Genomic DNA, 72,089 nt, shown 5'->3' with positions numbered 1-72,089 from the left:
GTAAAGCTAGCAACTAATTTTTTTGTGTTTTGATATAATGCAGCAAACAAGTAAGTAAATAAAATAAAGCAAGACAAAAAAAAGTAAAGAGATTGGATTGTGGAGACTCCCCTTGCAGCGTGTCTTGATCTCCTCGGCAACAGCGCCAGAAAACAGTCTTGATACGCGTACAGCACGCGTCCGTTGGAAACCCCAAGAGGAAGGTGTGATGCGTACAACGGCAAGTTTTCCCTCAGAAAGAAACCAAGGTTTATCGAACCAGGAGGAGCCAAGAAGCACGTTGAAGGTTGATGGCGGCGAGATGTAGTGCGGCGCAACACCAGGGATTCCGGCGCCAACGTGGAACCTGCACAACACAACCAAAGTACTTTGCCCCAACGAAACGAGTGAGGTTGTCAATCTCACCGGCTTGCTCGTAACAAAGGATTAGATGTATAGTGTAGATGATGATTGTTTGCAGAGAACAAGTAAAACAAGTATTGCGATAGATTGTATTCGATGTAAAAGAATGGACCGGGGTCCACAGCTCACTAGAGGTGTCTCTCCCATAAGATAAATAGCATGTTGGGTGAACAAATTACGGTCGGGCAATTGACAAATAAAGAGAGCATGACAATGCACATACACGATATGATGAATATTGTGAGATTTAATTGGGCATTACGACAAAGTACATAGACCGCTATCCAGCATGCATCTATGGCTAAAAAGTCCACCTTCAGGTTATCATCCGAACCCCTTCCAAGTATTAAGTTGCAAAACAACAGTACAATTGCATTAAGTATGGTGCGTAATGTAATTAATAACTACATCCTCGGACATAGCATCAATGTTTTATCCCTAGTGGCAACAAGACATCCACAACCTTAGAACTTTCTCGTCATCGTCCCAGCATTTAATGGAGGCATGAACCCACTATCGAGCATAAATACTCCCTCTTGGAGTTAAGAGCAAAAACTTGGCCAGAGCCTCTACTAATAACGGAGAGCATGCAAGATCATAAACAACACATAGGTAATAGATTGATAATCAACATAACATAATATTCTCTATCCATCGGATCCCGACAAACACAACATATAGAATTACAGTATAGATGATCTTGATCATGTTAGGCAGCTCACAAGATCCGACAATGAAGCACATGAGGAGAAGATAACCATCTAGCTACTGCTATGGACCCATAGTCCAGGGGTGAACTACTCACTCATCACTCCGGAGGCGACCATGGCGGTGAAGAGTCCTCCGGGAGATGATTCCCCTCTCCGGTAGGGTGCCGAAGGTGATCTCCAGAATCCCCCGAGATGGGACTGGCGGCGGCGGCGTCTCAGTAAGGTTTTCCGTATCGTGGCTCTCGGTACTGAGGGTTTCGCGACGAAGGCTTTAAGTAGACGGAAGGGCAACACGGGGCCACACGAGGGCCCCACACGCCAGGGCCGCGCGGCCAGGGGCTGGGCCACGCCGCCCTGTTGTGGCGGCGCCTCGTGGCCCCACTTCCTTTCCCCCTCGGTCTTCTGGAAGCTTCATGCAAAAATAGGACCCTGGGCGTTGATTTCGTCCAATTCCGAGAATATTTCCTTTGTAGGATTTCTGAAACCAAACACAGCAGAAAACAGCAACTGGCTCTTCGGCATATCGTTAATAGGTTAGTGCCGGAAAATGCATAAATACGACATATAAAGTGTATAAAACATGTAGATATCATCAATAATGTGGCATGGAACATAAGAAATTATCGATACGTCGGAGACGTATCAGCCATCACACCAAAATCACACTTCTTTGGATTCATTCTTAGCCCGAATTTCTAGTTCGGTCCAGGATGCGTCGCAAATCCTCCAAGTGTCCTTCTACTGAGACAGACTTGACTACCACGTCATCAATGTAAATCTCCACCAACTTGCCGATCAGATCATGAAAGATGTAATTCATGGCTCTTTGGTACGTTGCGCCGAGCATTTTTTAGTCCAAATGTCATGACTACATATTCAAACAAGCCCACCGAACCTCGGTACTCGAATGCAAGTCTTGTGTATATCTTCCGGAGCCATAAAAATTTGGTTGTAACCGGCATTGCCATCCATGAAACTTAAAACCTTATGACCAGCAGCTCGCATTGATCAATGTCTCCGCTACCGGCACTGGATACTCATCCTTTGGAGTGGCTCTATTGAGATCCCGAAAATCTATGGCGACGCTCCATCGGCCGTCCTTTTTCTCTACAGTACGATACTAGAAATCCACTCAGCATACCCGCATGGCCTCGATGAACCCGGCGCTCAACATTTTCTCGATCTCTTTCTTGACTTCTTCCAAAATTTCGGCCTTCATTTGTCGTGCTTTCGCTCGTTGGAACGGCCGAAATCCTTTCTTAAGAGGGAGCCGATGCTCAATGATGCTCCTGTCTAACCCGGGCATCTCTCGTGTAATCCCGTGCAAAACAATCGGGGTATTCTTTCAACAAAGCTATCATCAGGCTCCTCAGATGCGGATCTAACTTCTTGCTGATAAATGTTGGTCGTGGCTTATCCCCAGGACCAATGTCAACCTCTTCTAGCTCATCAGCCGATGTAAACCCATACCCTAGCTTTCCGTCACCTGCTAGATCAATGCTGAACACAAGCAAAACGTATGGCGAGGATAATTTGGGCCGATTGCTGGAATCGGCCCCCATTTCGATTGCATTGCTCAATGAAGGTTTACAATTTATTGGTGCTCCACTACGGGAGGGAGTCTCCCTACTACGACTACGTGACATGCTTGAAGTGAGATCATTGCTTTTTATTTTTTGGGGCCGATCGCAGGGATCGGCCTTGCCACGTACGTCCAGTGAGTTTGCTGTTGCTACTCTGTCAGGCCGGTGGATAAGACCAGCCTCACCCCGTTTTTTGTAGCTTCGATACGCTCACAGCCGTCCAAACTGATTCCCGAGAGCGGCCCTTGGTCTTCCGCGTCCCAGATGTTCATGCCAGCTATTGAGATCTCGATCGAGTCATCGGCATGGACAACCTCCACTTCATCTCCATCCCATTGTATCAGGCATTGGTGCATTGTAGATGGAATGCAGCAGTTGGCGTGAATCCAATCCCTCCCTAGCAGGACAGCGTACGTGCTTTTGCTGTCCACGATGAAGAATGATGTAGGGATGGTTTTTCGGCCCACGGTTAGATCCACGTTCAGAACGCCTTGCGCCTCTGATGCTTGGCCGTTGAAGTCGCTTAGTGTGATGTTGGTTTTGATCAGATCTGAATTAGAGCGTCCAAAACGCCGTAGCATGGAGTATGGCATTATATTGACTGCCGCTCCCGTGTCAACCAGCATCTTGCCGACAGGCTGCCCATTGATATAACCTTTCAGGTACAGGGCCTTCAAATGTTTGTAGCTCTTCTCTCGTGGCTTTTCAAAGATAACTGGCCGTGGGCCGCAGTCAAACTGCGCTATCGGCACTTCTTCGGTTCTTGGAGCACAAAACTCCGAGGGGAGTATGAACACCATCTTTGTGCCAGCCGATGCCTCTGCATCGGCTTTTACTTGTTTGGGACGCCATTCTTTCTTCTGTGGACGACTCTCCGCGTCCAAAGTTTGCTGAATTTTTAAGGCCAGATCGGGCCGCGCTTTCCTCAATGTGTGCAGGTATTGCGCCTCGGCTTGCTCCAAGCTACGTAGCCGCTGAACCCTACGCTTTTGGGAGTGACTGAGTCCATCGTGTCACCACCTTGGCCGGTGGTATCTATCCTCTTCTTCATCTTCTGACTCCTCAAAATCTTCCTCTTGAGATGACTCAGCTCGTCTGTTCTGAGGTGGGAGAGGCCCTAGACGCTTGAAAACTGAAACCTCACCTGCGTCCTTCTTCTGCTGTCTACACTCCGGGCAGTTGTCGATCGTAGGCAATCGGCTCATTCCTGAATCCCAGCAATGCTTAAAGAAAGGACAGTTCCAGTGTCTATCCATGTCTTCCTGCTCCCTTGACTTCCCCTTAGCGCGGTGCTCACATCCTTCGTCGTCTCTATCGTACCGATGATATCTTCCATTATCTACGTCAGACCGATGATATCTTTTGTCATCTCTGTCGTACCGCCGACGTCGGTCGTACTGATGCTCATATTTGTTAAGGAGATGCGCGGAGAGCGGACGTTGCACTAGTAGGAAAACCCTTATAGGCAAAGCTTAGTTCTGTGGCGCACCAAAATAAATGTGCCACAGAAAGATTTTTTGTGGCGCACGAGGAAGAATGCGCCACAAAAATAAGCTATTTTTGTGGCGCACTACCGTGCCGTGCGCCACAGAAATTATGTGGGGCCCACATCCTGCCACCACCAATAATTAGGTTTAGGTATTTCGTGGCGCACATGGCTTGCCGCGCCACGTAAATAAGTGTTTCGTGGCGCAGCTGCTCGGTGCGCCACAGAAGTAGTTGATTCTGTGGCGCACTTGTGCTTGTGCGCCACGTAAGTAGTTGATTCCGTGGCGCACTTGTGCTGGTGCGCCACGTAAATAGCGCCTTCTATAACCACCCGTACCCCCTCCCCCCGCCCGTACTTCTTCCTCCTCCACCCCTCTTCTTCTCCCTCGCGGGGCCCCGCCCCGTACTTCCTCGTCCACCCCTCTTCCTCTCCCTCGCGCGCCGCTGCCTTCCATGGTGAGCGTGGCCGTCGTCGCCGCCGCCGCCGCCTCCTTCCTCCGCGAGGGCCGCATGCCGCCACGCTCCACCCATCCCCGCCACCGGCAGCACAAGCCGCTGCGGCGTGGAGGAGGAGGGCGGCCGCCGCATGGAGGAGGAGGGGCCGGCTCCGCGTCAAGGAGGAGGAGCCGCCGCCCCGCCATCATCGTCGACCTCCTCGTCCACCCCTACCCGGCCCCTCCCTCTTCCTCTACCCGGCCGCTCCTCCAACAAAGATCGCTCGGTGAGCTCCACCTCTCCCCTCCCCTCCCTCTTCCTCTCCCGTGCGGGCACAAAGTGCTCGACGAAATTACTTTGTCGGATTGAGTGATATGGCTACTGCTTGTTTGCTCTCCAAATTACCAAGTGATATGGCTATCTGCTTGTTTGCTCTCCAAATTACTTTGTCGGATTTAAATGTCCTCTCGGATCATTTGCAATAGTCCGGTGCACTCGTTAATTATGCATTTCATTTATCTCGGTTAGTTTAACTTGATTGATTAGATAAATGAGATGAACTGTCGAGCAGATAATGATCTCATGGATGGACTGGATGTAGCTAGAGGGTTGCCAATCATTGATTGGGTACCCTAGCTCATGTTGAGCCCTATTGGGTTATGATGCGGTGGCTTAGTGAATGTTCCTATGGGTTTGAGGTAGCCCCGACATGCCTTTATGTTGTCCAAGGGTGGCTCCCCTTTCTGTGGTCTGTTGTTGTGACTCTCTCATGCTATCCGGTTGATCCATGACTAGATTACCAGTAGCTTTTGCTCGTTGAAAACAAAATAGACATTTAAATGTCTATATTCTGATGGTATAACTAGCTGTGTGGTGCTAGGTGAGTTTGGATGGCTAGTTAGGGATTAATCCATGTTGGATTTCTCTCGGTAGTGTCACCATACTCGACATACCAATGTTCCCTTGGTGATTTCCTTACGGCTGATCTTCGGTTTGCTTCCACCAAATGGCTTAGTAGCCGGATGATGATACAAACTCGGGTATTCTACCCATTTTGGCCTGGCAAGCATGTGGTGACTCACCGGCCTCGTGTGTGCTGTTGGGCATGCACACTGCCTGGTGAGCTGTTTGGCTGTGTGTGTGTGTGTAGCCTGGCTTGGGACTTGGGTTGACTCCAATATTAAAAATGTCTCCCAAATATGGAGACAAACATTTTAACATTACCCCAATGATCTTCAAATGTTTTGCATGCTCGTTAGGCCTTAATTGATGCCTTATGATCCAAATTACTATATTATTGGATTGAGTGATATGGCTACTCGCTTGTTTGCTCTCCAAATTACCAAGTGATGAATATATAATCCCTTTGGAGCATCTCGCCCCATGCTATATATGTGTATTTGACCATGCTTATGATGGATTTCTTTTAAGGACTCTAGCTAGATTAGAGGGGAAAAAGTTGCTCGCTTTGTTGCCTATGATAATGGATCATAAAATGTTTCCCTTTGTCCCCTGGTTGCCTCCTTAATTGATGCTTTATGATTCAAATTACTATATTATTGGATTGAGTGATATGGCTACTCGCTTGTTTGCTCTCCAAATTACCAAGTGATGAATATATAATCCCTTTGGAGCATCCGCCCCATGCTATATATGTGTATTTGACCATGCTTATGATGGATTTCTTTTAAGGACTCTAGCTAGATTAGAGGGGAAAAAGTTGCTGCTTTGTTGCCTATGATAATGGATCATAAAATGTTTCCCTTTGTCCCCCGGTTGCCTCCTTAATTGATGCCTTATGATCCAAATTACTATATTATTGGATTGAGTGATATGGCTACTGCTTGTTTGCTCTCCAAATTACCAAGTGATGAATATATAATCCCTTTGGAGCATCTGCCCCATGCTATATATATGTGTATTTGACCATGCTTATTTTTTTTTTTGAAACGGTATTTGACCATGCTTATGATGGATTTCTTTTAAGGACTCTAGCTAGATTAGAGGGGAAAAAGTTGCTGCTTTGTTGCCTATGATAATGGATCATCAAATGTTTCCCTTTGTCCCTGGTTGCCTCCTTAATTGATGCCTTATGATCCAAATGACCCAAGTCCCTTGCATGATCCCATTTGTCCCTAATGTTGCTTAAGATGAATAAATTCCTCTAATCACCATTTGGAGATCAAGACTAGTTCTTGATTTCCATTAGCTAGACTCCAATATTAAAAATGTCTCCCAAATATGGAGACAAACATTTTAACATTACCCCAAGTGATTTACTTGTCGATGATTAGATGGTTGGTCGATCACTCGTACACTCGGGGGTGGAGCAAGTGAGGCTTGGTGTGATGGCACAAATATGAATATCTTGTGCATCCTACCTGGCCTCACTTACTCCATCCCTGGATGTTAATATTTGTTTCGACCAACAAAGTACGAGGCATTCCATTTAGTTGATACCACTTGGCTCTTTCTTCCATTTTAGTGCCGATGATTAGAATGTTCGGTCAATCTGTACACTCCGGGTGTCGCTAGTGAGCCTGGTGTGATGGCACAAATATCAATCTCTTGTGCATCCTACCTGGCCTCACTAACGCCATCCCGGGATGTTCATATTTGTTTCGACCAACAAAGTATGAGGCATTCCATTTAGTTCATACTAGCTACTTCTTAATTGCATTGGCCTTTCTTCCATTTTAGTGCCGATGATTAGAATGTTTGGTCACCTATACGCCGCAATATACTTTGTAGACGAGCCCCCTTTCCCTGGCCGCCGTTCCGTGAACGAGTCCTTGATGAGACAACAACGCCGACATGCCTCTCCGGCACAGCACCACTTTTCTTCTCTCGCCGTCCAGTACGTGAACGAGTCCTTAATGCCAAGACGGTGCCAGCCTCCCTAGCATCATGCCGACCCTTGTTGTCGCGCTTCGAGCCGTGTCGATCATGCGCCCTGCACTCTTCGCCTTCTTGCCCGGTGAACGAATAGACTAATCGTTGGAATAAGGAAGCCGATGACGGCCGATCGCAATTTAATCTTGCGACCGGCTGTCATCGGTTTCCTTATTCCAACGATCAGCCTATTGGTTCACCGGCAAGAAGGCGAACGACAGTGCGAGCGCGGGACACACGGCTTGAAGCGCGGCAACACGGCCCGGCATAATGCTGGGCAGGCCGGCACGGTCTTTGCATCAAGGACTCGTTCACTGGACAGCGAGGGACCGGCGTGGTTCTCGCGCCGGAGATGCAGATCGGCGTTGTTGTGTCGTCAAGCACCCGTTGACTGAACGCCGACCGGGGAAAGGGGGCCCTTCGCAAAGTATTTGTGTTGACCAACAATGTATGAGGCACATATTCTATTTTGTCATTCCATTTGCTTTGAGATTTTCAAAATGCCGATGATTAAAATGTTTGGTCACCGTACACTCGGGGGTGGCGTAAGTGAGCTCGGTAAGATAGCACAAATATCAATCTCTTGTGCATCCTACCTGGCCTCGCTTACACCATCCCTAAATGTTAATATTTGTGTTGACCAACAATGTATGAGGCACTTATTCCATTTTGTCATTCCATTTGCTTTGAGATTTTCAAAATGCCGATGATTAAAATGCTTGGTCACCGTACACTCGGGGCGGTGTTAGTGAGCCTCGTGTGATTGCACAAATATCAATCTCTTGTGCATCCTACCTGGCTCGCTAACTCCGTCCCGGAATGTTAATATTTGTTTCGACCAACAAAGTATGAGGCCCTTGTCATTCCATTTGCTTTGGTATTTTCAAAATGCCGATGATTAAAATGTTGGTCACCGTACACTTGGGGGTGGCGTAAGTGAGCTCTGGTAAGATAGCACAAATATCAATCTCTTGTGCATCGGACTTGGTCTCACTTACGCCATCCCTAAATGTTAATATTTGTGTTGACCAACAATGTATGAGGCACTTATTCCATTTTGTCATTCCATTTGCTTTGACATTTTCAAAATGCCGATGATTAAAATGTTTGGTCACCGTACACTCGGGGCGGCGTAAGTGAGCCTGGTAAGATAGCACAAATATCAATCTCTTGTGCATCAGACTTGGTCTCACTTACACCGTCCCTGAATGTTAATATTTGTGTTGACCAACAATGTATGAGGCATTTATTCCATTTCTCTTGTGCATCGGACTTGTTGGTCTCACTTTCTTCCATTTTCATCATAGTAGGAACTGGATGAAGGACCCCGATGCAAGCGAGCCTGGTGGGTAGAGATGACGGAGCAAAGGAGGAACCGGATGAAGACTACTTTGTATCTCGAAATTGTGAATTTTGTATGAATTAAGAGTTGTATGCAAAACATTTGACACTTGCCACTATATATGTATCTCGATCGGGCTCTAAGTAATGTGATGATGATGTCTATGTTATATCTGTGCAATGTACATGATGTCTATGTTATATCTGTTGCTGTATATAACCTGTGTGTATCTGTATTGTGTATCTGTATTGCTGTGTATAAACTGCATATGTATAGCAGGCAGCACAAAATCGTGTATAATACAAGCAAATTCTGTGGCGCACTAAGAAGCAATTCTGTGGCGCACGCTTTTCGTGGCGCACCTAAGAACATGTGCGCCACGAAACCTTAATTCTGCGGCGCATGGCCAGGTGCGCCACAGAAACCTTATTTTTGTGGCGACGTTTCTGTGGCGCACCTCCCATGCGCCACAGAATCCATTTTTGGTGCGCCACTGATGAGGCTTTTCCTACTAGTGTTGGTACCGCACGTTTCTCACCTGTTCCTCGGTGAGGTATCGTCTATCATCATATCGGGGCCGGTCGCGTGGGCCGGCCTCCTCCTTTTCCTTGCTACGGGAGTGACCGCTTTCTTCTTTATCCTTGCCATGGTGGTATACAGGCCCTGCCATGTTAACGTCAAATGAGAAATCTAGCCGACGCCTCGTGGAGTGATTGAGTTCCACCATGTTGACACCAGGGAACGGGTGTGTGTCCACTTTCATGGCAAACTGCCCAAAGATCAAACGGCCTTGTTCTATCGCCGTTTGGATCTGCCGACACAACTCTTTGCAGTCATTGGTGATATGGGTGAACGAGTGATGCCACTTGCAGTACGGTCTCCCGTTCATTTCTTGCGCCGTAGGGATCTTATGGCCTTCGGGTAACTTCAGCTGTTTTTCCTTGAGCAATAAATTGAATATCTGCTCAGCTTTGCTCACATCGAAGGCAAACCCTTTTGCAGGCCCTTGTTGTTTCACCCATTTGCAGGACACGGGAGCTGCCCCCCGAGCCCATTCAGCCACGGCTACTTCTAGGTCTTCTGCAGAATCCTCAGCTTCTTCTGTCTCGACCAGGCCTACCGGACGCTTAAACTTGTCTTGGTACAATTCTGGGTGGCGCTGCTCATACAATGTTAATTTCTGGACCATGTGCGCCAGTGAACTGTACTCTACTTGGAAAGCCAGATCCTTGATCGGCGTTGCGAGGCCCAATGCTGCCAGATCGACTGCTTCTTTCTCAGTTAAACGAGCCGAATAACATCGGTTCCTAATAGTCCTGAAACGTTGAATGTATTCTGACACCGTTTCTCCCCGCTTCTGCCGCACCTGCGCTAGATCGGCAATGCCAGCCTCGGTAGCTTCTGAGTGATATTGAACATGAAACTGCTCTTCCAGTTGCTTCCACGTCCGGACTGAGTTTGGTGGCAACGAGGTGTACCACCCAAAAGCTGATCCCGTGAGAGATTGCGCAAAAAACCTCACACGTAACGGGTCTGATGCCGAAATCATGCCCAACTGTGCCAAATATCGGCTCACGTGCTCAACTGAGCTGGACCCTTCTGCTCCATTGAATTTTGAGAATTCAGGTAGCCGATACTTGGGTGGCAGCGGGATCAAATCATACTCGTCGGGGTACGGCTTGGAATAGCCGATTGTTTTCCTCTTTGGCAGGATGCCGAACTGGTCTCTCAAGATTGTACTGATTTGTTCCATGGTATGAGCTGCAGGGACCGAGCTTTGATGACTCGTTCCGGTGGCATATTTAGCTAGCCATGCATGTTTATCGGCGTGCGCTCCGAAATCCCTCCTGCTGCAATCTGGTTCGTGCGCGCCAAGTTATTGCGGTCCGGCACGTATGTGCACACGTATCCATGTGGGATTTCTTTAGGCGGCTCATACAGGAATTGGCGGTCGCCGGGATCGCCTCCAACCTTGTAGACGACGTACGCCGGTGAACCACGTGGCTGCGGAGCTGTAGCGCGAATGGCAGCGGCGGTCCGGTGCAGGAACGGTATTTCTCCCTGGTGAGTCCCTAGGGCAGGCCCCGACGGAAGTACTGATGCTTCATGATTTCTCGAACCACGCGAACCGCAATGCGCTCGAAAGCGTTCACCAGGCTCTCAGAATGACGGTGTAGAGAATGAGCCACCATGTAATTAACTTCCTGGCGCAGAGCTCTGGTGCATTCCTCTGAAGGGGTAGACAGATCTACTTCATCGAGAGCACCTTCAGGTGAGAACCCTTTCCACCTAATGCCATGGGAACGGGTCTTCGTGAAAGAGCCGATGAGATCGGATTCGAAGACGGCTTTAATCTCATCATATTTCTTCTTGTGCTCCTCAGGCAGCTCTTCGTACTTGACTGGTTCGTCTGCCATCTCAGCTGCAGATGTTGACGTAGTTGCTGTAGAATGTCCCACCGGGCGTGCCAGAATGTGTTGCCTGCCAAAACCCACCGGCGAGCACTGACGAGCAACACGGAGAGCCGGGAGGCTCCCAGGACTGCTGGTGGGCCCTGGTCCCTCGGGCGACGGCCCGCAAAGCTCTGGCACACGTCCTGGCTAATGCGATGGTGTGCCACCTGACCTATACCTGGTCAGGAAGGTGATGGATTGCTTCGATTAGTTTCCTGCATGGCAAACACGTAAACATTAAATACGAGCCCCGATCGGCTCTTAGGTTACCCTGTGAATCGGCTCAAAGAGCCGATTGACCCATGGTTCACGTTGGATTTACGATAACATGGGGATCCTGCTTAATCAAAACCAAGATAAATCAATCTATGACAGTCTAGGGTTTTCATCGCATAACCGGAACATCCTACACGTAGTTGAGCCTAGCAGATACGTAAGATAATAGAAAACTAGTCCTAAAGAGGCCTAAAAACCAACATAAAGTCGATTCCCGGAACAATCCCTCTAGGATCAGCAAACTATACCTTACGCACTACTGGATCATTCAACCCGTTTGCAAGGCCTAATCATGTGGATATAAAACTAATCCTTGGAGAACAAGGAACAACTATAACAGATCAGATCTACTAAATAAAGATTAAGCAAGATGCTGCCCTTACACCCAAGGTAGGTGCAAAGGCAGCTAGATATTGAGGGGCAGCATAGCTAGGCAAGTATATCAGAAAAGTATCGACGTCAGCCCCAAAACATCTATGATAACGGTATTGCTCGCCATCAACAAGGCTTCAGCACGAGCAACACCAACAACGAATAAACAGATACTGCCTAGATCGCAAGATGCGATCTAGGCAGCATGTCGCTTACCCGGAAGAAACCCTCGAAACAAGGGGTGGCGATGCGCCTAGATTGGTTTGTTGTGAACGTGATCGTCCTCCCTTCTCAATAACCCTAGGTACATATTTATAGTCCGTGGACTTTCTAATTTGGAAATAAACCTAACCGTGTACGAGCTAAACTCTATCTCTTAATTCTAAACATAAAACGTAATCTACCATAATATACAGATACACGGGCAATCTAGCCCAAACTCTCGTACGAGGCCGATTCAGAAATATTTTACGTGCATATCCTCTAAGCTCATCTCAATCACGGCCCATCTCCTGCTCTGACTAAATTCTGGTGATACCAATCGATATAAACAGTAGCTATGAGAATATAAATCAAGCTAGCATGAGCCATACATGCTTGCTGGCTAGGTCTAGCATCAGAGTAATGCATGTGCAGTTCATCATCCGCCAGTACAGGTTGACCAAGCAAACAAAAAAATTAGCATCGGCCTAAAGAGTCCACAAGCCAGACATGCATGCTCGGTGTCCTCATATGTGATCATCGGTCGTGGATTGACCAATATCATATTTGAACGATTATTACTGCACACATTAGATCCAGTCCCAACCTAGCTAGCATGCATGCATGTGTAACCCGAGTCTTTACCAGATGATTAATATATACACTAGATGAGAGAAATACTCTATATCAAATAATGCTAAGCAACCGGCAATACCGCTTAGATATAATAAAGATGTGACCGGCAACGCTAGTAATTCGGGGGAAACATACTGCCATTGCAGCCATGGACCGAGAGAATCAGGGATGTCACGCCGCCTTGGTGGAGTTTTTAGATGCGACGTCGCCGCATCCGTAGAGGACGGAGTCCAAGCCGCGTAGTTCGAGCGGTGGTGGACGCCGGTGGTGTAGGAAGAGGACTCAGGGGAGATGGACGGCGAGGGATCAGGAAAGATCTGAATATGAGGGGGCTGTGAGAAACTGAGAATGATACATCAGCAAGGGAATAAATGCGCATGTCTTGGAGGAACGAAGCCACGTACGCAGGAATCCACACAGAAAACTTCACCCGGCGGGTCACTGGCTTTATTAGTATCTGGTGGAGTCCGGACCTACATACCAGTGAGACAAGTCGTGTGGGTTATGATCCATTTAGTGTGCACACAGAAATCGCATCCAGAGCTCAGGGCCTCAGGCTACGTTGTACTATACGGTATATCCATTTCTTTTGGTAAAATAAAAACGATACTCCATCTGCTCATTACGTGATGCTAAAATGGATGTCTCTACAACTAAAATGTGTCTAGATACATCTATATGAGAGGTCTACGTTTGTACTGTATATCTAAAAAAAAGTAATATGGATTGGAGGGAGCATTAAGAGGTATCAAAAAATCTGCAAACAAACATGGATGTAAGCAATTGTGTATTAAACCAATGCGTAAAATACGTTTATATCTCGACCATGTATCAATTTATATGAGAAGTTTTTGGGGTTTGACCATCTGCACCTGTGTTCACTACAATCAGATCAAAAAATTGGTTAGTTTTACACTTTTTAAAATACAATGTATTTTTTCCTGAGATTTTACAAGCTCGTACAAGATAGCATTGACTACATCTGGGATATATCACATTTACACTTACAAATCTATGAATATTTCAAAATGTTGAGCTCCATGTAGCTAGGTATAATACAAATCATCAGACCGTACATTGAAACTACCGCGGCATATCACAGTCAATTAAAGTAAAATAAATCAGGTATAACATATACTATATTAGCTAATTAATAAAATCTCATCACAGTGTATCTGATCCCTAGTTCAGCTTAATACAAAAACTAAGTTCAGCTTGAACATCAGCAGGGCACTACCCCTGGTCCAAAAGCAGCATATAGTTAATTCAATAAAAATATTGAGGTGTTTCTGATCCCCTCTTCCTAAAAACACTACAGATCATGCATGCAACTAAGGGTGATCAGCATAAAATATTATCCTCTGGGTGGAGATATTACAGTCGTAGATCAACACATTCATCAAGGAAGTGTCTTTCACCTCAAAGACAAGAAGGTCATCGAGCTGCAGTTCATGCGCCTCTGCAAACCCGAACCAACCATCATTCAAGACCAGTTCACCCTGGTACTCATCGATGTGCACATACCATGCGCAGCCTACACTGGTCTTGAGCTTGATAGACCTGGGAAAAATCCCTTTCAGACATTTGTTGAATTGTATGGGGATGACCAACATATACATGTCATCGTTGCCATCCAGTTGCACATACAAGCGCAAGGGCTGAGGAGGGTCCGCCGAGTGACCAACCCGTTTAGGGCGGCCTTTCCCTCGCCCTTTTAAAATACAACGTTGAATTTCTGCATCACGCCTACCCGTCATATTTGGCTTTTTGGCTAGTGAATTTCTTTGAATTCTGAACTCAGATGTAGTTGCTCATTAACGTTGGAGCGAGTTTTCTTCTGCATCTAGTTAAGCACGATATATATCAATCAACAACATATAAATCAGAATGTAGCATACATTGAGAAAATGCATCTAGCTATCTCTTTAATTAGTTTGCACAAAATCTAGCAGCAGCAAGATAATTTGATTTTACAGGTACTGAGCAAGCATTCAGATTTTCGGAAACAGGTAACATGGAGCATATATTTGTATGTTCAGACTGCGAAACCCTGCTCTGTGATGGATACTATTACTTAACATCTTTTTTTGCCTGAACTACTACTTAACATCTACTGTTTTTTGTCATTAAAAAAACATTTACAGAAGAATACTACGGTTTCCCGTCGTTAAAGATAAAAGAACTTGTTTAAGACCCCAACTATCATTGACTACTTACACCTGCATCCTAGTGAGTTCAGGACAACTTACAACCACTTTTGGTGGTGCCGCCACCGGAGAAGACCGTGCCGCGGGAGTTGGGGTCAGCGCAGCCGGAGAAGCTGGTGCCGCCACCAGGGAAATCAGTGCCGAGCTAGATGGTGCTTCCAGCGGAGAAGAAAGTACCGCGAGAGATGAAACTGACACTGCCAAAGGGTAAGAAACAGATGTACTCGTAGATCCTTCTCTAGTCACGATCTGGATAGAAGAAACTGGACGTCCATCAAGCTGCTGCAGGATACGGTGGATCAAATCGGCTGAGTTCGGGAAATATCGGTGATGTTCATCTGCGTTGACTGCCGTTACCGCTAGGCGGATGCCGGTGGAAGGAGGAGGCGAGCCGTTCATGGCAGTCATTGGTATAAAATAGGTGAAGTATGTGGGAGAGATAGAGGGATCGGGACTGAAGTAGTTGTAGTCTGCTCTCTCTTTTGTACTAGCATGCGTCCTAAGGCTGATTTTTTTTGAGATGCGTACTCAGGCTGCTTTGTCAAACCAGGGCCTAAATGAAGCCCAATTAAGCAAGGTTTAAAATAACAAGCTATTTCTCCGCTAATAGCGCGCTATAGAATATCTAGAGGGTCCACGCTTAGTAATTTTGCTCGTTGTGGCGCTATTTGTGAAACAACATGCTATATCGCCCTAAAACTTCATAGCGTCAGCGCGCTATTTTTTCAGGCAAGTTGCTTTCACTTTTTCGTGGTGATGAACTACAATCTGTTGGTTCCACTTCTAAATCAGAAGATAATATCGCTAATGCTAATATTTTTAATAAATAATTTATACTATGTTATTGCCTTGTGAAATGTTGATGTTAGCCTTCTAAAATACTTGAGATCTATTTTTTATATGTGGTTATGTATGTATGATTCAGGCACTTTTGGACTATATATATCTATTCGTTCTAGTAAAATTATTTAATTTAGGCTATATTTAGTATTGTTTTAAAAATGCTATTTAAAATATACCACGCTATTACCACGACATAGCGTCCATATCATTTGAAGGAGGCTGTCGCTAATTCATTTAGCACGCTATTTTAAACCTTGGTTAAGACGCGTTTGGCGGTCTGCATCCAGGCTGGTGGGGAAATACCGTACCCAAGTGCTTAAAAGATTGCACCTTTTAGCAGGAAAATATTAGGGCGTGTCCAACACAGGCGCTAGTGCAAGGGCGCTAGGAATTATTTCCTCGTCGTTTGACGGTTGGAGAGGTGAATCCCAGCGGTAGGCCTAGCGTCGACGCAAAACAAAGCAGGGGCGTGAAACTCCTTTTTCCTGTCCTAGCTAAAGCACCGGAACCAACAGGAAGCCAGTTTGCCATCAGCAATTAGCGCTGCAAGGAGAGCACTTGGAGGATTTTACAATCTTTTGGCATTGATTTGTTATTTATTAGCGCCATATAGTATATAGCATTGTAATTCCCTTATACTCCTCTCAACATTAAAAAAGGTGTGCATATACAACATGTACTAATAACAGTTGCTGAAATGAAACTAAAAATAAATAGACATGCACAGTTTACGAAGGATGGAAATAAGAGTTCATCACCGTCCGTTTTAAATTATATGATTAGATTACTTCAATGTGGGCTACATACGCACTAAAATGAGAAAAGAGACACACTGAAATGGGTCCAGATATATAAGATTCAGAAAAAAGGAAGAGCATCTTAAGATACGAAACAGGTTACGGAATTGTTCAAACATATCGTACAAAAAAGATTATGTGCTCCATAAAGATTCATGGCTCAGTTTAGGGTTGCATCAACATGCGGATATTTTTCAAACTAGGCTTAAGCCACAATGCCGCCTGTCGGGGACTTCCCCAACCATCTTTTGGAAGGGTGATCACTCCCATGAGCTCATTTTCCACTTGTTGCAGGTTACAACGATAAATATAATTAAATGATGGTTCCCGAAATGCATAGTACGCGATGTACACACAATTTGACCTCATGAATGGAGTCAATGTTCCATCAGGAGCAATGCCAGCATTTATCTTCATGTTCATTGGATAATTCAGTCCAATGAATAGAGAGTGTGTGCCAAGGCTGTCAACTCGACTCCAATTGAGTCCAATCAGGGATAGATCTTCCTCAAAAATATGTATGACAAGGGCAGGACAATCGCGCAGGATAATTAGGCCATTACCATCATGCAGAACTTCTGCAGGATCAAGGTGATCATTGTTACGTATATACTGATCTTCATGGATGATCATCAAGGGCTTGGCATCTGCTGATCAAGCAAAAAAACCATCTGCCAAATGGTTCCTCTATCGGTGATGGGATCACGAATAGTAGGGTAAGGTGTGCATCTGCATTGTAAATGGAGACAAAAAATAGTGTTTGAATGGCTCAAGAAGACAATAATACCAGTAGCTGCAACTTCACATTTGTAGGATCAAATGGAGGATGTAGTCATTATACTTGTATAAAAACTCGAAGAAAGAAAATTGTTCCCATTTGAGATGTATGTTAATTACACTCATATTCATCGATGGTAGATACATGTCTCAACCTTCTCTGATCCATGATTGTAATACTTTGAGTACATCAATATTCAAATAAATTAAAAGTTTGCATGCATCAATTGATGAAGAGGATAGGGATAAGCTCCTTATTCATATTCTGACAAGAGCATGTAGTAACTAATTCAGGAATGCATTCATATACTGCAATAATCTGGTTTGGATTGACATATTAATGCACTGCATATACCACCGTAATTCGTTTGTAGCAATGGTTCAGTCAGATTAGGATAATTAAATGGTGCACAGTCATTTGAAAGGTGAAAAAAATCTTAATGAGCAATTAGTTAATTCAGTTTCAATATATCATGAATGGGCTTCACTGGTAGAAAACGGCCTTTGGTCGCGGTTCGCAACTGCCATTAGTCGCGGTTGCGCAACGCGACCAATTAAGCGCGACTAAAGCCCCCCCCCTTTAGTCGCGGTTGCGCAACCGCGACCAATTAAGCTTGATATTAAAATGTATTGCGAAGTATATCATATGGATTGAAAAATTACCGGCCTGTGATTGATCCCAGCAATATGTGGTGTCGGTCCACCCATTTACCGCAACAATGAAGCCGTTGTGCTTGATGGCGTCACTGTAATCTACACACCCACTAACAATGTCGACAAATCTCCACTCCTGGCTACCATTAGCCAGGTAAGCGAGTCCACAATTGAATAGAGTGATGAGCTTGTAATCTGAGTAATGTCCAGCTTTTGTGGGAACTTCGCAAATTACAATCTTCAACAAAAACATGGCACGCCCATACACCGTGTACCTTTCAGAAGGCAGGTCGGTGAAGCCAAACCATTCATCCCGCCAAAATGTTGCAAGTAGCCGCTGATGGTAGGGAAATTTGTTGGTGCGTGTAGATATTCGCGAGGAACCAGTTCTCACCCATGTCCACGCCGGCGATCCAGTCGCCGTTCATGCCAACCAAGAATCTATTGTCCATGAACGGCAGGATGGCTGTACGCCGGGGATGGTCGAGGGGAACAACGTGGTACACCGTGTGGTGCGCACTACTATCATCATAGTGCCAATGGGCAGAATTGGGCATCAGCGGGCAGGGTCAATCCCAATGGTATAGATTCATGTTATCGGCGACATGGTGGCATGGCGTTTTGGAGCATGCAGCCAGCCGAACATCGACTGTAACGTCCAGACTCTGGGCAATGAGATTGAACAGCTTGGCGGGGAGCTTCTCCCAGTCTCCATATAGCTGGTCGTCGTTCGATGCCGCCATGGAGACAAGATGGATTTAAGAGGGCGGATGCAAGTGTGTGTGATTGGAGTTTTGTAGGAGAGGTCTAGCGATGGGGAAGTGAAAGGATCGTATGCCGCACCTAGAGGGGGGTGAATAGGTGCTAACCAATTTTTAGTTCTTTTTCAATTTAGGCTTGACACAAAGGTAAATTCTCTAGATATGCAACTAAGTGAATTTACCTATATGACAAGGTAAACAACTAAGCAAGATATAGCTACACAACATAAGAGATAGAATAGGATAGAGGTAACCGAGAGTGGAGCACACGGTGACACGGAGATGATTCCCGTAGTTCCCTTCCTTTGCAAGAAGGTACGTCTACGTTTGGAGGAGTGTGGTTGCTACGAAAGCCAAACCAACAGCCACGAAGGCTTCACTCAGATCTCCTATGGGCAACGCCACGAAGGCCTAGCCCACTTCCACTAAGGGATTTCATCGAGGCGGAAACCGAGCCTTTACAAGGTTCTTGGGGCACACATCCACAACCGAATTGGAGGCTCCCAAATCTGTTACAACACAACAATCAACAACAATACATCAACACAAATCAACTAGGGATCCAAAGAGGAACACTAGCAAGGGGGCCCTCAAGCATATGAGGGGGAAATGAAAAACGCTTCGGTGAGGATGTAGATCGGGGTCTTCTGCTTCGATTCTCCAAAGCACAAGTGATTTGGGTGGTTGAGGGAGGAGATCTGGCTATTTTGGTGTTCTTGGTGGCTCAGCAATGGAGGATGAAGATCTTAGGGTTTGAGCAACTTTCCAAGGTAGGTGAAGGGGGGTATTTATACCCCACCCACTTTTCTGCCCGTTGGAGGTGAAACGTCGGCAGTGCCGGCCTTGAGACGCCGGCAGTGCCGGCCACTTTTCTGAATCAGCAGGTCGACAGACAGGCCGGCAGTGCCGGGCCAGAAACGCCGGCAGTGCCGGGGTGCACTCACCGGCAGTGCCGGCCTGAAATCACCGGCAGTGCCGGGGTGCACACACCGGCAGTGCCGGCCCAGTGTTGCCGGCAGTGCCGGCCAGGGCCAGGTTTCAGCTTCTTCCTTTTTCTTTTCTTCCTTTTTGAGTGGGTCGAGATTTTCCCGTGGTATCTTTTCCATAACTGTAATCCACTTAGCACACGGTTAAATTGTCACCGGTGTTGTTAACAAGCACACAAAACTCAGAGATCATGAAATGTTCTTTCAATCTCCCCCTTTTTGGTGTTTGATGACAATACCGGGATTTTGCAAAGAATCGAGCAAGAATATCATTGTGCTTGACATAAGAGAGAAACTCCCCCTAGATGTGTGCATGCGAGAAATTTAATGCAAGAATATAGATGCACACATTAGGTATAGAGCAACTCCAACTTTCAAGGTAGAAAGCACAATGCTCATAAGATATATATGATAGATAATGTATGGAAAAAGATAAAAGTTGAGATGTTAAGATCATACCCTTGCATACTGACATCCTCAACAATACAAGACAATAGTCTCAATTTCATGAACAAGAATCCCATGATCATATCAAGTAGAAATCCATAGACAATATGAGATATAAGATGATCATACCAATTCATGACAATACTCTCAACCATATAGAATACCGAAAACCATAGCAATAGTTCACCCACTAAAAGGTCTTGCTCACCACACATAGAACACATAAATCACAAGATAAGGTTCAACATAAATATAGAAGATAAACGGAGGACACAAGCTTTAACGGAATGATAAAAAGCAAATGATTGTGCCCTCAAACCCTAGCAAATCCCGTGCAAGTCCTACTAGACCTTCTTCTCCCCCTTTGGCATTAAGACACCAAAAAGGAGAAAAGAAGCGATGCTACATCGTCCCATGAAAGCTCAATCATCCTTGGAGGATTCCTCCGTATCTTCATCATCGTCAGACTCGACGGGCTCAACTTCATCACTAGTGGGGCGCCGACGGCGAGAAGGACCGGGAAGCCCAAGCTGTTCAAATTCAGTCACATTGCCATGCTTAGAGAGCCATTCTTCTTCAGGAGTGATGACCTCCTCAGATCCACTCTCAACAGGAATATCCAACTTGCGCATGATGAGCTTTGTGTTCCTCCTGTCCATTTTCCGCTCCCTATGAGCTTGATACTGACGCCTGTTGATGTCAGACTTGAGACAGAACATCTTGGCCAACTTGGCCTCTATGCGAGCAACCCAACCATTGTCAGCAGGGAGAGCATACTCCATATCAGAGTCTTCTTGGGCAGAATCCTCATCATTGGGAAGACGAGGAGGATTAGCATGAGTCTTGACCTTGAGATCCTTGGCCTTGTGAGGTAGAAGAATAACCTCATCAGAGAGTTTGCCATATCCAGACATTGTCCCAACGAGAGCATATGAAGAACATGAAGTAGGGAGCAAATACAGGAGCCTTGCGAGCTATAATGCATGCCCAAAACTCATTCCACAGAAAGTCCATCACATCAAGCTGAATACCATTGTCACGGTGCTGGTGAGAGAGATATAACAAGTTCCCAAGGTACCCATAGATCTGATCAACGCAGCCAACCTTGGGATTAAGGACCTCTCGGTAAATGCGGAGAAGGATGTCATACACCAGACGAAGGAATTTCTGAGAACCATATACCACTTCTCCTTGAAGATAAAGATCAGCGAGGAGAGCCTTCTCAATGGGCTTGGGAGTGTTGTGAGCTCTAAAATATCCATCTTCATTGTCAGTGAGCACCGGATAACCAAGACATGCTGCAAATTTGTCCCTGATACGTCCAAAACGTATCTACTTTCCCGAACACTTTTGCTATTGTTTTGCCCCTAATTTGTGTATTTTGGATGCAACTAACACGGACTAACGCTGTTTTTAGCAGAACTGTTCTGGTGTCTCGTTTTTGTGCAGAAATTCAACTTTCAGGAAAAACCTCGGAATTTATGCGGAAGGTCCTATTTTCCCAGAATACTTACGGAGCCGAAGGGCAAGCCGGTGGGGGCCGAGGGCCCCACACACTAGGCCGGCGCGGCCCAGGAGGGGCCCGCGCGGCCCTAGTGTGTGGCGGCCTCGGTCGGCCCCCGACGCCCTCCTTCGGACTACTTATCGCCATCGACCTAAAAACGCACGGGGGAGAAGTCAAAGTTGCCAGAAACCCTCCAGAACGCCGCCACATCGCGAAACTCCGTCTCGGGAGCCAGAAGTCTCCGTTCTGGCACTCCGCCGGGACGGGAAATTGGAGGAGATCATCGCCACCATCACCACCGACGCCTCTTCATCAACCAGCCATGTTTCCCCCATCCATGTGTGAGTAATTCCCCCGCTGTAGGCCGAAGGGGATGGTAGGGATTGGATGAGATTGGTCATGTAATAGTGTAAGATTGTTAGGGCATAGTGCCTAGTGTCCGTAATTGGTACTTTGATGATATTGTTGCAACTTGTTATACTTAATGCTTGTCACTAGGGCCCGAGTGCCATGATCTCAGATCTGAACATGTTATTATTTCATCATGATATTCATTGTTTATGGTCTTACCTGCAAGTTGTATACACATGTCGCTGTCCGGAACCAATTGCCCCGAAGTGACAGAAATCGGGACAACCGGAGGGGATGGTAGTGACGTGAGGATCACATGTGTTCACGGAGTGTTAATGCTTTGCTCCGGTACTCTATTAAAAGGAGTACCTTAATATCCAGTAGATTCCCTTGAGGCCTGGCTGCCACCGGCTGGTAGGACAAAAGATGTTGTGCAAGTTTCTCATTGTGAGCACGTACGACTATAATTGGAACACATGCCTATTGATTGCTTTGTACTTGGACACCGTTTTATTATTATCTGCAAATGCCCCGCTTGATTGTTACATGAGTTTCTCTCATCCATGCAACGCCCGTTATCCGTCCCCGTGCCTACAGTATTTTAATCCTGCTGTTTACTATAATCACTACTCGCTGTCTCCGTTACTCGCTGCTGCTATTTCACTATCGCTACTGCTATAAAACTGTTACTACTGATAAATTCTTGCGAGCAAGTCTGTTTCCAGGTGCAGCTGAATTGACAACTCCGCTGTTAAGGCTTTTAAGTATTCTTTGTCTCCCCTTGTGTCGAATCAATAAATTGGGTTTTACTACCCGCGAAGACTGCTGCGATCCCCTATACTTGTGGGTTATCAAGACCGTTTTCTGGCGCCGTTGCGGGGAGCATAGCTTTATTTGGAAGTTCACTTGGATTGATATTGTTCGCTGCAAATTCTCCATCATGGGTAAAACCCGCGATCCTAAAGTCGCCATATTACCATCCACTACAAGAAAAGGTACAACTCTGAGTACCTCTGCTGCTCTTGATTCACCATATGTGATTGATAAACTTGTTTCACCACCACATGCTTCACTTGCTGGTACTTCTGCTGAATCTGAAAATTCTTATAATATTGATGATGCTTCTGCTGTGCTTGATGATAGTGGTTCATTGGGATCTTTTCCAGATGCTACAATTGCTAGGTCTAGACAAATTGAAAATGCTGAAACTCCTAATGCTACTACACCTGTTAATTCACCCGAACTTGATTATTCTAGTGATGATCCCGATGAAGATTATGTGGAGCTTAATGATGATTTTATTAATAGATGCAATGCTACCGCTGATGCAAGCAAAATTAAAAAAGTTTCTCACACAATATACTCGTTAGACATAAGTTATCTCCCGATCCTAAATTTGCCACATCTCCTATATGCATTAAGGATAAAGATTATGATTTTTCTCTTGATCTATCTCATATAGCTATTGTAGAGAAAGCACCCTTTTGTGGTACTCGAAAAAGAAAGTGTCTGTAGAACACATGATTGAACTTTCTTCTATGAGTAGCTTGTTTTCTGATGATGTCAAGATGCGTACTTATTTTGTCGCTAAAATTTTTCCTTTCTCATTAAAGGATGATGCTAAAACTTGGTATAATAATTTGCCTCCTGTTTCTATTAAAAATCCAACTGATTTGCGTGATGTTTTCTTTCGAAAATACTTTCCTGCTAGTGCTCAACATGTTGCTTTACAGAAAATTTATTGATTTGACCAGGGAGATGAAGAGAAATTGCCTGAGGCTTGGGCAAGATTTTGTTCTCTTATCAGAGCTCGACCTGGACATGATTTAGAGAAGAATGATTTACTTGATATATTTTATAGTGGACTAACCATTGAGTCTAGGGCATATTTGGATAGTTGTGCTGGTTGTGTTTTCAGGAAAGAACTCCGGACGAAGTCGAAGAATTATTGGCTAAAATAGGCCGGAATCATGATGATTGGACTACGCCCGAACCAATTCCAACGCCAATATTGAAGAAGAGGGGTTTAATTAAATTGAATGATGAAGATATGAGGGAAGCCAAGAAGTCTCTCAAGGAGAAAGGTATTAAATCTGAAGATGTGAAGAATCTACCTCCCATAGAAGATATATGTGAGATAATTCTGTTGACGTCAGAAACCCCCTGGCGGGCAGAGACGGTCAACACGGTAGAGCCGGGAACAACTAGGGCTGCGGCTGGCCCCAGTCCCTCAGAGCGACGGCCCGCAAAGCCTCCTGGTCGCACGTCCGATGCTTATCACAAGGGCGTGCCACCTGACCTATACCTGGTCAGGAAGGTGTGGATGATGCCTCGCTTAGTTTCCTGCATGGCATACACGTAAACATTAAATACGAGCCTCGATCGGCTCTCGAGTTATCTCGTGAATCGGCTCAAAGAGCCAATCCACCCATGATTCGGACGAGGTGTCCGAATATATGGTGGTCCTGCTTGATCAAGATAAAGCTGATTAGATCTACGACGATATAGGGTTTTCACCGCATAATCGGATCATCCTACTCACGATTGGGCCTCGCGCTCGCGCACGGTGACCGTAGCCGATCCTAGACAGGGCCTAAAAACCAACACGAGGTTGATCCCCGAACATCCTTTCTAGGGCTAGCAAACGCCACCCTACACGCCGCTGGATCCTCCAACCCTTTGTAAGGCCTAACTATTGCGGATGTTAAACTAATCCTTGATGAAACAAGGAGCAACCGTAACGGATCGGATCTACTAAACCATGATCAAGCGGGTGCCGCCCCTACACCTAAGATAGGTGTAAGGGCGGCTAGATGTGCAAAGGTCGCATAACGAAAGCATGTAATTCGAGGAACAATGCTAACCCTAACACATCTAAGATAACTACGTTGCTCGCCATCAAAAAGGCTTCGATGACGAGCAACGCATGAACAACGTGGGCAGGCTTGTGCTGCCTAGATCGCAAGATGCGATCTAGGCAGCATGGTGCTTACCGGTAGAAACCCTCGAGACGAAGGAGTTGGCGATGCGCCGAGATTTGTTTGTGGTTGAACGTTGGTTGTTGTTTATTCCATAAACCCTAGATACATATTTATAGTCTAGCGGACTTTCTAATGTGGGCGTGCACTAACCGTGCACGGGTAAGATTCTAACTCCTAAACTAAGATGCGATCTAATATATTACAGATACACAGGCAATTAAGCCCAACTTGGTATAAAAGGCCGATTCACGTATTTCTTCCATGTATATATCTTCAAGTCCATCTTGATCGCGGCCCACCTCTGACTCGGTCAAATTCTGGTGATAACACATGCCCCCTGGTTTTGGAAATGACATTTCCAAAATCATTATGCTCTTCTTTCGTCGGGTCATGTCGTGGCAGAGAGCGTAACGCCGCAGAATCCTCATCATGATGCCTTGCCCCTTCCACTTCTCCACGTGGCCGCAAAACTCTCCTATTGGGCAACATCTCCTCGGAAACTGCTGTGGCATTGAATTTCTCTCATATCCCCTTTATTTAACCGTTCTAAACAGCTTGCGTCTCCTTCGTCCTCCTCGCATTAGCACCAAAAAAACCCTCTGTGCCGCCATGTCTTCTTCCTCCTCCTCCGAGCTTTCCTACGGGTCCGACTCCTCCCGCGAGACGCCGCCGGAAATTCGTGCCCCAGAAGAATGGGACGAGGAGAGCCACACCTCCTCCATTTGGTCTGAGGACGACAAGTCCTTGACCAGCGGGGATGAAGATCTTCAGTTCCTCGCCGACGGGGAACTGGAGTCAAAAAGCGAGGACGACCAGTTCTGATGGGACGGCTGCCCCACCTCTGAAGAAGAGGGAGAGGAAGACGACGACGACGACTCCCTCGAGGGCTACCCGCCGGCGAAACGCCTCCGCATGTGGTGGGACGACGACAGCAGCGACGATGAAGACGGGGATGAAGCCCCCGTGGAGGGCTACGGGAGTAGCGACGAGGAGCCCATCGGCAGCAGTGCCGATGAGAGTTCTGAGGATGACGATGAGGGCAATGATGGCCCGTAGATTAGGATCTACTAGTATAGGCCTAGCAGTAGTAGATTGGTCAATAGACCCTTCTTTTGTTCTTCCTTCCTTGAGCAATCGGCTCTCCATTGTAAGAAATCCCAATACTAATGAAGAATTCCCTTAACTTGATTTCGCCGATTTCTTTCATGCTGAGTTTGTCGACTGTTGGCCTAATCCATGCTTAGTGACTGATGGCAACGCATCAGTTTCACGATAATCTGCGAGACGGGCCAATTTAGCCATCCCTCCAAGCTAGCCAGCTCTGCCGATGACGATGGCACGGCCGATCTTAGTAAGTCGGCGACTTGATCTTTGAGCAGGCGTCTTTAAAAGAGCCACGGAACTGTCTTGGATGCTCAAACCGATGACTGCGTAACAGAACACCACTCTCCGGACCAGTTGTGTCGTAGGGCTAGCCGATTCCAACCAGATCGGCTCCCCAGAGCGAAGACCTTTAGAGCGAGCTGCCCCCGAGCCTTAATCAAGGCGAATCAGCCACATGTGCCGACATTAGCCTCAAATCATGACGTAGCCCCAAAGCAGAGAACCTTCAGGGTGAGCTGCCCCCCGAGCTTCTTCAATCTACTTCTTGCGCCTTGCAGGTCAGATCACCTCCTTCTTTACCCCGATTTGCACGTCCAGGCTGCTCTTGGCATTGTTCTTGAAGAGAGGATCCGAGCCCTTAAACTACTCCATTGAGGAGTTCTTCCATTAAAATCTCCCTTCGTGCTCCATTGACCCTCTGAACGTACCAGTTATTCTTCTTGAGTCATAGGCCATGCATCGGCTTTCATATCCTTAAGTCGATGTCTGCTGCATCGGCTGTGCTCAAAATCTTTCGAATTTTTGAATTTCTTACGGCCGACTTATGCATCGGCCCCCATACTTCAATACCCATCACCAAAGGATGAGACACTTCTACTGCATATCCTCGTGTTTTATCCACCTGGGTGCCCCCCCGAGCCGATTCTGTCAAGAGAATTGATGGTATCGGCTCTGTTGGATAACATGTTGAACCCAGGCAGAATGGATGGAGAGGATAATTTTGGCCGATTGCTGGAATCGGCCTCCACATTACTTGCTCGGTGAAGGTCTTGTGAGGTCCCTTCATAAATTTTTGGGGCCGATCACAAGGATCAGCCTCGCCACGTTTGCTTATTGACGTGCTCTTACTACTCGTTTAGGCCGGTAGATAAAACCAGCCCAATCTCTGACTTTACCATGTTGGTGCGCTTGCTGTCGTCCACCTTGAGTGCATCGTGTAATCGTGGAGCACTAAGCTTCGTCGGAAGAACGAGCACCATGTTTGTGCCAGCCGATGTTTCATCATCGGCTTTCCTTTGCTTGGGGCGCCACTCCATCTTTCGTGGACGACCCTCTTCATCCAGGGCTCGCTGAATCTTCGCAGCCAGATCAGGCCTTGCCTTCCTCAATGTATGCAAGTATAACCTCTCGGCTTCCTCCAGGCCGCGCAATCGCTGAACCCTGCGTTTCTGAGAACGGCTGAGTCCATCAGGGCACCACCTTGGCCGGTGGTACCTGTCTTCTTCTTCTTGTCCCTCGTTTTCTGAATCCTCGAGATCTTCCCATCGAGGGGACTCAGCGCGTTTGCTTTGTGGCGGGAGAGGCCCTAAGCGCTCGAACACGGACACGTTGGCTGCCTCCTTCTTCTTCCGGTTGCATTCGGGCAATTGCCGATTGTTGGCAATCGGCTCATTCCCGAGTCCCAGCGAGTGTCCGAAGAAGGGACAATCCCGGTGCTCGTCCTCGTCGTCTCGCTCCCTTGCCTTTTCCTTGGCACAACGCTCGTGCTCCTCCTCATCGCGATTATGCCGACGATGTCTTCCGGCTTCTCTAGCCGGACGATCTCTTTCATCATCATCGCCTGGACCGTCGGCGTTGATCATACCGACTCACATACTTGTTGAGGAGGTGATCGGAGAGAGGTCGCTGATATCTTATGTTCTTCACTTCTCCCTCTCGTTACGTAGCGCTTGCCATCTTGGCGGAGCCGATCGCGTGGAGCGGCTTCCTCTGTATCTTTTCTATGAGAGCAGCTGCCCTCATCTCCATCCTTGCCAGCGTGGTGTCCAGATCCTACCATGTTGATGCTGAACGAAGATCCTGGCTGGCAACCTTCATGGTAAGAATACTCCACCATGTTAACGGCGGGGAAGGGGTGTGTGTCGACCTTCATGGCGTACCGGTTGAAAATTAACCGTCCGTTTTCTATCGCCATTTGGATCTGCTGCCGCCACACCCCGCAGTCGTTGGTGGTGTGGGTGAACGTGTTATGCCACTTGCAGTATGGCTTTCCGTTCAGCTCTTGCACCGTGGGGAACTTGTGGCCTTCGGGTACCTTTATATGCTTCTCCGTGAGTAAGAGATCAAAAATATGCTCCGTCTTGGTCACGTCGAAGTCGAACCCTTTTGGAGGGCCTTGTGGCTTCACCCATTTGCAGGTCACGGGGCCTGTCACTCGAGTCCATTCAGCCACTGCTATCTCTCGATCTCCCGCAGCACCTTCATCCTCGTCTGCCTCAACCAGGGTCACCGCACGCTTGAATTTGTCCTGGTAAACATCTGGGTGGCGCTGCTCATATGCTGACAGCTTCTGCACCATGTGCGCCAATGAAGGGTAGTCCGCTTGGGAGGCCACGTCCTTAATCGATGATGAGAGACCCACCACCGCCAATTCGACCGCTTCTTTTTCACTTATATGAGCCGAAAAGCATCGGTGCCTAATGGTCCTGAAGCGCTGGACGTATTCCGACATCGTCTCCCCGCGCTTCGTCGTACTTGCGCTAGATCGGCAATACCAACATCGGAAGCCTCCGAGTGATACCGCTCATGGAACTGTTCTTCCAACTACTTCCAAGTCCGAATGGAGTTCGGTGGCAGCGATGTGTACCACCCGAAAGCCGATCCGTGAGGGACCGTGCAAAGAACCTCACACGCAACTCGTCCGATGCTGAGATCGTGCCCAGCTGTGCCAAATATCGGCTCACATGCTCGATGGAGCTGGAACCATCCGATCCACTAAACTTTGTGAAGTCCGGGAGCCGATATTTGGGTGGTAGCGGGATCGGTTCGTAGTCGTTGGGGTACGGCTTGGTGTAGCCGAACGTCTTCCTTTTCGGCATCATGCCAAACCGATCTTTCGAGGATTGCACAAATCTGATCCGCCGTGATGGCTGAAGGTGTCGAACCCCGAAGATTCGCCGGGGTGGCATACTTAACCAGCCATGCTTGCTTTTCCGGTTCCGAGCCAACTGCAGGAGCTGGGCTCGGAGGTTTTCGGAGTGGCGTACTTAGCTAGCCACGATTGCTTCTCGAGATCGGCTCTCGACGTTCCTCCCGCCGTTCCGGAGGCCCCCGATGTTGCAGCCTGGTTCGAGAGTGCCCGAGTGTTGCGAGTCCGGTACGTACGCGCACGCGTATCCGTGCGGGATCTCCTTGGGTGCCTCGGGTAGGAATTGGTAGTCACTAGGATCACCACCAATCTTGTAGACGACGTATGCCGATGAGTTCGGCGAGTTCCGATGCTGCCCATGCGAACGGCTGGGGCTGGAGCGGCATCTCGTCCCTTGAAAGTCCCCGAGCTGGTCCCGATGGAGAATACCGGTGGCTCATGATTTCCTGGACGACGCGCGAGCGACACGCTCCAAAGTGTTCACCATGCTCTCGAGTGGCGGTGCAGCGAATGAGCCACCATGTAGTTGATCTCCTCGCCGCAGCGACCTGGTGCGTTCTTCTGACGGGGCGGACAGGTCCACTCCATCGAGTGCGCCTTCAGGTGTGAAACCCTTCCACCTGATGCCATGGGAGCGGGTTCGGTGGAAAGAGCCGATGAGTTCGGCTTCGAGGACTGCCTTGATTTCGTCATGCTTCTTTTTGAGCTCATCAGACAGATCCTCGTACTTGACCGGAGTGCTTTCCGCCATCTCGGATGTAGATGGCGATGTCGTGGATGTCGAAGGTTGTCCCACCGGGCGTGCCAGAATGTGTTGACGTCAGAAACCCCCGGCGGCGCGAGACGGTCAACACGGTAGAGCCGGGAACAACTAGGGCTGCGGGCTGGCCCTGGTCCCTCGGAGCGACGGCCCGCAAAGCCTCCTGGTCGCACGTCCGATGCTTATCACAAGGGCGTGCCACCTGACCTATACCCGGTCGAGAAGGTGTGGATGATGCCTCGCTTAGTTTCCTGCATGGCATACTCGTAAACATTAAATACGAGCCTCGATCGGCTCTCGAGTTATCCCGTGAATCGGCTCAAAGAGCCGATCCACCCATGATTCGGACGAGGTGTCCGAATATATGGTGGTCCTGCTTGATCAAGATAAAGCTGATTAGATCTACGACGATTTAGGGTTTTCACCGCATAATCGGATCATCCTACTCACGATTGGGCCTCGCGCTCGCGCACGGTGACCGTAAGCCGATCCTAGACAGGGCCTAAAAACCAACACGAGGTTGATCCCCGGAACATCCTTTCTAGGGCTAGCAAACGCCACCCTACACGCCGCTGGATCCTCCAACCCTTTGTAAGGCCTAACTATTGCGGATGTTAAACTAATCCTTGATGAAACAAGGAGCAACCGTAACGGATCGGATCTACTAAACCATGATCAAGCGGGTGCCGCCCCTACACCTAAGATAGGTGTAAGGGCGGCTAGATGTGCAAAGGTCGCATAACGAAAGCATGTAATTCGAGGAACAATGCTAACCCTAACACATCTAAGATAACTACGTTGCTCGCCATCAAAAAGGCTTCGATACGAGCAACGCATGAACAACGTGGGCAGGCTAGTCTGCCTAGATCGCAAGATGCGATCTAGGCAGCATGGTGCTTACCGGTAGAAACCCTCGAGACGAAGGAGTTGGCGATGCGCCGAGATTTGTTTGTGGTTGAACGTTGGTTGTTGTTTATTCCATAAACCCTAGATACATATTTATAGTCCAGCGGACTTTCTAATGTGGGCGTGCACTAACCGTGCACGGGTAAGATTCTAACTCCTAAACTAAGATGCGATCTAATATATTACAGATACACAGGCAATTAAGCCCAACTTGGTATAAAAGGCCGATTCACGTATTTCTTCCATGTATATATCTTCAAGTCCATCTTGATCGCGGCCCACCTCTGACTCGGTCAAATTCTGGTGATAACAAATTCCCCCTTCATCCATGATTGAGGTAAACTCCCTTCAGCGCTTTACTAGGGAAGATATTCCGTATTCAAAACCTCCTGCGCAATGCTTAGATGAGTTTGATAATTATATTGTTAAGCAAGAAAATTTTAATATGAGAGTAGAGAATCATCTAATGGAAAATTCTCAAGCTATTAGCAATTTGCATGATATTGTGGAGAGAACCTCCAATGATGTTAAGATGCTTGTTAAACATTTTCAAATGGTTCAAACTCAAATTGATCAGCTTACTAAAGTGCAAAATGACTTATTAAAAAATAATTCTAAAGAGAAACATGCTTATGAAGTAACAACTAGAGGGGGTGTCTCTACCCAGGATCCTCTATATCCTGAAGGGCATCCCAAAAGAATTGAACAAGATTCTCAACGCATTGAATCTAGTGCTCCTTCTAAGAAAAAGAAGAAGAAACATAAAAATGTTGTAAAATCCTCTGAACCTGTTAATGATCCTAATAGTATTTCTATTTCCGATGCTGAAACTGAAAGTGGTAATGAACATGATAACGATAATGATAAGAATGATGTTTCTGATAAAGAAGAAGTTGAAGATGAACCTGAAAAGCAAGATAAAAATAAAAAGTATACTAAAGAAGATTTTATTACTAAGAAACATGGTAATGAAAGGGAACCTTGGGTGCAAAAGCAAATGCCTTTTCCTGCTAAGAAACTAAAATCAAAGGAAGAAGAACACTATAATAAATTTTGTGATTGGATGAAACCTTTATTCTTGCAAATCCCTTTGATCGATGCTATTAAATTGCCTCCTTATTCAAAGTATATGAAAGATATTGTTACTAACAAAAGGAAAATCCCCAATGAGGAAATTTCCACTATGCTTGCTAATTACTCTTTCAATGGCAAAGTTCCAAAGAAGTTGGGCGACCCGGTATACCTACTATTTCTTGTTCTATTAAGAATAATTATGTTAAAACTGCTCTATGTGACTTGGGAGCCGGTGTTAGTGCTATGCCTTTTTCTCTTTATAAGAGACTTTACTTAGATAAGTTGATACCTACCGATATATCTTTGCAAATGGCTGATAAATCTACTCGCTATTCCTGTTGGTATATGTGAGGATGTTCCTGTTCAAGTTACTAATAACTGCTTGATATTAACTGATTTTGTTGTGTTGGAAATGCCTGAAGATGATAATATGTCTATTATTCTTGGGAGACCTTTTCTTAACACCGCAGGGGCTATTATTGATTGCAATAAAGGAAAGGTTACTTTCAATGTTGATGATAGGGAGCATACCGTTTATTTTCCCAAGAGGATTGAGAAAGCGTGTGGAGTTAATACAATTTCTAATGTGAGAACTATCAAAGTGGGAACTATTGATTGTCCTATATATGAGCCTAAAGAAGAATATCAAACTCTTATGATTGGATCCATATCAATAGAATTCAAGGTAACATGATTGATTTGAGGTTTATTTCTTCTTATGCTATGTAAAATTTATTTGGTGGCAAGACTTGATCAACCTTGTTAACAAATACTTTTTATATGCATAGAGGAGGTAAACAACATCTCTTTCTTCCTCCACTTGTTCTACTTGCTGTAGCACTTTTATTTTGCAAAGTTCCTTAGTTAATTAGAGATTTCAAAATTTTTCCTGGCCAGTAATAATAAACTTAATACCCAGAAATGTGCATTTTTTCAAAGTTTTCAAAAATTCACAAAAATTATACCGTTGGTCCTATTTTTCGAAAATGCACCTGGGAGCACTCGGGATGACCAGTGGGGCACCCCGAGGTGGCACCCCACGAGCCGGCGCGGCCGGCAAGGGGCGCGCCACCCCGGTGTGTGGGTCCCCCTTTGCCCCACTTCAAGCATCTTTTCCTCCCACACTCTTCTCTCTCCCGAAAAAATCGACACCAGCCTTTCTCTCACTCGCGTTTTTGCTCAAGAGCTCCAGATTTGTCGATCTCTTTGCTCAGCCCAGATTTGTGTTTGAAATTTGGCACATTTGCTCTTCGGTATGTGACTCCTTCAATTATCCAAGTAGAATTTTGTTTGGTGGAGTATATCTTGAATATTTAGCTGCAGTAGGTAACATGTTTAGTGAGCTTGCATGCTTGTTCTAAGTGGTAGAAACTAGTTTTGATGCATGTTTAGTACTCTAGCAAGTTCCTATGGTAGTTTCCCTCAATTATATGTCACCAAATCAGATTTTATATTGTTTGTTGAAAAATTTCAGAAAAGGGGGATGGACAACTTTAACTTTGGAGAAGTGTTCCAAGGGGAGACAAAAAGCACGGGGAGGCCCTCGAGGTCATCCACCCGATTCAGGCCATCCTATAATGAGGACCTCATCGCACCAAGCTTCGCACCCGAAGAGGACAATTGAGTCCCTAATGCTGCATCCTTCTCATGTTATGACTTTTTGAGAAATGCAGGGTTGTTGGATGATTTCTTGACCCTCGTCGGTAAGGCAGGTTTAAACACCTACGTGGGAGATGAGAGTGAGCAATACTATACGCTCACTAAAATCTTTGTGGAGAGCTTCAAATTTAACAATAAGCACTTTCGCCCGACCGTAGAATTTAAGATCTATGGTAAGCCTATTACTATGAAGTTAGAGAATTTTTGTGCTGCATTAGGTATTGTCCCTGTAGGTACAACAAGGAAGATCGAGGACAACCCCAAGGAATTGCTGGAGCTCTATCGAGGGATCACCAATGATGATTGTCGCACCATTCAGCGTGGCAAGATAAGGAACATTCAACTCCCCGCCATTAAGTATTTTGCTTATTACATTGGTACTAGCATTCTTGGTAGGGAGAACACTAGTAACATATCTAGCTATCACCTTGCTTTCTTAATTGCTTCACTCACTGGGGACACGCCTTATCATCTTGGTGCTCTTGTTGCTCGCCGCTTGTCTAACAAGGGGCCCATATTTGGAGGAACTAGTTGAACTAGGTAGGAAGGCGCGGCTTGCCGCGCGCTTGCCCGCCTTCGGCGAGCAAGCATATAGAAATAGTGATAAAATAAATATGCTTTCAAATACATAAAATACATTGGGGTGGTGTAATTAAATATGGACAAAAAGGTATAAGCCATGAAGCCATGTGCCACCATAGAAGGAATAACTATGAAATCTAGAAGGTAACTTCATTTTTGCATCTCCATTTTTCGAGTTTAGAGAGATAAGAAAACATGTACCCAGGACAAAGAAATTATCAACTGAATCGTCAGCAATAAATCCTATATAAGTATCAAATTTTGTGTGTATCTCTATAAAAGGACTTAAACAATTAATGTGAACAAATATGTGATATGTAGTGAAAAGCACTTGAACAATTGTGCATTTATTATTGATCAAGATATGTACAGCTGGATGATAACATGATAGTGATATAGCATGAAGCAGAGATACTACACTCGGTTTCCTCTACCCCTAGAACAAGAATATAGTACAAAGGCAGTGGCTCCATTATGAAAACAGATATGGTCTCAGTTGTTGAATAACCTCTGGCCGGGAAGGGTTGATCCTAGCCATGATGATGATAAAACAATAATGCTGCAGTCCAACAACCAACGAAAGAAAATTAGGCAATCATCAATTAAACAAGGAAACTATATCTGTTACAAAGCCAAAACGATATGGACATACGATAGTCTCATCCATGTATGCATTAATCAAGGAGGAAATAAACATAATTAAGTGGGAAATGGATAAAAAGTATTCAAGATCAACACCTATAATGAATTTCAAATAAACAATTTTAGAGCAAGAGCACTAAAAGTTAGCTACATAGTAAATAGGGCAGGCGACCATCAAACACCGCATGAAGGTATCCTGGACTGAAGAGAAACGTCTCCTTCGAGTAAGCATAGCCGGAACGCTTGAGTCAGAAACCTGAGCTATATGTTGATTCAGAAATGGAATCATACAGTCTAAATCTTTTGACAGCAACATGGACTTCAAATTTGAGAATTGTTATTTGATGCATGGTCTCAATCAATCCAACACAAAAATTTAAGCATATACATCTAGATGGTTTCGCTATCCTGCATAGACTAAGGCAAAAAAAAAAGTACTGTATGCAAGCCTGATTAGAGCAAAATTTGGCAGAACAAACATAAGAAAATTCAGATATACATTCTGGTTTGGAAAATGAGTGTAGATGCCAAGCTAAATAAATTGAGTACTCAAGGAATCAAGCACATAGTAGTAAATGTAACTCCTTGTGTAATGAGTATTCAGCGGTTTTCTAAAATGTAGACCTCAAAGTACATAATTGATTTAATGTCGAATGAAACTTCAGAGGCGCTCTTTAGTAATGAAATGCAGTATTTTAAATTAAAATAAATAGGTGTTATCCTGAAAATATGAAATAACATGAGAACTTTGCTGTCATCATGCTAATCCGTAGGTGTAAACAAACAACAACAAAATGAGCAACCACAGAGCATTAAAACATATTTCTAACGGAACAAATATTTCTGAAGAAAATGACAGTAAACTGAGCTATTATGACACCAATTTTTAAATTAGTAACATTTAGGATTTACCTCCAAGCACCAATTTGAGATGGCTCTGATTCATCTTCTGATAGATCAGCATCTGGGATAGCTCTTCCCAAGGGGCTGCACGGGGCTACGAACAAAAGCCACCGAGATACCCTCGATTCCTCCAACTTCTCAAATGTCTGATCCACCAACTTTGTTAGTCCAAGAGTGCTCTCCTCCAACAAGCAGACAATCATCTCTTTGCTTGAGAGGTTGCCGCCATCAAGCTACATCAACTGGCCAGAAACCTCCTTCTGGAGCTCCTGGCGGCACCCAGAAACATGAGCTTCCTTGTTCGCGGCAGCAATCGTTCGGCCATTGGAAGTCCTCTTCCTCTTCAATTGCTTATGTACCTCTAAGAAGGTATCTGACAGTGTCAAGAGAGATGGACATGCATCGCTTCATGTACAGAAATTTTAGCAGTACCTCTTAAAATCATTTAAATATGTGAATGAGATATCTTAAGTCCATGCAAACAACAAACAAATTGTTGTAGGGACATTTCTGTTTGGAAGCTCGTAGCCATGTAGGGTGTCCATTCAGCCAATAGCTCCCTCAATTTGTCCCATCTCTTGCATTTACAGTTATTTGCTGATACTACATCTTTGGCACCCCCTTTGTTCACAAATAAATACATATATTAGGCCTTTAGAGCCCCAAGGTTCAAATAAGATATGTATGGCAATGCTTATAAACAAAACATCATGCAAAAGGAGACGCCATTGAGTGTTCTTTTGTGCCACCATTTCCACCATTGATCTGATCCCTTCTAAGTTCAATTCTTTGCTAGAACGTGTCGATGCCTTTTTAGATTCATTTAATTGAGTTTCAGCACCTGGAGATTCCAGAACTGACAAGTCACTGCATTAGACATTCACTTAGTCCACAAATAACAAAGGTATGGAGTAGGCAATTTATAAATGAAAACCAAAGCTAAGTTGCAAAAACATTTGGAGAGTAATAAAAAAACAAATCATGTCGAATATTCGAAGAATGGGCAGAGATTCAGCTATACAGGCATAAAAACTGCAAACTGCATATAAACTACTTTCAAAAGTAGGTAGATGGAAGTTCAGGCATAACAACAAATGCTTTACAACGGACATCATAGATTTCTCATGGATTTTGTTTGTGGCCGTCCGTACCTAAGAAACATGTGTTAAATAACCTCTCATGTCATCATTTCACTTGTGAGAACAATAGCTTCAGAATGATCAGAGGTCATAGGAAAAGCACCCTTATCAGTAATTTTGTTTTCTTTTTTAGTATGTAATTGTGAACAAAAAATCACATTATCAATAATTTAGTGCGTGTATATTTTTACATGCAGAGGTTAGGCAAATGTAGGACATGATGATAAATGTTAGGACTATGTGAGCTTGGGCTGCACCTAGTTGTTAATCAATGAAGCAGACGCTGCATGGTCGCCGTCAAGGCCATTGTCAGTGCTCATGTCGGAGTGCTTGATCCTTTTTAGCATCGTGGATGCAGGCCTATGCATGACCTCCATGATCCGCTATGCCCTGATAAATAAAGTTAAATAGCCTTAGTCTCCACATCTCTAGTATTAATAAACATAGAGATACCTAAAATGCATATATTCTCTCTTCCTCTTTAGATATGTCCTCTGGCTCACCTTGCACGTCAGGCACGGCCAAATTCAATAGAAGATAACTATCATCAGAAATTCAGAACAAGCCAAAGTTGACCCAAAAAATAATAAATGGGATAATCAGACAATCACAACTATTGATAATCGTCCATTTGTACTTTTCAGACTACCATTTATATGGTTTCCAGAAGTATGATTACTTAACTCAAAAGACCAACAGGACAAATGGGTAATGAGCCTGATTTCTACAGTAGCAATTCGTAATCTCAACTTGGTACACATGCACATTTATTAACTCAATTTTTGAGAGAAATACCATCTTATTTAAAGAATCCATAATTTGAAGTAATACAGATAGATTTTTTTTATTAGAGATCCAACTATATCAAAGATGGAAAATGATAATTTATTACTAAAAAAATCTTGCAATTTATCTTAAGCAAAACACAAACTGATTAGATACTCTATAATCTTCCATGAGATAGACAATATACCTCATGGTCTACTATTATATCTTCATGTGTTGGGATCTAACATGAGAGAAAGGGAGCAAAAGGTTAGACATAAATCCCTATGTACGCACGCACTGAGGAAAGGAGAAACCGTTGCAATATGGATGCCAAAGATTGGAGGAGGAAAGACATCAAGCATTGTAGTGTACAGCTTGCAACATAAAACAGTGGACTGGAGCTATTCTTTTCCTGAGATTCGAGGAGCATGGCAAGAGAATGGCAACTTCATTACTTCAGTTATTACTATGCTAGTCAAAACATAAGAGTGAGCTAATTCAACTATTGTAGCTGCCAGTAGGATGTGTCTATCATTGCTCAGATTAAGAATGGGAAATTATGACACAACTATATAGAAGAGTAGCACATCATACCTAAAAAACATGTGTTAAATAACCTCTCATGTCATCATTTCACTTGTGAGAACAATAGCTTCAGAATGATCAGAGGTCATAGGAAAAGCACACTTATCAGTAATTTTGTTTTCTTTTTTAGTATGTAATTGTGAACCAAAAATCACATTATCAATAATTTAGTGCGTGTATATTTTTACATACAGAGGTTAGGAAAATGCAGGGCATGATGATAAATGTTAGGACTATGTGAGCTTGGGCTGCATCTAGTTGTTAATCAATGAAGCAGACGCTGCATGGTCGCCGTCAAGGCCATTGTCAGTGCTCATGTCGGAGTGCTTGATCCTTTTTAGCATCGCGGATGCAGGCCTATTCATGACCTCCATGATCCGCTATGCCCTGATAAATAAAGTTAAATAGCCTTAGTCTCCACATCTCTAGTATTAATAAGCATAGAGATACCTAAAATGCATATATTCTCTCTTCCTCTTTAGATATGTCCTCTGGCTCACCTTGCACGTCAGGCAAGGCCAAATACAATAGAAGATAACTATCATCAGAAATTCAGAACAAGCCAAAGCTGACCCAAAAAATAATAAATGGGATACTGGCTGGACCAAATTATAATTAATCAGACAATCTCAACTATTGATAATCGTCCATTTGTACTTTTCAGACTACCATTTAAATGGTTTCCAGAAGTATGATTACTTCACTCAAAAGACCAACAGGACAAATGGGTGATGAACCTGATTTCTACAGTAGCAATTTGTAATCTCAACTTGGTACACATGCACATTTATTAACTCAATTTTTGAGAGAAATACCATCTTATTTAAAGAATCCATAATTTGAAGTAATACAGATAGATTTTTTTATTAGAGATCTGGCAAATGATAATTTATTACTAAAAAAATCTTGCAATTTATCTTAAGCAAAACACAAACTGATTAGATACTCTATAATCTTCCATGAGATAGACAATATACCTCACGGTCTACTATTATATCTTCATGTGTTGGGATCTAACATGAGAGAAAGGGAGCAAAAGGTTAGACATAAATCCCCATGTACGCACGCAATGAGGAAAGGAGAAACCGTTGCAATATGGATGCCAAAGATTGGAGGAGGAAAGACATCAAGCACTGTAGTGTACAGCTTGCAACATAAAACAGTGGACTGGAGCTATTCTTTTCCTGAGATTCGAGGAGCATGGCAAGAGAATGGCAACTTCATTACTTCAGTTATTACTATGCTAGTCAAAACATAAGACTGAGCTAATTCAACTATTGTAGCTGCCAGTAAGATGTGTCTATCATTGTTCAGATTAAGAATGGGAAATTATGACACAACTATATAGAAGAGTAGCACATCATAATCCATTGAATAAAGTACAGAAACACTACAGAGAAATCAAAGAAAAACATGAGCTCACCTTCTCCAAGGAGGTTGCACGGCATAAGATCCCCAAAACCAAACTGGGTCTAAGGTGGAAAGCAAAATCTCTAAACCATAATCGTTGGATCCACAAATCTGTGGGCAAAAAACATGGGAGTTGGTTACTAATAGTCTAGAAAAGAAGAAGGTTGCCTGCTTGCTGCTCCTCAAAGGAACCTCATCGAGAACTACTCCAAAAAATCAACTCCACGCCCAGCAATCCCTCCCAATCCAGCAGTTCACCAACATATCAGATACTAAAACGCAAAAATCTCGGAAGAAAGGAGGGGAAAACAGACCCTTACTCGAGAGGCATGGGTCCTCGTCGGAGAGACCCTCCTGGCCGCTCCACGGGCTTCCCTGGTCGGCGAGATCCTCCTGGCCGCGCAGCGCGGGCTGCCATGGTCGTCGCTGGTCTCCACTTCGGCCCCCACCCAACTGGATCAAACGAGGTCGAGGAAGCCGCTGTGGCCGCCGCCGGCAGCCCTCCACCTCGAGCACCTCTCGCGCCTCCACCACAAGAAACCCTAAAGCCGATCTGAACGAGGAGAGAAAGAGAGAGAGAGAGGGGAACGGGAGAGGATGGGAAGAGAGAGAGAGAGAGAGAGAGAGAGAGAGAGAGCCTCGCCGACCGCCGCTGTAGCGAGCGCGTACGGCGGCGCGGCGCCCTCCGCCACGCACGTACGGGACGGGAGAGGAAGGACAAATGGAGACGTGAAAGACAATTTTGCCCCTGGGGTGGATGCGAATCCACAGGGGCAGCCACCGCGCGTTACTGTTTGGTTCCATGTCCACAGGCAGACACGTACACCCACTCGCTGACTGTTAGGTCCCGCGAAAAGCTGGCCCACAAGTCAGTGACTGAGCGGCTACGTCACGCATGGTGAAAAGATGCCGCTGGGAACCGACGGCGCGGACCACGTGAGCAGTGCTCCGCTGGTGATCCAACGGCCACGAACGGTTGATCAGAAGATTGGACGGCTCAAAACGCGCCACGTCACCGAAATGGACGGCCAGGATTGAGAGGCCCTGGATGGAGCTCCTAAGGTGCAGGAATGTTATCTTTAGATGCCCGTGCAGAATTGGAAGAAGCAGTAGGAGGTTCACCATCAGAAAGGCATGGGACAACAAACTCTCTTAAAGCTTTCTTCGAATAAGTCTTTCGCTTGACTTGTTGCTACGACTTCTATTATATATCTGGATTTTTTTTCAAAGTGTTGAGGCTATGTATTTTTCATTCCGTTGGTCATATAGAAATCTATAGAAAGATGAACAATAATTGTTCAGATAGTGTATAATCCGTTTTGTTTTCTTTCCACTGAAGTGTACATTTTAAAGAAACTTGAATGTTTTTTTATTGTTACATGAAAATAAAGTCATGAAAATTTAATAAATCATGAAATCTGCATCCTATACACATGGTATTGTCTAAAATCTACAAACCTCAACAAAAATTGCACCGCTGAATGCAGTCAAAATGTTGCTCTAATTTTCTTGCAGTCAAAATGTTCTACTCCAAAAGAGTCTACATATTTATCTCTCACCTGCAAAAAAAAGTCGCATACGCAGAGGTATGGATACATGTCACAGGATTCACTCACTCTGTATCGGTCACTGATTTTGTCCTTTCTTCTCCACAGGTGACTGACCTCCTTCTTCCCCACGGAGCCGAATCACCTCTATGGCCCTGAAATCCCCACCAAGATGGTGGTGCCGACTAACCCCGCCTTGCTTCTCCGTTCAGGTTTCGGCGGACCCGGCCTGGCCGACGCCCGCGACTTGCCTCACATCCACCAGATGACGGAGTTCGAGCTTCTCGCCGTGACGCACGATCTCCTCACCTCCACGCTCTTCCCCACACCCAGCTCCATCCCTTCACCACGCGGGAGCACCAGAGCGCGGGGCACGATGGTGCTGCTGGTGAACACGGCAGGGGCGGACTGAGCGAGGGCGCTAAACCGGCGGCTGGAATAGGTAATCGACGGCGCGTCCTGACTGGGATCTCCTACTTTGCGCCACTGGGGATCTCCTACTTCACCGCCCTAGAGCTCCTCGAGCTTTGCCTCCAACGTCCTCGTCTTCGGACACCAGGGCCTCGGCGCCGAGATCGGTAACATCCGCTCTGTTCCCCTTCTTTATTTTCTTTCATAAGTTCAATTCTCAACTTATACCATGGACAACAATGCGTTGGGTACTGGATACAGCATACGGAACGATGGATGTCCTTTATGCTATTACATGTACACAAGTTAATCCTCGGTTGAGCTATAAAAAAGAGTTGATCATAGGTTGGTGTTGTGGATACTGAGCTCTTGGCTCAGCTCTGCCTCTGCTAGTTATGTTCGTAGTTTGATCGATCAGACTAAGTTATATGCTTATCTTGGTGGATTGATTTTATTATATGAGTCTTTCGCCCTCCTAGAATTTATTCTTTTCCTACGATTGTCTAGATTTTATTATCTTTGTCTTGTTTCATCAGAATATACGATGGATGCAGTGGTACTGTTTAAATTCTAGTGTGAGATTTGAAGTGGCTTTGTGGCAGCCAAAGCATTAGTAGTTTACTTAATATCCATGTATTGCATTTGGGCTTACAATTTAATGTTCATATATTGCAGCAAAGAACCTTGTCCTTGCGGGTGATAATTCCGTAACTTTGCACATGATGGTAATGTGTAGTCGTGGGACTTATGAAGCAACTTCTTCATCTCAGAGAAGGATGTTGGGCAAAACAGTGCGCAAGCTTTTATATCATCTGTTGTGAAAATATCATCTGTTGAGTTCGAATAAGGAGCTCATATACCTGTTTTATGGTGAGATATCTAGTATTTGATTATTTAATCATTCAATTTTCGACTGATACTTCTTGTTTTTATTAGTTATTATCCTGAATGATGAAGGCTCTCTCTCAACACATATTTGCTAAATTATTACCCTTTGTTGCTGGGCATGAAATAGGCAAATGCATTATGCAATTCATACAGACTAAGCTATTTACACTTCCTCTCCAGGTCCAAGTCCAGTGGTGTCTTTATTGACCTGTATCCTGTGAACACAGTCTGTTGTTATGTATGTGATGATGGAACTGCAATGCTGATTTTTGACGTGAGGTATGCATTATAGCTGAAGCATAAAAGATAATCTAATTTGTATTAGCTTTTTTCTGCCCTACAGTGTATATTGATATTCCTGTTCTTGTTGTCGTTGCCTGCCATGAAGAAGAAAATAATAGGCTGTGATTTTAAAATGCTACGTGTTAGTTAAATGGTCTACTCTTTAATTTTTTTTCTATGATCACAAATATCTCAGGTGTAAACATAAAATGCACATAAAATATCCATTTAATAAAAATTCAAATATGTTAGCACCCATTACATTTTGAAGATATAATCATCATGAAGGAATATACTGAAATCTGGTCCATCAAATTCAAGTGTTAAGGACATCCTTGTAGACTATATTCAGCGTGCTCGTTACTAAGGACTCGGTTCTTTTTCTTTTCTTTGAAATGTTGGTCTTGTCCTTGATGGCGAGGATCTTGATGTTGCTTTTCGCGGTGGCTCTGGACAACGCGACGTACAGCTGGCCATGAGAGAATACCGGCTCCGGTAGGTACACGCCCACGGTCGGGATGGTCTGCCCTTGTGCCTTGCTGATTGTCATGGCAAAACTGAGCCTGATGGGGAACTGCTTCCTCTTGAATCTGAACGGGAACATGTCATTGTCGGATGGGCATAGAGGTATCCGAGGAAGAAATACCCTCTCCCCTGCGTGCTGCCCCACGACGATCTCTGCGTCGATGGCATTATTCTGGAACCCACGGACCACAAGCTTCGTGCCATTACATAGCCCATTAGCTGGGTCAAGGTTCCTCAACAGTATAACGGGGCAATTTATCTTCAATTTAAGCTCGTGCGGGGGAAGCCCATTAGGAGTTAAGTCATTTAGGAACTCTTGAGGATAGTAGCCGTGTGGATCGTCCTCCGCACTATCGAAGCTATAGTAGATCCTCTCCTCGCCCTGGAAACGCTCAATCATGTGCATGTTTATTCCATCGACGTTGTTATTCCTTGTTGAGAGGATAGCTCGAGAAGTCATGTAATTAGGATTGTCCATGGTGTGTTCTAGGGCAGGGAACACATGGTCGATCAGCTTCTTGATATCAGCTGCGCTGTCGCCTGTAGATGAGACACATATATCTTTCGGAAGCCGGATGTTTCCGTCCTCGTCAGTTTCCTCGGTGCCGTTACCTACCCTCAGGAGGTAATCTGCGAACCACTCGTCGCTTTGCGCCCTCATGTTCTTGACAAGCCTTAGCTGGCGCATGCCCTTCCATAGGTTTGAGCTCCGCAGACTTGCGTCGATTATTTGACCCCGTGACCCTTTCCTCACTACAGGAAGCACCTGCCTGAAGTCCCCACCGAACACGATAGTCTTGCCCCCGAAAGGTCGGTCTGGGCATTCCATGATGTCGCGCATGCTTATGTCCAACGCCTCAATTGCCTGCCGTTTTGTCATGGTTGCCTCGTCCCATAGTATGAGTGAAGCCATCCTCAGGAGCTTGGCTGTCCCACTCTGCTTAGTGAAGCTGCATGATTTTCCTTCTTCAAGGTTTAGTGGGATCTTAAACCTCGAGTGGGCTGTCCTGCCTCCTGGCATGATGGAAGCGGCGACTCCTGATGTTGCTGTGGCCAACGCGATCTTTCTCTCACTCCGAACCCTAGCAAGCAGTGCCCTATAAAGGTAGGTCTTCCCCGTGCCTCCTGGGCCATCCACGAAGAATACGCCCCCATCTCCGCTATCAACTGCCGCTAGTATCTGGTCATAGGCAAGCTTCTGCTCGTGGTTTAGTGAGGTCGCTAGAGAAGCGTCTTCCTTGTCTACCTGGATATTGGTTTCCTCGATGACCTCCCTGGCCTCTCCATCTGTGTTGTCGTAGGTCTCGTCGATGTCTGGGAGAGGGAACGAATTTATGTCTTTGCCCATGGACTGTAGCATGCCCCTGATATCAAGTAGCACCTTCTGCTCCACTGCTTTTGGGCATGTGTGTTGGCGCTGGTAGTCGTCGGACATCGCCTCAAGGTGCCTATCCCAAAGACCACGCACATCTCCAGGCTCGCAGAATACTAAGATCGTTGCGAAGAGCCTCCTAAGTGAGGCTGGCATGGCAAACTGCTCTGACTCGATAAGACACTCGCCGAGCGTGTTGTCGGCCTCGATGAGACCCCTCCTCTCGGCGGCCTCACGAAAGTTATCACATAGCACACCGTCCACTGTTTTGAGATCTTCGAAGGACCTTAAGCCTGGTACGTGGTTTAGAAGCACCCTTAGAAAGTACCGATCCCCCTCAGCAGGATGGGCTGACACGATCCGGCCTACTTGCTGTCCCTTGTCCCTTTTCTTCCAGTACTTTGTTGTTTGCCATGTGAAGCTTCTCGGAAAATCTTTGTAAAGAATATCCCGAGCCCATGCGTGCTTCTGATTAGCCACAAAATACTCAGTCAACATGGATGGGGTCTCTTTGGCAGCGACGTCCTTTAGGTTGTCTCCTGCTTTGAATGTGACCATTTGCATATTTTCGAGATGAAGCGGAAGTGGTAGGACCGACGGGTGGTTCTCGCATAGCTTGAAGCCGAATATCCTCCACATGGCCTCCGGTGGAGTAACCCACCTTGCGTCAACGAATCTCTTGATCTCGTCTATGTTACCATCGGCGTCGGGCTTCTCGATATTGAACGAAGTCTGATCGTGGCCCTTGTATACGTACTTATATAGGTACTTGACGGCCTTTATGCTAGAGCACACCTCCACGTTGATGTGGCAGTCAAACATCCGCAAGAGGTAGGGGTTGTAAGGCACAACCCATCTGTTGTCTAGCATTTGGCCTCGGACATTCGCACAACGACCGTCCTTCCGTCTCCGATAAATGGGGTATGAGTCCTTCCCCTGTACGGTGGTTTCATTGAATGCCCGCGGGTACCTACACTTGCACGACCCATCTTGCATGCACACGTTGTTTGGCTTGAGGACACCGCATGGACCATGCATCATATGCTTCACGACTATGGCGTATAGCTCCGGGTACTTATTCTTGTCCGGGAGCTCGGCGGATATGACGCGGTCGTACTGCTCTGGCACAATGAGCTTATATTCTGAGTCCATGATCAACAGGAAATGGGCGTGCGGTAGGCCCCTCTTCTGGAACTCGACCACGTAGACGTAGGCCTTCACAACACCCAGAATATGCTTCTTGGTCAGCATCTCTTTCATCATCTCGAGCTTGGCCCTAAACACTCGGACCACAATGTCTGGTCGGTCCTGAGGGGTTTGTCCTGGAAGTAGTGCATCCTGTATCTCGTGCCAGTTTGGGTTGCAGGTCATCGTCAAGAAGATGTCAGGCTTGCCGTACGTCTGCACCAACGCCATGGCGTCCATATGTCTACGCTTCATGTCTCGGAACCCCCCTGGAACTTCCATGGGAGAACAATCCTTGTGCCAACAGCGCTTGCGCGAGTCTCTCCGGCCGTGATGCTATCAACAATGCCTTTATATAGATCCGCACGTATCTCCGTTTGGTGCTCCCTGAACCAACTCAGCCTGCATCCCTCAATCTTTATGTACATGTCGACCGCAAACTGTTGGAACAAGCGCCCGCCATGTAGTATGGGGTTGAATATAGCCGGCCGTGTCTGTAGTCTGTAACAGTAGTAATCTCTGACGGAGACGCATATATTGCCACCTCCATCTGTGTGAAAGACATAAAAAACAAGGTTAGGCAAAATACGAAGAGGATATACAAAAAATGTAGAAGTGTCTTGAACAGCCAAACCTTCATCGTCACGGTCCTCTCTTGACTTTTGTGCAACATGCCAAGGCGTATCACGTTTAGGGAGATTTGGATGCCATCCGAGCTCCCCCTTGGGGAAAAAGAGGGGGTACGGGAGCGGGTCATAGCATCCTTGTGTGGCCTGTATACTATGCCTCTCGTTGTTGTCACCGTAGAGGATAATGCTGCGCTTGAATCTATTTGCCAAGTCACTCACCTCGACCCAGATCGCAGCCACCTCAGACGACACTGGTAAATTGTATCTCCGTTGGTCTAGCTTCTTGTCGGTGTTCAGTTCTATACGGTAGTTCTTGAGGTTGTCCTTGTAGGCGCCCAAACTCCTAAACTTCTCAGAGTAGGGGTTTCCTCGTAGTATGTCCACAACCTTCCGAACGACCTCTTGGTCCAGGTCCTTGGTGGCTTCCTTTCGATGGATCAGGCTGGGATCATCGTCGTAGAAGTAGAGTTGTAGATGTTCCGGGCGAGAGTTTGGCCCAAATGAATGCATGTTGTGGTATAATTTGCCTTGCGCCCGGAATGTGTACACCCCGGACCTCATGTTGGTGCAACTGTTGTCTAGGCTGACACCAAGAGTTGTGAATGAGAAGTGGCCGTTGAAGAATCTTATGCTTTCCCGAAAATGCCGAGAGTCTGCATCCGCGCTTGACCATAGCCTCATAAGCTTTGGGATAGGCTCCGATTCAGCTAGCTTGATATTTCCGTTTCGACAACAGAAACCGTCGGTCTCTCACGCTCAAACTTCTTGGCATGGCAATGTTCGCAGTCCGGTTCTGGCTTCAGGATGTGCGTGTTGTTTGGGAGATTCGAGTACACAAAGTCAAAAGGATCGATAGATTCCGCACTGGATGAGTCCATTTGTGTGTCGAGGTGTATGTCATCAGGGTCATAACCTACATGCATAGGATATCACATCAATGAATATCTTCATATTGACTCGTAGTAGACGATTGAAAGGATGGCATAAGTACCTTCACGAGCATACATGCAGTACTCCTCATCCATGAGGTCATCAGGGATGGCATTCTCATCCATGATACCACTAAGGAATGCATCCATGTCGCCTACAATGTTATCGGTCTCGTAAGTTCGACATAATGAATAATATGGAAATTCTAGATCCGGTATGAACGATGGTTTAATTGCCATGGCATAAATAAAGCGAGTGAAGATTTGTGTGTTACCATTGGTCCCGATGGTATACTCCGGCGTGCTCGATGAAGGTGACACAGGAGGTGAAGAAGTTCCCTCTTTGGCGGGTGACCCGTGTGTGCTTGATCCTAGATTTATCTTTGGGCATGGCATCGCAATGGATTCAGGACACGGGGTGTTCCTCCTAGCCGCAGCGTTTGCCCTGCGTTGAGCCCTCTTCTCTTCAGTTAATCTCTGTGTAGATGTGTGTTGTTCGGCCAGTCTTCTACGTGCATTAATCTCATTCTTTTGTTGAACCGACAAACTATTTCGTTTAGCTCTTCTACGTGCATTAATATTCTCCTTTTGCTCAGTTGTTAAACTATTTCTTCTAGTTCTATCACGTTCACGTCTTGCTTGATTTTTATCTTCTATAATGTTGTTATCCATATTCTGCAAACAGCAAAACTAAAAGTTAGACATCCCATACTCAATTTCTTCAAATAATATGGTGTTAGATTCTTCAAACTGGACAAGTGAGGTGCTTTGAAGGCCAGGAGCCTCAGCTCGTGTACACACGCCAGGAGCCTAAGTACGTTTTAGAAAGACAAACCGATATGCAATGTTAACTATGTTAGATTAAATACAGTGCAGATAGAAACTCTTTAACTGTTCTCCATAATGCAGCACAGTGGCCTGCCTGTAAACTGTGCTACCTTTGCAAGAATTTGATTACCAGGCACCTGTGTGCCATTGATTTGCGAGGCGAGCAGCGGCCTGTGCCCTGGTGTTGAGGTTCAGCGATTACATGAGCTTTAGGATAACGTGCTAAGATTAACGGCCAGACATATGGAAGGATGCAGTGAATGGACACCAACGAGACTCCCTGCTGCAGAGTTTTCAAAATAAACATATGCATTCAACTAAAATCAGGTTGAAACTAATGACAGAAGGTACTTCATATCAGTGAAGTAGTATAAGAAGTTGTTTATTAGATTCATGACCACATTTGGATTTAACTTTAGTAATTTTAGCGATTAATTTTTCTGATTAACTGAACCTGGTCATTAGAGTAAATTTTGACGCTTCTCTTGCTGTGAACTGTTTTACATGAAGATCATGCTTTGCAGTGTTTAGCACGGGTGGACTCTCCGACGAGACGGCAGCAGCAACGTACCTTGCTTGGTAGACGTTGGAGTTGTAGCGAGACGACAGCGACAAAGACGGCAGCAACAGAAAATTGTTTTTCTGGTTGAAATTGTATCTCCGGTGGAAGTGTTTTTCTGGTTGAAATTGTATCTCCGGTGGAAGAGTTTATCTGGGCGAAACTGTATCTCCGGTGGAGGTAGTATGGTTATGCGGCCTGATTTCGTGGTCGTCCAAATTTGTTTCTGAAATCGTATTGTAGCAGAGTACGTATCATAGTCGTGGTCGTCCAAATTTCCGTGGGTTGGCGATGGACTTCCTTTTTTTTTTCTTCGTGAGGGTTCAAATTTCTGTGGGTTGGCGATGGATTTCGTGTGGTTACCTTTTTTATTTGTTCCGTGAGGGTTCGCGCGGCCCAAAGGCCCAAACGTTGTTTCAGTATGAGGAAGCGAGCGAACGAATCTGTTTTGAGACGTACCACGGTTGCATTGCCGTTTAATAGTAAAGAAGATTATTGCTTCGCGCGTTTTAGCATATTTAGAGCTTCCTCTTGACCCTAATGATGTAAAAATAACTCCTATGAGGCTCGATATTGCTGCTATGAAGAGTCATCAATTTGTTACATCTGACTCTAGTTTAGATAAGATTGTCTATAGAATATTGTTTGTCGATCGGGAAGAGAGGGAAATCCTTTTGCCGCAGCCAGATTTGTTCAGTATTGACAGGAAACCATGGTCGCGCACTAAGGAGGAGGTGGATGAGCAATTGAAGATACAAGGCTTCCACCAGCAGCATGACTCCGAGGACGCCGATCCCTCCTACGACTACACCGTCACGTATCCGGGTGCTTCTTCTAGCACATACCCGAAATATGATCCATCTTCGTACTACGGAGGTGCTTCTTCATGGGCACCATGGGATTGAACTCCACTTAGGCCAAAAGCCTAAGCTTGGGGGGAGGTATACCGGCATCACTCATTCTTTGCATATTATGGTTGCTTGGATACTTGTACATACTTGTTTAGTTTCTTTGAGTGGTTTTCTAATGAGAGGAAGATGATATATGGGGAAGTGCTGCCTGAAAACAGATTCTGGACTGTTACTAAAAAATTCGTGCGCACAGCCAGAACGTTATTTTGAGCTGCCAATTTTTGTGCATGTTCCCCAGGTTGTTATCTAACTTTCATTAGTTGAATACTTTTCGAGCTGAGCAGCTTAAGAATTGCTTTAAAATCGATTACTGTACTGCTGTCAAGTTTTGGCAGATTTCTACCATCTTGCTTTTCTGTGTTTCTTTTAGTTTTCATTTCTTATTCTTACTTTGTTTCTTTCCTAAAACACAAAAAGACCAAAAATATTTCTGTTGTTTCTCTTCACCATTCGTTTATTTTGGTTTCTTGCATTTGTTTCGCTTTATTTGCTATTGCTAGTTTGCTATAAGAAAACCCAAAAAGATTTTGCTTTGTTGCTTCTTTTTATTCTTGTTCTCAAATTCGAAAACACCAAAAATATTTGCTGTTCTTCTTTGGTTTTGTAAAGTTATTTATGAGTTCAATGGTCTTCGGTGGCTGGAGCGTGGTTTTCATTCCATATTATCCAAGCTACACAAGTGAAAAAGCAATAATGACGATCTACGACAATCTGATTGTGGTGAGAGGCTGATATGAACTCTATTTGTTTTCATTTTTGTACATATACTCATCCGTGTGAGTATGCTTAGTTGGTTCATGTGAGGTATATGTCATTTAAGAAAGTCTAGTAGTTCATGATCTCTCATGTTTAGCTCCAATTTATTAATATGAGTAGCATGTCATGGATGTTTGCTTGCATTGTTTTATTCATAGATAGGTATGATATTGTGGTATCCTCCTCTCGAATAATTCGTTTGAATTAACTTGGCACATGCTCACGCATGCATATGACCGAACAAGAGTCAATTAAGCCTCAATGATTTACATTGCTTCGGAGTTCTTGTATCACTTTTATGCCTCGGTTAATTTATTTTGCCGCAAGCATGATTATGACAGTTCTGTCGCTCTCTTGATTTGTCGCTCCCAGCTCTTTTGCTAGCCTTCACTTGTACTCGAGCGGGAATGCTGCTCGTGCTTCCAAACACATGAAAACCAAGTTATTCCGGAGTGTCCACCATAAATACCTATGCATGGCATTTCAAACCATTCCAAGTAAATTCTCATGCGCTACCTTTAAACCTTCAAAATGCTTCTCAATTTGTGTTAATGTTTCATAGCTCATGAGGAAGTATGTGGTGTTTAACTTTCAACCTTGTCATTTACTCTTGATGGACTTTCATATGGACTAGTGGCGCATCCGCTTATCCAATAATTTTGCAAAAAGAGCTGGCAATGGGGTTCCCAACCCCGATTAATCAAACTTTACTAATAATTCTCTTCACATGTTTTGCTCTGATTCATCCGTAAGCAACTTAATTTTGCAAATAGATACTCCTCTATGGTATGTGATTGATGGAAGGCACCCGAGGATTCGGTTAGCCATGGCTTGTGTAAGCAAAGGTTGGGGGAGTGTCACCCATAATAAAACTAAAATACGTGTGTAAACAAAAGAGAAGAGGGATGATCTACCTTGCTGGTAGAGATAACGTGCTTCATGGGAGCCGCTCTTGAAAGTCCGGTTGGCGAGGTAGTTGGTGTACCCATTACCATTCGTTGACAACAACAAACACCTCTTAAAACAATTTTACTCCTGTTTAAAAAATGAAAAGCTCTAGCGCATGTTAATCCCTCGCTTCCCTCTCGCGAAGGGTCAATCTTTTACTTTTATGCTGTGTCTCCATCCTTTCTTTGAGCACTTTCTTGAGAGCACAACTCGTCATTCTTAGTGTAATATGCTTGTCTCAAAATATGATTGATTGTGGTATAACTTTGATGCTTTTATCTTTGACAATCACTATTTCTAGTCTTTCTATGAACTTCGGAGGTGCCCGAGCATTTATGTTTTGCTGATCGAATATGGGCAAGCGAGATACCACTCTATCATACTCTTTTATGAACATTGCAATCCCGCTTATATACATGATTCATGATGCTTATTATTAATTGTTGGTACCTTTCCATGATTGACATAGCTATTAGATGATCTTATTTGCATGTATCTTATTATGAACTGCCTAAGTGTTAGCCATAGCATGAGAATATTTACATCATATGAACAAATGTGTTCGTGAAAGTTCTTTTATCGCTCAGTTGTTAACTGAATTGCTTGAGGACAAGCAATAAGCTAAGCTTGGGGGGAGTTGATACGTCCAAAACGTATCTACTTTCCCGAACACTTTTGCTATTGTTTTGCCCCTAATTTGTGTATTTTGGATGCAACTAACACGGACTAACGCTGTTTTCGAGCGAACCGTTCTGGTGTCTCGTTTTTGTGCAGAAATTCAACTTTCAGGAAAAACCTCGGAATTTATGCGGAAGGTCCTATTTTCCCGGAATACTTACGGAGCCGGAAGGGCAAGTCGGTGGGGGCCCGAGGGCCCCACACACTAGGCCGGCGCGGCCCGGGGAGGGCCCGCGCGCCCTAGTGTGTGGCGGCCCTCGGCCGGCCCCCGACGCCCTCCTTCGGACTACTTATCGCCTTCGACCTAAAAACGCACGGGGAGAAGTCGAAGTCGCCGTAAACCCTCCGGAACGCCGCCACATCGCGAAACTCCGTCTCGGGAGCCGAAGTCTCCGTTCGGCACTCCGCCGGGACGGGAATTGGAGGAGATCATCGCCACCATCACCACCGACGCCTCTTCATCAACCAGCCATGTTTCCCCCATCCATGTGTGAGTAATTCCCCCGCTGTAGGCCGAAGGGGATGGTAGGGATTGGATGAGATTGGTCATGTAATAGTGTAAGATTGTTAGGGCATAGTGCCTAGTGTCCGTAATTGGTACTTTGATGATATTGTTGCAACTTGTTATACTTAATGCTTGTCACTAGGGCCCGAGTGCCATGATCTCAGATCTGAACATGTTATTATTTCATCATGATATTCATTGTTTATGGTCTTACCTGCAAGTTGTATACACATGTCGCTGTCCGGAACCAATGGCCCCGAAGTGACGAAATCGGGACAACCGGAGGGGATGGTAGTGATGTGAGGATCACATGTGTTCACGGAGTGTTAATGCTTTGCTCCGGTACTCTATTAAAAGGAGTACCTTAATATCCGATGAGATTCCCTTGAGGGCCCGGCTGCCACCGGCTGGTAGGACAAAAGATGTTGTGCAAGTTTCTCATTGCGAGCACGTACGACTATAATTGGAACACATGCCTATTGATTGCTTTGTACTTGGACACCGTTTTATTATTATCTGCAAATGCTCTGCTTGATTGTTACATGAGTTTCTCTCATCCATGCAACGCCCGTTATCCGTCCCCGTGCCTACGCGTATTTTAATCCTGCCGTTTACTATAATCACTACTCGCTGTCTCTGTTACTCTGCTCGCTGCTATTTCACTATCGCTATCGCTATAAAACTCGTTACTACTCGATAAAATCTTGCGAGCAAGTCCGTTTCAGTGCAGCTGAATTGACAACTCCGCTGTTAAGGCTTTCAAGTATTCTTTGTCTCCCCTTGTGTCGAATCAATAAATTGGGTTTTACTACCCGCGAAGACTGCTGCGATCCCCTATACTTGTGGGTTATCAGTCCCAAGTGCCATGCAACATGCGACCCTTATCATCCAAGTCATAGTCTTGGCATCATCATTGTCAACATAAACTGTGGCAAAGAATTGCCCAATCACAGCCACACTGTAAGGATGTTGAAACTTCATCAGTGGAAAAAGACCAAACTGCTCACAAATATCTCGAGCTTCAGCAAAGTATTGGGCGTGTCTATCCATGTGAGCAAAGTTGATGTGATGCATAGGAGCAACTTTATAGGTGGCATTTGCATAGAGATCATCAAAAATCTTCTCTTGATACTTAGTCCAGAACATCTCAGAGCAATTGGTGGCCTTGGGAGAGGTGTAGATGTTGGTCTGACGCAGCCGAGCATACTCATTATCTGGCCACTTCCCAATGGGCATGCCTCTGAGCCTCCGGATGAGGTTAGCTCGAGGTTCAGCCGGAGCCATATTCTTCTCCCGACGAGACGACTTCTTCATGGGTAGGATTTCAGCTTCAAAGTCACTAGGTACCGCCCGTTTGCCCGAGCTAGAGCGATGAGAACCACCTGCACCTGTGAGAGCAAAGGGTAGGAGGAGCATATGATAAGGTACACTAAAACAAAGCAATTATGATGATCAAAGCATGGTGAATGAAATGTTCAAGATACAAGAGAAGAAGCTAAAAGTGATCTGGAAACAGCTACACCGGCAGTGCCGGCCCAACCGGCAGTGCCGGTGAGACAGGGGCGGCAGTGCCAGTCAACACGAAAAGACACTAGATCTGCTCTAGACTCAACCATTGTTCCTCAAAATTTCACAGCACAATGCACAAGATCATCCACCTCTAAGGCAAAACTAACGGAGAGATTCATCCATCCTTCTTTCTTCTAGAGAGGTCAACCCATTCTAGAGAGGGAGAGAGAGGAGAGGAAGCTAACCGGAGGAGGAAGCCTTGGAGGAGAGGGGGCACTGCCCGGATCAACCGACCAGAGGAGGAGGGAGGTCCCGGGACGGTGGCCGGAGTGTAGGAGCGACGGCGGCGACGGCTGGGGTCGGGTGGGAGGAGAGGGACGCACGGTGGGGGAGAAAGAGGCAGTTGCCCTAACTCCCCCTGCGGGCCCTCAACTTATCCCACGCCCACAGCGGCAGTGCCGCCCAGTCGAGGCCGGTAGTGTCGGTGCCACCGGAAGTGCCGGTGTGAAGGCACCGGCAGTGCCGCCGAAGCTGTCCACAGCCCAAAACCCTCGAAAAGTTGCAGAGTTTTAGTGTATGGAGATAGAAAAGGTTTCTTTTAGGAAAGGTGGGGCTTAGGATAGAAAGAGCACACTGTAGATGGTACGATATCACTCATATTTGCAAAATATTGCAAATAAAGACCAAACATGAGTGATTTCCCATAAGAACAGGAGATAGTCAAATGAAGTCCAATAAAGTCCCAAATTACTCCAACTCTTCACAAAGAATAGTGCGGTGGCCTAGGCCACCATATATGAGTGTTATGGCATGGCACCGCGAAGATATATCTTGGGTCCAAGCCATTACTCATCATTGAAGCTCACATATCAACATTTGATATAAGGAGAATGATTTCTTAATGTTGGCATTATGGGGGGAGGGATAGCTCAATAATTTAAACCGCACTCCCCCTATTTCCATGCCCACATCTAAACCAAATAAAGTTTTGAGACAAAGGTGTGTTTGCAACATGGTCAAGCTATACTCCTTGAATCAATGATATTTAGCTCATTCCTCAAATAAGAGAACCTTGCTTCATCAAGAGGCTTCGTGAATATATCGGCAAGTTGATCTTTGGTAGGAACATAGATAAGCTCAATATCACCACGGGAAACATGATCCCTAATGAAATGATTCCGGATCTCAATATGCTTCGTTCTTGAATGTTGCACCGGATTATAGGCAATCTTGATGGCACTTTCATTGTCACATAATAGAGGCACTTTGTCACAAATGACACCGTATTCCTTTAAAGTTTGCCTCATCCATAACAATTGAGTGCATCCACTTGCGGAGGCAACATATTCGGCTTCGGCGGTGGAGAGAGATATACAATTTTGCTTCTTAGAAGACCAACACACCAAGGACCTACCAAGGAATTGGCAAGCCCCGGAAGTTGATTTCCTATCATCCTTGTCACCCGCCCAATCCGCATTGGTATATCCATTGAGAATAAAACTTGAGTCTTTGGGGTACCAAATACCATATCTTGGGGTATCAACCAAATATCGAAAGATTCTTTTGAGAGCCATCATGTGGCTCTCCTTAGGAGAAGCTTGATACCTTGCACACACACCAACACTCAACACTATGTCCGGTCTAGATGCACAAAGGTAAAGCAAGGATCCAATCATGGAGCGATATACCTTTTGATCCACCTCTTTACCATTGGGATCAAGTGCAAGATGACATTTAGTAACCATAGGAGTGGCTACACCCTTCAACTCGGTCATCTCGAACCTCTTGAGCATGTCTTGGAGATATTTTGCTTGGTTGATGAAGGTGCCTTCCCTCAATTTCTTGATCTCAAAACCAAGGAAGAACTTCATCTCTCCCATCATAGACATCTCAAACCTATCGGTCATAAGCTTTGAGAATTCATCATTGAAAGCTTTGTTAGTAGAGCCAAAGATAATATCATCAACATATAATTGGCAAACGAAAAGCTCCCCATTGACCCTCTTAGTAAAAATAGTGGGATCGATTAGCCCAACATCAAACCCACTGTCTACCAATAATTCTTTAAGGTGCTTACTCAAGCTCTAGGAGCTTGTTTGAGACCATGTCTGTACATGCTAGGCTCGTCAAGGCAACCTTAGTATCCGCGTGTGCAAATCTGGCTTGCACCCGTTGTATGCACATGTAGAGTCTATCACACCCGATCATCACGAGATGCTTCGAAACGACAAGTCTTAGCAACGGTGCATACTAAGGATGAACACTTTATTATCTTGATATTTAGTGAGAGGGATCATCTTATAATGCTACCGTCGCGATCTAAGCAAGATAAGATGCATAAAGGATTAACATCACATGCAATTCATAATATGTGATATGATATGGCCTTTCTTCTTGTGCTTTTGATCTCCATCTCCAAGCACATTATCATGATCTCCATCATCACCAGCATTGCACCAAGGTCCGTGGCGCCGCTTCATGGTTGTCCATCACTTATAGCTACTATAACAACTACTTGAAATAACGCTATTACATGATGAATAGACACGCAGGTCTTAACAAAAATTAAAGACAACCATTAGGCTCCTGCCGGTTGCCATAATACAATAATGAACATCTCATACATCAAATATAATCATCATCACATCATGGCCATATCACATCACCAAACCCCTGCAAAAACAAGTTAGACGCCTCTAATTTGGTTTGCATATTTTACGTGGTTTAGGGTTTTCGAGTAAGATCCAATCTACCTACGAACATGAACCACAACGGTGATACTAGTGTTGACAATAGAAGTGCAAATTACAATCTTCACTATGGTGGGAGAGACAGACACCCGCAAAGCCACTTATGCAATACAAGTTGCATGTCAAGCGTGGAGCAAGTCTCATGAGACGCGGTCATGTAAAGTTAGCCGGGCCGCTTCATCCCACCATCCCGCAAGAAGCAAAGTGCACAAACTAAAGCAACAAAAGCATCAACGCCCACAAAACCATTGTGTTCTACTCGTGCAACAGATCTATGCATAGACATGGCTCTGATACCACTGATGGGGTTCGTAGCATAGAAAACAAAAATTTTCCTACCGCAAGACGAATAAATCCAAGATCTAATCTATGGAACACCCAAGATCTAATCTACAAGATCGAAGCAACGAGATTGATAATATACTAACCCTTGATGATTTCCAAAGCCTACGAGATCAGATCTCGTTGTTAATGTAGACGATCGTCCCCGGTGCTGCAATCCGGCAGCACTTCCGTACTCGGTCGCGCGTACGGTGTCGATGAAGCCCTTCCTCTCCCCGTTCCAGCGGGCAGCGGAGGTGTGGTAGATCCCCTCGGAATCCCAGCAGCACGACGGCGTGGTGGTGGAGGTGGAGGAGAAATTCCTGCAGGGCTTCGCCAAGCCTGCGCAGGAATAAGGAGGAGGGAGAGAGGGGCGGCTAGGGCTTGGGGGGATGGTGTACTGCGCCCCAGACCTCCCCTCCCTCTTATATAGGCGTGGGGGGGGCTTCCTTGGCCCCCCTCCAAGCCTTTGGGTCGGCCAAAACAAGGGAGGAAACTTCCCCCCAAGTTAAGCCCCTATTTTCAAGGGATTTGATCTTATCCACTTGGTACAGCCACATGGGCCTTGGGGGGGCTGGTGTGCATGGCCCATGTGGGCCTATGCGACCCCTCCAGTCCATGTTGGTCGTCCGGGATAGGTGGGCCCCACTATGGTACCCTCCGGAACCTTCTAGAACCTCCGGTACAATACCGAAAAATTCTGAACTTTTCCGGTAACCCTGAAAATGACTTCCCATATATGAATCTTATTCTCCGGACCATTCTGGACCTCCTCGTAATGTCCTGGATCCCATCCGAGACTCCGAACAAACTTCGTCTCCATACCATATTCCATATCTACTTATGCGACATCGAACCTTAAGCGCGTCACCCTACGGTTCGCGAACTATGCAGACATGGTCGAGACTCCTCTCCGAGCAATAACCAATAGCGGGATCCGGAGATCCATAATGGCTCCCACATATTCAACGATGACTTAGTGATCGATTGAACCATTTACATACGATGCCGATTCCCTTTGTCACGCGATATTTTACTTGTCCGAGGTTCGATCATCGGTATCTCCATACCTTGTTCAACCTCGTTACCGACAAGTACTCTTTACTCGTACCGTGGTATGTGATCTCTTATGAACTATTCATATGCTTGCAAGCTAATCAGATGACATTCCACCGAGAGGGCCCGGAGTATATCTATCCGTCATCAGGATGGACAAATCCCACTATTGATCCATATGCCTCAACTCACACTTTCCAAATACTTAATCCCACCTTTATTGCCACCCATTTACGCAATGGCGTTTGATGTAATCAAAGTACCCTTCCGGTGTAAGTGATTTACATGATCTCATGGTCGAAGGACTAAGGCAACTATGTATCGAAAGCTTATAGCAAATTGAACTTAATGACTTGATCTTATGCTACGCTCTTTTGGGTGTGTGTCCATTATATCATTCACCTAATGACATAACCTTGTTATTAATAACATCCAATGTTCATGATCACGAAACCATGATCATCCATTAATCAACAAGCTAGTTATACAAGAGGCTTACTAGGGACTCCTTGTTGTTTACATAACACACATGTATCAATGTTTCGGTTAATACAATTATAGCATGGTATGCAAACATTATCATAAACACAAAGATATATTATAATAACCATTTTATTATTGCCTCTTGGGCATATCTCCAACACCATTTGGGCCCTACATCCCTGGGCGGTGCGGATTTGCGTTGACTCGGCCGGCGAACCCGACATTTCGAGATGCACCACGTCTCGGGCCACCATACGCGACGTTTTGGCCGTTTTCTTCGGGCTAGGTGGCCTCAAAAACGAGAAAAAAAACGTTTTGACACGCACAACGGACAGACCCAAAATCGTCGGCCATGGTACACCAGCAACCACGGCGCGACTTCAACTTCGTCGGCCATGGCAACTTTTCTTGTAGTGAGGGGCAGCCGGTCGGCCACCCGGCCTGCCAGGCCATGCGCCGGCCCACCCGGCCAGGACCGGGCGCCAACCGGACCGGGCCAGGCGCCGGCCCACCCGGCCAGCCGACCGACTCGCTGCATCATCCGGCCCAGAGCCCGGCGCTCGCCGGCCTGCTCGGCTGCCGCCCCGGCCTGACCGGCCTCCTGGCCGTGCTGGGCCCTCTCCGCCCCGCGCCAGCCCAGCCTCCCCTGCGCGGCCTGCGCTTTCCGCCGCCCAGCGCGGTGCGAGCCCCGCCCGGCTGCTGGTCCGGCTGGGCCGGACCCCAGACCGGCCTCCCCAGCCCACAGTCCGGTCAGCCGGTCGCCCCACCGGCCTGGGCGTTTTTCTGGCCCGATTTTCTTGCTATTTGCTCTGTTTTTTCCTCCAACGGTTCTTTTTCCCTCTTAGCTATAAATACCCTTCTTCCACCTTGAGCTAGGGTAGTTCTTCCCATTCTCGCTCCTTCATTGTTGCATTTGAAGAACTTGCTCTCCCCCTTTGATTCCTCCAACCATTCTTGCTCATTCTTGAGGGATCTAAGAGAGGAGATCCAGATCTACACTTCCACCAATCCATTTCTTCTCTAAGTGAGGGGAACTCTTGGGATCTAGATCTTGAAGTCTTTTGTTGACTTTCCCCATTGTTCTTCCTCTCCAATCTCATCCTAGCATTTGTTATTTTGGGTGGGATTTGAGAGTGAAGGATTTGAACACCTCTAGTGTTCTTGCTTTGCATCATTGCATAGTGTTGAGCTCTCCACCACGATTAGTTCGAGTGAGAGACCGTGAGCTTGTTACTCTTGGAGGGAAACCTCCTAGTTGGCTTGGCGGTTGGTGCTCCGGTGATCTCTTCAAGAAGATTGTGAAGAGGCCCGGGCTTCTCCTTCGTGGAGCTTGTGAAGTGGTTGTGGAGCTTGCCATCTCCGGAGCGGAGGAAAAGCTAACCATAAGGAAAGGGCCATTATCCTTCGTGGGGGTGGTTCGGAGAATAGGGTGAGCCTTCGTGGCGTGGGGAATCCTTCGTGGGACCTCCACTCCTCCAAACGTGACGTACCTTGTTGCAAAGCAAGGGAACACGGGAATACATCCTCGTCTCCGCGTGCCTCGGTTATTTCTATACCCGAGCTCTCTTTCCTTGTGATAGCCATCATGCTTGAAGTACATATATCTTGCTATCACTTGTGCTACATATATCTTGTGCCTATCTTGCTTAGCTCTAGTTGCCATTGTTACACTTAGTTGAGCTTAGCATATTTAGGGTTTGTGCTTGTGAATTAAACATTAGTTTAATTCCGCATTCTTACAAGACAAATCCGTAAGAGTTTGTAATTGCCTATTCACCCCACCCCCCCTCTAGGCGACATCTCGATCTTTCATCTTCACTAAAGGCTTGGCGACTACTCCGTTCCAAGACATTCGGTTCAGTCTCAACGTCGTCGAGCCTACCGTTGATACTGTGGGGGATGTTAGAATACAAGTTGTATTAGGTTTAAGAGTCCTAGTCGGTTTGTAATAGGACTAGGTCGGTGCCTACGTTCCTATATAATCCTCTTGTAACCGGCACAATCAATCATCAATTATCGATCATATACAATTCTACAAGATGATCTAAGGCAAAAGCCTGATTGTTGTAAGATCAGTCGAGTAAGAGTTGAAGGTGGGACAATGACATAAAAATAAGTGATAGAGGAGATAAAGTGGTTTGTTACAGGAGATCATCAATGGCATATCTCTTCAGTGAATGAACATAATTTCCGTGTTGCTTACCCTACAAAGATTGATCGTGCAAGGGACAGGAAAATAGGCGATTTGAAGATTGGACTACTGAGAAGGTAGTCAGGTGGATGTTCATTGATGTTTGGGCTCGCTTCTATGCACTAGTAGAAAACGTGGCTTTCACCCGGAGCTTTAGTACCGATCGTGTTTAGGCCTGGGACATTAGTCCCGGTTTCAATGGCTAGGAGGCCGCACGAGCACAACCAGCTCTAGTCCCGGGTCAAACGGGACTTTAGTCCTAGTTGAAGATATCAACCGGGACTAAAGACCATCGTCCCTGGAGGCTCTAAAATGGACATTTAGTCCCGGTTGCTAAAGTCTCCTCCTATATAATCACTGTCCCTCTTCCTTCCTGGCTTCTTTGTTTCCTCCCCAAGTTCGAGTTCATGCCCATTTTTTTCCACGGTTTGTCAAGATTTAGCGGCTCCCCATCTATCCAAGGGTTCTAAAAGGTTAACAATTTCATCATTTCATCTCATTGCTAGTTTAGTTCATTTAATGCTCTAGAAGTAGAGGGATTTGTTCATCTTCTTTTTACATTTTTTAATATTCAAAATTTCAAATCTACATTTTTTTTCTAAAATTCATATTTTTTCAAAATCAGAAGTTTTTTACAATCTGAACATATTTTAAATTTGGAAAAAAAATCAAAAAATTATTAATTTTGTATGAAAATTTTCCGAATCAGGAACATTTTCAAATATAAACTTTTTATTTAAATTTAAACTTTTTTCAAATCTAAACATTTTTGAATTTGAATAGTTTTCAAATTTAAACTTTTTAAAATTTGAAAAAAAAGGGAACAAAAGCAAACGACAAAATTAAAAACAGAAACAGCAAACGAAAACGAAAGTGAAAAAATAAAAATGGGCCAGGCCCAATACACGATCATGTTTTTTAGCATAACCCGATCAGGTGTGTGCGGTGTCTGGTAGCATGCCTAGCCATGGGTAACCCGACGCGAGGCCAGGCCCGAAATTCCTCACCCTAGGCCTAAAATAGTTAGCCCGATAGCCGGGCTGGGCCTAGGTAGCCCGAGAAGACGAAATAAGGAAGCGGCTCGCCGGCCCGACGGGCTTCATGGCTTTTCGGAAAGGCTGGACCCGGGCCGAGCCTAGGCCTAGATTTCGTGTGTCGGAATTTTCTCGGCACTGGTATACCTAGTAGAGTGGTAGGCACTGACCTAGTTGGTGTATAGGACTGGCGGACTCGGTCGGCGTGGCCTACCTCTCGGCTCTATTTTGGACCCTTCTATTTATCGCCCTTTATTTAGAAGCCTTTTTTTTAAATGCATGGTGGCAAAAGCTTAGCCTCATCTATTAATTAAGAAAAGAGTGCTCAGTTTTTAATTGAAAATCATGCGAAAACCTACAACAACAGGATCAAGCTCACACAAAACAAGCCTAACGAAGACCCAAACAACATGGTCACACCCACACTAGCCAATATAAGGAACCACGGGGTGCCACGAACAAACTCCAAACACGACACTCGAACATCGCGCCAATAAAGACACCCATCAATCAACTGTAGATCCAGGGTAGGGCAGTAACCTAGGTGGCGAGAAAATCGCAAACCTCTCTTGAAACGACAGCATTGGGCACCGCTGCCAACCGTCCTGACTTAACAACTCCACTCTTCTCGAAGCCACGACCGAGATCTCATGCATGTCGGACCGCACTTCCTCGACGGAAGAATCCCCACACAACTCATGTAGCTATGGTGTGATCTCAACCACCGATGACTTCACCTCAATGGAGCTAAGCAGAAACGAAGCATGCATGGTGGCGAGCTCCTGCTCCGTCGGCTCCACGGAAACACCAACGCGTGCCAACAACAGCTTGAGAATTTCCACCTCTTCACGTAGGGGGCGAGACACCTCCTCAATGTGGTTAGCAACCAACTGAGCGAGCTCCATGTGCATCAAGGCAAACTGGCACTGAAGGTGAGAGTCGAAACTGGCGCTCGCAACACCTTGGAGAGGGCCTTAGCGGCAATGTTGCAGATGACGACGAGCGGCACACAAACTCAATCGATCTCTGGGGTGACGAGGGATGACGAGGCTGTGCGGCTGAAGAGAAGCTCCGCTGGCTAGGGGCACGAGCGTCCGGAGAATGAACACAAGCGTCCGAAGAACAAACACAAGTGTCCGGAGAGTGAGAACGAGCGACAGGAAAGCGCGCACGGCAGAATCGCTCCCGATGACCAAGACGACGAAAACAGATGCATCTGAAGGGCTCACAACATGTGTTGACCTGGTGGTCACGCTCAAGGCGCCGAAAGCATCTCCCCCGAGCCCAATTCTTAAAGGAAAGACCACGCTCGAGGCCTTCCTTCCGAATCAAAGACGAAGGCTCGTGGCCGGGGGCGGCAGCTCCGACCAGCCTGCACCCAATCTTTCTCGTCTCGAAGAGCGTCAACAACAGCATATAGGTCACCGTAGAGCTCCAATGAGAGCATCTCCACTCGTCCCCCCGACGAGGCCCCCGGCGAGCCTTTTTTCCATCCGGACGGCGTAATTCGGCCTAGTCGCGCCCCCGGTTCCTCGTTTTCGTCCGGAATTGGGCCTAAATTCATCCGGCGATCCCACGCCATCCCCGGCCCCCCGGGGAGCGCTCGGGGACTCCGGACGAAACGAAAGCGCGGGAAATACCAACGAAACTTCCCGCGCGTCTGGTGGCCCCAACTTGTCGGCGAGAGAAACCGATCGTCGTCCTCATCGCATCGTCTTCCGCGCGCTGTAAAAGCCTGCCGCCGGTCTGCATTCGCCGGCCACGCGGCGAGTTAATGTCGTCGTCTTCCGCGCACGCTTCGTCTTCCGCGCGCAATAAAGGCTGCCGCCGGTCAGCTCGCCGCGGACGCGTCGCACTCCACGCGGCATTTAATCCCCTGCGCCAGCCGCACCTATATACGCCGCTCCGCTCGCCGCGAGGCGTACCCCGTGCTCCACTCTCCCTCCACTCTCCCTCCACTCTCCCTCTACTCTCCGACGATGGCGTTCTCCGACGACGACGGCGCAGCCAACAACGGCTTCCCCCGCCGCTCGCTCCACGCGTGGGAGGGGCACCTCCTCCACCAGGCGGGGTACCCCTGCCCGCCGGACACGAGGACTCCCGGCGGTGGGTGGCGGCTAAGTCGTGGCGGCGTACCAATCCCACCGCCGCCTCGGGGCCAACTCCTCGACGTCGCCATCGAGGAGGCGCGGATGACCTTGACGGATGAGGAGCGCGCCGAGCCACGCCACCACCCCGACAACTACACGGCGTGGAACTCGTACTTCCTGCGGCGGTGGGAGCGGGAGCTCGCCTCGTACGACGGCCCGCCGCCTCCGCCTCCGCGCAACAACTCCGCGGGCCGCCGACGTTGGTGGAGCGCCCCGGGCCGGAATCTCGAGGCCGTCCTCGAGCACATCGAGGGCGGCAACTTCTCGGTGCTCACGATGCCCCCTCCATCGAGGGCATCGGCGAGCCGCCGCCGGGGAAACGTCTGGCAGCCACGGCGCATGGCTGCCAGCTCGTCGTCTTCCGGATCGGCGCCGAGGTCATCCTTGGCGCCGGTGAAGAGGGGGAGACGACGTCGCCTTCGACGCCGGTGCGCGTCAAGAAGGAGCCGGCGTCTCCGCCGCCGACCAGAGGGCGCAGCAGCGGCGCCCTCGTCATCCGCGACCAGCCTTCCGCGCCGCAGAGCGGCCGGAAGAGGATGAAGAAAGAGGCCGCCGCAATCCAGCTCGCCGAGGAGGAGGCGAAGCGCGCGGAGGACGCCGCGATGGCGGAGGCGATCGCCAGGTCGCTGAAGGACATGGAGGAGGAGAAGCGCGCGGACGACGCCGCACTGGACTGGGCCAGGCGCGACTGGGAGCGCTAGGAGGCGGAGCAGCAGCGGCGGCTGCTGGACCTGGCCGCCGCACGCCAACTCGCCGCCCGCGCCGCTCCAACCGCCAAGGACGATGTCGTGCGCTACCGCCGTCCTGCGACACCTCCATCCGGCGTCGTTGTCCCCGTCGTCGACCTCGAGTCCTCCGACGACGATTGGTACAAGCCATCCCCGGGGTGGGGAGACGCCGGCCAGGGCAGCAGCAGCCAGGCCGCGCAGCCGAAGGTCAACGACGACGGCTCCGACGACGACGACAGCGACTACACGGTGTTCTACCGCCATTTCGACATGTAGAGCGCCGTGTTTTAAAATTAGCATTTGAATTCCCCTAGCTGAATTCGAAATATAGTCGAATTCGGCCTCTATGTATGAACTCCGCCCGTTATGTAATAAATATCATTAAATTTAGTCTATATTCACCCGTTTTTAGCCTTAGTTTGTCAAGTTTCCGTTTTTTAAATTCGCCTCGTCGACTTCGCCTGGGCACGCGGCTGGGAAACTACTACTCCCCACGCCAAATCTTCCTCCAATCCGAACGAAAATTTCGCGGATTTAGGCGTGGGGAGCGCCAACAAGTGGGAATACTCTGATGCCCTTCAACATGGCGCACATCAGCGATGCCGCGATCCGAGCCAGAAACAACGTGCAGCGTTGGCTCTAGCAGCCCCGACGTCTCCGCTATCGTTATTAGGTTTCTGTTCATTTTGCATATATTTTTGAGCAACGGGGCAAAAGTTTCAGCCATTTTGCACGTTTTAGTCGTAAAATGCATCAAGTAGGGTTTTTTAATGCTTCGGCATGGCGCATAGTTATGCCATTTTTCCATATATAGGAGAAAAAATGATTTTGGCCCGGGGCTCGGTAAAATCCTGGCTCCGCCACAGGGCCCGTCTATTATGTGCTTGCTTAGTCCCCACGTGTCTGGACGTGGGCGTGAGGCCACCACCGGCAGCCGCTGCATCATACTCTCTTTGTCCATAAATAAGTGAACGTGGGAATTTTTCAAGAGAGGCTATCAAGTGGTGAGACAATTTCACTGGGAAGATGCAAATCAACATCTCTCACCTTTTTAATTCTTGCATCTCCAATAAGCTAATTGCATGTACAAAATAAAGATAACATATATTCAATATTATTGAGTTTGATGAGAGAAGCAATTTTTGCTACTTTAAAGTGCATTAAAAATATAGAAGTACACTCTTTTATGGACAAAGTTTGAGAACAAACGTCCACTTATTTGAGTACCGAGGGAGTAGTCTTTGGAAGATATAAAATCCCAAAGAACTTTCTCCAACAAGGGAAATTGTTTGTTTGAGCAGCTGGACATCCCGTCATGTGCCCAGTTTTTGAAGGATAGTGTATAAGGCTCTGACATTTGGGGTCTGACAAAATATGGAATGCCGAATTTTTAGCCACGGGCATAAAAATCATGGCAACAGCCTACCTAGCAAAGCCCAATTTCTAACTAATGGTTGTAACGGACAGAGTGTTGCTCCCTGCATCTGATGAGGTGAATTCTCTTTTTATAATCCCTTCATAGTTTGATATGTTGTCCATACCTCCATTTCAATGAATACGACACATACATATTCTAAGACGAATTTTAACCCAAAAAATAAAGCACAATATTCTGATTATATTGTATGCAATTGGTATCGTTAAATTCGTCTAAAAAAATTAATCATGCTAATTTTGTACCAAGAATCTTGATATATTTAGAGCAATTCTTGATCAAAGAAGAAATACGAAAAATGAGGACATTTTATTCATTTGAATGGAGGAAATGTCATCCAATATAGTTATCTAAGAGATATTTTATTATGAAAAAATGAGATATTGTCGACATCCCTTACCAAAGGTTATACTATCCATGATTTCAAATACATTTATGTGTACATAAATAGTGGAACTTAGGAATTGAAAATCATATACAGTTTCACCCACTTTGTTAGGCATCGAACTAGGCAAGAACTCCTTCAAATGGCCAGCTTTATTGTGGCGGCTGACTACGATGTGGCGGCATTTTGACTTGGTGGAGCGCGATAGAGAGAAGTATGCAAGAGGATTTTTCTACCATGCACAGATGCACTGGAGGAGGTATGCACCGGAGCAGGAGGAGGTGGATATAGTTTCAACGGAACATGATGCCCAATGTAAGAGGGCGCGTTTGGTAGCATGTGCGCCCCTCTTAGCTCGCATCGGTTCAACATTTTTCGGTCAGTTTGGTACCTAGCTGAGCCCGTGTTCTTGCACGAACCGCTTCTTAAAGCACCCTTGGGCCAGGCCCTGTAGGAACGCCCGGTTCGGCCTAGCGAGCCACACCCGTTCCAGGAGAACTCGAGAACGTCGTGTTCCCGCAGAGCCACTGCGGGAGACGACGCGAGCTCGCGCGGGACGGCGAAATCTCAGCGGGATGAATTCGGTCACCGCGTTTGAAATTTCGCCACCGTATATAGGGGCGGCTCTCTCACCGCCAAATCCAAATCCTCCATTCCCCCCTGTTTGAGCTCATCCACCCTCCCCGATCTAGCGCCATGGGCGGTTCTTCCTCACCAACTCGGTTGGCGAGGCATGCGGGCGGCGACGGTGGCTTTGGCGGCGGCTACTGGCCGCGGATGGTCGTCTTCTTCCTCTGCGTCGATGACTTCGGTTGTGGTAAGCTTCTGCAAACCCTAGCATTAGATGTAGATCTTGTGGGTACACATCGGTGGTTCGAACGAATCCATTGTAGGACATTCATCCGTCCCCGGTCGAGGTTATGGAGGTTGTCCAAGTTACATCTGACTCTAGCACTGGGACGCTGGTGCTGCCTGCATCTTCACCAGGGTCCCCTACTTCCCCGACCTCAGTGCCGAGTGTGGCTCCTCTGACTGTAAGGCCGCTCTTACTTTTCTCACTCTTCATTGATGTGGTAGTGGTAGTTCATTGATCTGCTAGTGGTACTGCTTAAGGATGTCGATGTGGTAGGAGTAGTTTATTGATCTGCTAGTGCTACTGCTTAAAGATGTGGATGTGATAGTGGTAGTTCATTGATCTGCTAGTGTTTGTAATGTATGCGATCATACCCTTGGGCTCCCCTGATCTTTCTGCTCCTACTGTCAATGCTGAGCAATCTCTGATTTCAAGCAAACCAACCATGGTTTGGAAACCTGAGCTATCAGAGTTTGTGCTTAACCGGTTGGTTCAGCTCGTCCGTAGAGGCGTCTGTTTCAACATAGGATTCAAAGAGCGGCATATGAAGAGGTATATGCTGATGTTCTTGCATTCGCTGCCATACATGTGACCACTCTTCAGCTGTACAACCACATCAGAAACTGGAGGACCAAGTGAACCGATGACAATCTGGACTAGAGCGAAGATGGTTGCTGCTTCTATGATGTTGATGAAGATACGGTGGACGGGTACATTCAGGTAGTAAGCCTCATGGAGTTCCTTCGTAGATCTGTATATGTGAATGTCGTCTGCACTAACAATCGTTCCTTGTGGATTGCAGCGCAACCCTAGGCATCGTCGGTACGTCGGGACCCCGATCACGAACTATGCTCAGATGAAGACGATCCTCACGCCCCGGTTTATCAGCAGGGCGCAGCTGTATCAACCTAAGTTTATGATCAAGGCTATCGACTTCATTGCAGACAACGAAGAAGAGTATGCCCACTACCATAAGCTGCAGCCACCGGAGAGGAGGAGCTGGCTAAGGACCTGGCTTCGCAACCAGTTTACTGCTTAGTGCTTCTGCATCCTTATTGGTCCTGATCTGCTGATTTTGGGAGGTGGTCTCGTATCCCTCCATCAGCTAGGACTTGCTTGAAACTGATCCCCGATCTATAATGATGAACTTTTTCGAGGTGGTATATATTAACCCCTCGTGTGATGAACCTGTGATGCATCACGAAATATAGTTGTTTCGCTCGTGATGCATCGCCCACTAAGTAGTTGATGTGTATTATTACCAGCACCTTTTGTGTTGAACTGAATCTGCTGCGTGTTGTAATTCAGCTATTAGCAGTGCTGGGTAACCTCACCACTCTAAGGGGAGGGGTTATCACAGCTTGCCATGTCTGCAACCAAATAGTGTGTGGGCTGCACAAGCAGGAAAGAAAGTAGTCTGTGCAGGCACCCAAACAATGGGGCCTGGCTTCCCTCTCCGGCTCAGAAAAGACCGCCTAGGCTACCAAACGACCGCGTTTCATGGCCCATGGCCCGTTCGCGGCGCGCAGGGAGGCCCATCTCGTTGGCGCAGTGGTGCAGGAAATCCATGCAGGCTACCAAACGCGCCCCTAGTGTATTTCACACTTGTTCAAATCAGATGTTAATACATACAAAACCATAAAGTACATGGCACTCTTGAAATGCATAAATTTTTTTGTACTCCCTCCAATTCATGATAAGTATCGATGGTTTAGTACAATTTTATATTTAAGTTGTAGTAAACCACCGACGTTTATTATGAATCAGACGGAGTAATGAAATTTCAGCAAATCAGAAGTACAGTCGAGCCCAATATGAATTAAATGGTTTTAGAAATTTTAAATAACTCATGGTACTTACATAAGTGGAGAAACAAATTTATCTGTTTCTCAGTGCTAGAATAACTTCTCAGTGCAAGAAGATCTCCACTTATCTGCGACCTGCGCTAATGCAATAGCCGAAGAATCACTTTTGGTTAGAGCATGTTCCGCTTTGTGTCTGAATTCGCCAACACGCCTCCTCATGCTTGCTCCTTCTTGCTCGTCCATCACACGTCGGATCACGCCGGCGATCTCTTCCTTGGTGAAGAACCCGTCACCATCAGCGTGGACGCGGACGGCCACCCCGGCCTGGACCTCCAGCATCGCGGCGTTCATCTTCTGCTCAGCGTAGAGCGGCCAAGCGACCATGGGCACGCCATTGAGGATGCTCTCGAGGCTGGAGTTCCACCCACAGTGTGTGACGAAGCAACCGACAGAGGATTTCCATCTGCGGCGCCCGCGACGGTAGAACGAGCCCCAGCTCCGACGTCCTCTCGACGAAGCCCCGCGGCAGGAAGCCGAGCTCGTCGTCGTCTTCCTCTCGTCGCTGGGTTCCGAAGAACGCGCCGCTGGCCGTGTCTTCGTCTGGCCTGTTGATGACCCAGAGGAAGCGACAACGAGTCGTCCCCGGGGCGAGCGCTAGCTCGGCCGTCTGCCGCCACGTGAGCGTGCCGCCGCTCCCGAACGACAGAAAGCCCATGGATCTGCGTGGCTGCTTGTCCAACCATCGGATGACGCGCGAGTGGTCGCGGTTCACGCCGGCCGGCCTGGTCTAGACCAACGGCCCGACCGCGTACACCGGCAGCTCCGTCACGCCGTCTGTGCCGTCTCCCACCACAGGTTCCAGCGTGCTCAACGTGTTCACCAGGATCCCGTCGACTCTCGAGGCTTCCTTGGCCAGGGACAGGAAGCTGGCGAACGTGTCACTGCTCCGGTCGACGAGCATAGTACCTCTGTTTTGTGTTGATTTTTTTGATACAGTAATATCCAGTAGGGAGGATGCCATGTGATTTGGGTTCAGACTTGTGTTTTGTTGGAGGCTAAAACATGGTGAACTCAATTTTTCTACCATGTGTTATCAGTGCTATCATCCCACAGAAACTGTTTCTCCTCACGGTACTTGTTCTATCAGGATATGTAAGAGGCTTTATTGTGCTATTTTTCTTTTCTGAAATGAAACCTCTGTTGTGTTTAGCTCCTACCTTCACGTACAAGCTTATCGTTTCCAAGCCAATTGGTTACCTCATTCCTTTATCAATATCAAATTACATGACACTTTTAGTAGTGTGTTGCAGGAAAAAATGCTGCTTTTAGCCCGATTTAGATCACTATTATAATTCTCATCTATGCCTCGATGTACTATTTGGAGTGATTATGCTGAACCTTCTGAGGCTCAAGACAAAAATAATCATTCAGTAACAAAATAATGATTCATGGATAATAAAGACAGCTGTTGTTTTGCCACTTTTTCTGTTTTGTGTTGGTACAAGGATTAGCAAAATACTAAATAGAAATATTTAGCTTATGGTTATCCAGCAGATTGCACCAAGCTGTTTGTGTTTCTGTAATAGAGGAATGCATCCCATATTTTTATTAGACTCAGAGTAAGGTATGACAATGCAATTTTTCAATGATTTTCTGCGGCCTGTAATAATTGTTAATGCTGCTTAATGTAATGCCTCTTGTTTCAAACAAGGAATTTGGATTGTTGGTGCAAGTGAAAGTATCAAATCACCCCGGGTGAGCTGTACGTTTCGCGTTGTTATAATGAGTTGTGGTTGTGCCTCTAGGGCTCCCAGAACAAAAGAATCTGCGGAAGCTAAAGATGCCGAATGCCTAATGAATTGACGGCGTGGAAAAGTCATTGAAGACAGGCAAGCACCCCAAAAGGGATTGGGGTTTTAGATCCTTGGGAAATCCCTCTTCTTAATACCCCTATTCTACTAGGTATTAGTTTTGTAATGGTTGGAGCAGCAAACTCGGATTCGGCATCCCAGAGGTTACTAGAATCGGAACAAAGAATCCGGTGGGAAGAAATCTCCGGCTTATAAAGGCGTCCGGATCTAGGGTTTTTATGGAGAGTTCTAGCCAGAATACAAGATGCCTAAATACGGAATATACATTGCCGTGCACGTCAAGGATCCACCTAGATCTAACTTGCCGTCATGGATCCGGATACTTCATGCGCCTCCATGGATCCGCCTACTTGCATAGGTTGGTTGGGATCCGGCTCCTGTTCCTGTGCTAGACTTCATCCATCTTCTATCAACAGCAACTGGACCGCCCGGTGGGCCATAAGCCGCCACCATCATCTGTGGCCTACTCGGGCTTGCCGGATATAGACCATGTCACTGACATACCCATAAAGTATACCCACAACAAGCAAGCTATAGGAGATTTTATTTCCTCATATAATCTTCTGGTAATTGTCGACTTGTCGATTCATCAATAATAGACATATCACAAATTTATAGCCTTAACCAGCATAACAATGGCTCATGAATATAAAGTTTATTAGCAAAATTGTACTATATACATATGATAGATAGAAACTGTTGAATTTTCTGCTAGCGCTCCTACCGAGCTTGAATGTAAATAATTTTTGCCCTAGCATTTTTAGGAGGCTAGACAATTGTTCATACA

General features: G+C 46.3%; 3 long non-coding RNA genes and 1 pseudogene across 6 annotated transcripts; 1 reads left to right on the top strand and 3 right to left on the bottom strand.

Moving 5' to 3' along the window:
- Positions 1–34,647: 34,647 nt before the first annotated feature.
- Positions 34,648–35,982, bottom strand: LOC124650245. The gene is made up of 2 exons (XR_006986932.1): positions 35,886–35,982; positions 34,648–34,890 (listed from the first exon to the last, which is right to left on the bottom strand). It is a non-coding gene; the product is annotated as an uncharacterized LOC124650245 (long non-coding RNA).
- A 20-nt stretch (positions 35,983–36,002) lies between these two features.
- On the bottom strand, positions 36,003–40,454 carry LOC124650244. Of its 3 annotated transcripts, XR_006986931.1 has the most exons (4): positions 40,099–40,454; positions 39,792–39,889; positions 39,346–39,381; positions 36,003–38,755 (listed from the first exon to the last, which is right to left on the bottom strand). It is a non-coding gene; the product is annotated as an uncharacterized LOC124650244 (long non-coding RNA). The 3 variants fall into 3 exon arrangements; XR_006986929.1 differs by having other exon boundaries at positions 36,003–36,237; positions 36,309–39,889; XR_006986930.1 differs by having other exon boundaries at positions 36,003–39,381.
- A 996-nt stretch (positions 40,455–41,450) lies between these two features.
- Positions 41,451–49,217, top strand: LOC124646471. Of its 2 annotated transcripts, XR_006986350.1 has the most exons (6): positions 41,451–41,903; positions 42,412–42,606; positions 42,805–42,903; positions 48,287–48,360; positions 48,456–48,721; positions 48,899–49,217. It is a non-coding gene; the product is annotated as an uncharacterized LOC124646471 (long non-coding RNA). The 2 variants fall into 2 exon arrangements; XR_006986351.1 differs by lacking the exons at positions 48,287–48,360; positions 48,456–48,721.
- Positions 49,218–69,521: 20,304 nt separating this feature from the next.
- LOC124707923 lies at positions 69,522–70,452 on the bottom strand (annotated as a pseudogene).
- Between the last annotated feature and the right edge of the window lie 1,637 nt (positions 70,453–72,089).

Source organism: Lolium rigidum, chromosome 4, assembly GCF_022539505.1.
Source record: "Lolium rigidum isolate FL_2022 chromosome 4, APGP_CSIRO_Lrig_0.1, whole genome shotgun sequence".
Taxonomy (NCBI): domain Eukaryota; kingdom Viridiplantae; phylum Streptophyta; class Magnoliopsida; order Poales; family Poaceae; genus Lolium; species Lolium rigidum.
This window is presented reverse-complemented; position numbering and strand designations above follow the sequence as displayed.